Source organism: Chrysemys picta, chromosome 4 (assembly GCF_011386835.1).
Source record: "Chrysemys picta bellii isolate R12L10 chromosome 4, ASM1138683v2, whole genome shotgun sequence".
Lineage (NCBI taxonomy): Eukaryota > Metazoa > Chordata > Testudines > Emydidae > Chrysemys > Chrysemys picta.
The window spans coordinates 54,488,563-54,557,323 of NC_088794.1; the positions used below are offsets into that span (position 1 = coordinate 54,488,563).

A 68,761-nucleotide genomic window follows, 5' to 3' on the forward strand; every position below is an offset into this window, starting at 1 on the left:
CACAGCTCAGTGATGGGGGCGGCTATGACGCTAAAGTGGGGCACGAACCTCCGATAGTACCCTGCCATCCCAATAAAGGCTTGGACCTGCTTTTTGGTTTGAGGAGCGGGCCAGTCTCTGATCACCTCCACTTTGGCTGGTTCCGGCTTTAGGCAGCCGCTTCCCACCCGGTGGCCTAGGTAGCATACCTCAGCCATCCCCACCTTGCACTTCTCCGGTTTTACGGTCAGCCCAGCCTTCTGGAGTCGGTCCAGCACTTGTCTAACCTGGGATATGTGGTCCTCCCAGGTCTGGCTAAAGACACAGATGTCATCGATATACGCCACGGCAAAACTCTCCATCCCCCTCAGTAGCTGATCCACCAGGCGCTGGAAGGTGGCCGGCGCTCCCTTGAGGCCGAAGGGCAGGGTCAGGAACTCATAGAGCCCCAGAGGGGTGACAAAGGCCGATTTCAGCCTGGCATCTGCATCCAGCGGCACTTGCCAATAGCCCTTTGTAAGATCCATGGTGGTAAGGTACCGAGCACCTCCCAGCTTGTCTAGGAGCTCGTCCGGCCTGGGCATGGGGTAGGCATCGGCTACAGTGATGGCATTGAGCTTCCGATAGTCCACACAGAACCGGATCGACCCGTCCTTTTTGGGGACCAGCACCACCGGCGAGGCCCAAGGGCTGGAAGACGGCTGGATCACCCCCAAAGCCAGCATGTCATTGACCTCTCTTTCCAGGTCCTGAGCAGTTTTCCCTGTGGCTCGGAAGGGGGGGCATTTTATAGGCGGGTGCGATCCTGTCTGCACCCGGTGGACAGTCAGATTAGTGCGTCCAGGCTGGTTGGAAAACAGCTGCTGGTACAGATGCAGCACCCCTCCGATCTCAGCTCGCTGGGCAGGGGTTAGCCGATCAGAGAGGGGAATTGCTTCCAGGGGGAAGCCAACTCTTGTCCCAGGGAATAGATCTACTAAAGGGTCATCTCCCTGCCCCTCCCACTGTCCACACACGGCCAACACCATATTCCCCTTGTCATAATATGGCTTCATCATATTCACATGGTACACCCGGTGGTGGTGTGCCCGGTTCGACAGCTCCACCACATAGTTTACCTCGTTTAGTTGCTTGACAACCTTGAAGGGCCCTTCCCAGGAGGCCTGGAGTTTGTTTTTCCTCACGGGGATGAGGACCATCACCTGATCCCCAGTGGCGAAGGCGCGGGCCCGTGCTGTGCGGTCATACCAGACCTTCTGCTTCCTCTGGGCTCTGGCCAGATTCTCCCTGGCCAGGCCCATGAGCTCGGCAAGTCGTTCCCGGAAGGTCAGGACATACTCCACCACCGACTCTCCGTCAGGAGTGGCCTTCCCCTCCCATTCGTCTCTCATCAGGTCCAGGGGCCCCCTTACCCGCCTTCCATATAGCAGTTCGAAAGGCGAAAACCCGGTAGACTCCTGGAGTACCTCCCTGTACGCAAACAGCAGGTGAGGTAAGTACTTGTCCCAGTCCTGCGGGTGCTGATTCATAAATGTTTTCAGCATCATTTTTAGCGTCCCATTGAACCTCTCCACCAGCCCGTTGGATTGGGGGTGATATGCTGAGGCCCAGTTGTGCCGGACCCCACATCTCTCCCACAAGCACCGGAGTAGGGCCGACATGAAGTTGGACCCTTGGTCCGTCAAGACTTCCTTGGGGAACCCCACTCGGCTGAAAATGGTCAGCAGCGCATCCGCCACAGTGTCTGCTTCAATGGACGATAAGGGCACTGCCTCGGGGTAGCGGGTGGCGAAATCGACCACCACCAGGATGTATTTCTTCCCAGACCGGGTCGTCTTGCTGAGAGGTCCCACTATGTCCATGGCCACCTTCTGGAAAGGCTCCTCTATGATGGGCAAAGGTCTCAATGCTGCCTTCCCCTTGTCCCGGGCCTTCCCCACCCTCTGGCAGGGGTCACAGGATCGGCAGTACTGCCGGACGTTGGTGAAGACCCCGGGCCAGTAAAAGTTCTGTAGCAGCCTCTGCCCGGTGCGCCGGATCCCCTGGTGCCCTGCGAGAGGGATGTCATGGGCCAGGTACAGTAGCTTGTGGCGAAACTTCTGGGGAACCACCAGCTGCCTCCTGATCCCCCACGACTCCACTTCCCCCGGGGGAGCCCACTCTCGGTACAGGAACCCCTTCTCCCACAGGAACCTCTCCTTGCATCCTCTCCTCATGGTCTGTACCACACTGAGGTCAGCCAGGCCCCTTAGCTTCCGCAGGGAGGGGTCCTTCTGCAACTCGGCCTGGAACTCGGCGGCTGGGGAAGGGATGGGGACCTGCTCCCTCTCGTCGGCTGGGTCGGAAGCCCCAGCCACCCCGCGGCCTGTCCTTGGGTGTTCCCTCCCCACCCGGGAAGGGTTCGGTGCCTCCGGTGGGACATCCTTCCCAAGGTCAGGGCGTAGTGCCCCTCGCCGGCTCTGGCTACGGGTCACGACTAAGGCGGTCTGGGGGCTGCTTGGCCAGTCCTCTAGGTCCCCCCCCATCAACACCTCAGTGGGCAAATGGTGGTGCACTCCCACGTCCTTGGGGCCCTCCTTGGCCCCCCATTTCAGGTGTACCCTCGCTACGGGAACCTTGAATGGGGTCCTGCCCACCCCGGTCAGGGTCAGGAAGGTGTTGGGCACCACCCGATCTGGGGCCACCACCTCGGGCCAGGCCAGTGTCACCTCTGCGCCCGTGTCCCAGTATCCATAAACTTTCTTCCCATCCACCTCCAGGGGAACAAGGCACTCGCTCCGCAGGGACAGCCCCGCGCCAACCCTGTAAACGGAGAACTTTGAATCCGGAGCATCTGGCCCCCCAGAGAAGCTGGCCGGGGGCCCTTCTCTCTCTTGCGCAGTTGATAAGCTGCCAGCCCCTCTTGCGTGGGAAGCCTGCCCCTCGTCCGTCTGGGCCTCTACCAAGTTAACCCGGTGCGGGTTCGGTCTGCTCAGTCTGTCCTTGAGCTTGGGGCACTGGGCCCGAACGTGGCCTCTTCGGCCGCAGTAATAGCAGCTCAGGTCCCGTGGGTCCCCTCGAGCCGGTCGGTTGTCCCTGATGCTGGGCATTCCCCGTGGGAGGGGATTCCCCATATTCCCCCTTTGGGAGGTCCCAGGGTGACTCTCTCTCTGCATCGCGGCGGGCCTGTTCCTTTGGGGCTCCTCCCTGCCACCCCCTGACCGGCTCTTTACAAACTCATCAGCCAGCTGCCCGGCGTGTCGCGGGTTCTCTGGCTTTCTGTCCACCAACCACAGCCTCAGGTCGGATGGGCACCGCTCATACAGTTGCTCCAGTACCAGCAGTTTAATCAGGTCCTCCTTCGTCTGAGCCCCACCAGCCCACTTGCTGGCGTATCTTTCCATGCGGACGGCTAGTTGCAGATATGAGATCTCAGGGGTATTATCTTGACTCCGGAACATTTCCCGGTACATCTCAGGAGTCAGCCCAAACTCACGTAGCAGGGCCTTTTTGAATAGTTCGTAGTCCCCTTTCTCTGCCTCTCCCAGTTGGCGGTACAATGCCACGGATTTGGGGTCCAGTAAGGGGGTAAGGACCCGGAGTCTGTCCGCGGGATCCACCCGGTGCAGCTCGCAGGCCGTCTCAAAGGCCTCCAGGAAGTCATCCATGTCCTCCCCCTCCTTGTATGGGGCCATGATGCACTTATCAAAGCTCCGTGCAGTCCTGGGTCCCCCCTCACTCACCGCAGCCGGGGGTTCGCTGCCCTTCAATCTCGCCAGTTCCAGGTCATGCTGACGCTGTCTCTCATTCTCCTGTCTCTGTCTCTCTTCATGCTGTCTCTGTCTCTCATTCTCCTCCCGTTCATGCTGTCTCTGTCTCTCTTCACGCTGATGCTGTCTCTCTTTCTCCTCCCGTTCATGCTGTCTCTGTCGTTCACGATCCTCCAGCTCTCTCAGTTTTAGCTCTTTCTCCCATTCCAGCCAATTCCGCTCCCCGGATGCCGAACGTCGCCGGGAGGATCCTCTGCTGGCCGGCGGGCTTCGCCGGGGGGATCCCCTGCTGGCCGGGGGGGTCACGGCGCCTTCGGTATTTGCTGGGCTCCTCCCCACCCTTCCCCTAGGCATAGGAAGGAAGGGTCTCGGGAAGCCCTCAGCAGCCGGCTGACCACTCCCAGCTGGGACAGACACTGGTGCCTGTGCTGCATTTGCCAGGCTGCTTCCCTGAGACACAGGGATCAGTTCATTCGCGCGATCTTCCGCCTCCAGCTGGGCAATGAGCTGTTCTTTGGCGAGCCTCCCAATGCGCAGCCGCCTCTGCTTGCACAGCTCCACCAGGTCGCTCTTAAGCTCTTAAGCCGCTTGGCATACATCTTCCTGCTGGCCACTCACCGGCCTGTGTGCTCACAGCTCCCCACAGTTCCCAGGGGGCCCCCTAGTGTGCCAGCCCTTCTCGAGGTCACCGCCTCTCTGCCAGGGTCGAGCTGCAGACTCCTCCGCCCCTGGGACCACTCGCTGCGATCCCCCCGGGGGACCCTGTTACTGCAAAAGTCCTTCTCGCTGGTCACACACTCCCAGGGGTAATAACCGTCTCTCTCCCACTCTTCAGCAGGCCTGGTCCCCGTCAATCCCCCTTCGTTTTACTGCTCCCCAGTCACTTACTGCAGGAAGCGCCGTCCACGGGGTGCAGTAGATCCCGCCGCTGCCACCAGTTGTTGCGGATTGTGGGGGAGTTAGGGCCCTGCACCCCTCTTCCCGAGATTCACTGCGACTCTCAACCAGCCAGTAAAGCAGAAGGTTTATTTAAGGACAGGAACACAGTCTCAAGCAGAGCGTGTAGGTACGACCAGACCCCCTCAATTAGGTCCCTCTGGGAGGTTCAGGGAGCTTAGACCCCAGCTTGGGGTTCCCTGCGTTGCACCACCCAGCCCCAACCGAAAACTAAACTCCCAACTCCTCCCGCTGCTCCTCTCCTTTGTTCAGTCTCCCGGGCAGAAGGTGTTAATTCTCCCCACCCCCGTTCCTGGCTCAGGTTACAGCTCAGGTAGCTTCCTTCAAGGGAAGTCCCACATCCCCACTGCAACCCCCCCTGCAACATTCCCAGGTCAAATCTGCCCTGCTCCCTGCTCCGTCACATCTTCCGCTCTCCCGAGTTACCTGGTAGCTATACCTAGTGGACCCCAACTCAGGTATAACCCTAAGTACTCAGTGGAGAGCTCTGTCCTGTGACAAAGTTACAATATGATAGAAAAACCTAATTCACACACATTTAGAAATAGACTGAACAAGGCCTATAACATGGAGCCGGCAAATGAGCAATGAACAGCTGAGAAACACAAAGCATTCTCTCTGTGCAGCACGTTTTCCAATGATTTTTGAATAATGAGGTGAGCTGTAAAGATCTTGACACGTAAGAAGATCTTTACAACAGCAAGCCCCTTTCAGAACTTTTCTTAGCTCAGTGCAGTAGTTACAGTCATAATCCCTTAATATGATTTTTTTTAAAAAATAATCAATTCAGTCACATTCAAAGCATTTCAACAATAAATTAAACCGTCTTCTGTTGTTGTATAATTTTGATAACTACATACGTATGTACATGATCCAGTAATTACAATGAATAATTTGGTTTTTAATTAATAATTGCCCAAATAACTAAAAATAAATCATTTTTTATTTTAAATAGTCTTCTCTTTCGCAGCCTCCCCATTCCCGCATCAGTTCAGGCCCCCCATCAGTCCCCAACCCCTCAATCCAGCCCCCGGAGCCTCACCTCTGCTCCCCCTAGGTTTCCTCGCCCCCCTTTCCCAGGCCTGGGGGTTGTAGTGGGGTCCCCTCTCATCTCCCCTTTCCCAGGCTGGGGGATTAGGGATGGCTCCCTCTGTCCCTTTCCAGGCCAGGTGCTGGAGGGGAAAAGAGCAGAGGTCCTGCCCTGTCCATGTTTTTCACAGGATGGGAGGAGGGAACGGAGCCAGTGCTGGCTCTGCCGGCTTCCAGCAGGACCAAACTTCGCAAGGGGGCTGTAGCTTCTTGCGTCAATGCCAGACAGGCTCCAGACCCCCCTGAAATCCGGTCACCCACTATAAAATCAAAAGCTGCACTTTGCTGCATGATTGCTGTGGGAGGTCCCAGGGCTGCTGGGTCATTCCCCCTCACTAGGCATCGCTGGTCTGTTACCCACCTCACTCCTGGTTCCCTCCTGCCCTTTGTCTCTCATAGGAGAAGATAGAGTACGTCTTCCTGATCATCTTTACCATTGAAGCCACACTCAAGATCATTGCCTATGGGTTTCTACTTCACACGGACGCCTACCTCCGAAACGGCTGGAACGTGCTGGACTTCGCCATTGTCTCTTTGGGGTAAAGGAGAGCTGGTTTGGCGGGGTGGGCAGAAGGTTTCTTAGAAAATGTCCTGTTTGTTCTTGGGGCGGGTTGTGAGACCATGGTAGGGAGAGCGTGACCAGGCCCGAGACCTGGAGTTGGAGCCAAAGCCCACTGAAGCCGGTGGGAGCGTTTCTAGTGACTCCCCTTGGAGGAGGCTCACTTGCCTTTTCCCACACGGCGCCCCTCTGCCTGAGACGACTCCCCTGAGCTCGCCCGCACGCCCTCTCCACTTTTAAGTCCTCCTTCGAGACCTACAGGTTCTGCACACGGGCTGGCTTTAAATCAGAGCTGGGAGAATAACCGATCTTTCGATTCATTGGCCATGCCGAAAAACAGAAAAAAAGCCGCACTGAACGAGGCTGAGATGAGGTTATGGTTTAGCTGTGCTGGCAGGGGCTGTGGTGTGAACTTACCCAGTCCGGCCTGTACAGGGTGAGATTGACTTTCCTCGCTTGGATTTTTTTTTTTTTTTACTGTCTCCTTCCCCCCTTTCCATCTTCCTCCATGTTCCTTCTCTCGCCCCCCTCCTCCCCTTTCCCCTCTCTTCCCTGTCCCACTCCCTTCTTCACCCGCTCTGGCAGGCTGGTCACAGTGGTTGTGGAGCAGATCAACGTGATGCAGGGCCTACCGCCGTGGGGGAAGGGCGGCTTTGACGTCAAAGCCCTGCGAGCCTTCCGCGTGCTGAGACCCTGCGCCTGGTGTCGGGAGTGCCAAGTGGGTGAAAGCTGCCCGGACGGCAGGCGGCTCGCTGGCAGGAGGCTAGGGTCACGGCAGCTGCAGTAGGCTTCCCCTTCTCACGGGTCTGTGGCCAGCCCCCAGCTGGGCCTCCGCGGAATGCCAACCGATCAGCAAAGTCTAGATCGGGGTGGCCAACCTGAGCCTGAGAAGGAGCCAGAATTGACCAATGTACATTGCCAAAGAGCCACAGTAATACGACAGCAGCCCCCAATCAGCTCCCTCCCCGCCCCCGCTCCCAGAGCCTCCCACTCTCCGACAGCCCTGCCGATCAGCACCTCCCCCTTCCTCCCCGCACCTCCAGATCAGCTGTTTCGTGGCATGCAGGAGGCTCTGGTGGCAGGGCCGGCTCCAGGGTTTTGGCCGCCCCAAGCAGCCAAACAACAACAAAAAGCCGCGATCGCGATCTGCGGCGGCAATTTGGCGGGAGGTCCTTCGCTCCGAGCCGGAGTGAGGGACCATCCGCCGAATTGCCGCCGAATAGCTGGACATGCCGCCCCTCTCCAGAGTGGCCGCCCCAAGCACCCGCTTGACAAGCTGGTGCCTGCAGCTGGCCCTGTCTAGGGGGGAGGGGGAAGAGCGAGGGCACGGCAGGCTCAGGGGAGGGGGCAGGAAGGGGTGAAGTGGGGGCAGGGCCTGTGGCAGAGCCAGGGGTTGAGCAGTGAGCACCCCCCGGCACAGTGGAAAGTTGGTGCCGGTAGCTCCAGCCCCGGAGTCGGTGCCTATACAAGGAGCCGCATATTAACTTCTGAAGAGCCGCATGTGGCTCCGGAGCCATAGGTTGGCCACCCCTGATCTAGACAGTCCCAGTGCTAGTGCCCCTCGCGGAGATATAACCCACCAAGACCCAGCATGCGCCAATCCCACCATAGCCTGTTGTGAAAGGAGCTGGTGGGGGTCACCCCAGTGTCTAGGAGCCAGATGCCCCCATCCTGAGACCATCTCCCAAGGAGATGAACTGCGGGGACTCAGCCTTCCCCGATCCCTCTGGGGCAGTGTGAGGGGGCCTGGAGCTGCTGCTGCCTGTAATGGGATTGAGAGATTTCAGTCACCAGGGCTTTCCTTCTCACACACACACCCTCCTGGGACATATAGGGACACATGCTGGGGAGGAAGGATGGCCTAGTGGTTGACACCAGTGAGAGCTGGGCCCAGGTCCCTCCCTCTCTTCCCTGCCATGTGCTGCGGTGGCGAAGCGGTTCTATGTGTCTGTGAGACCCGTGTTGCCAGTTAGGAGGGGGGGGGTGTGACCTGTTACCCTTCTCTCTCTCTCTCTCGGCTGCAGGCCTGCAGGTGGTCCTGAACTCCATCATCAAGGCCATGGTGACCCTGCTCCACATCGCCCTGCTGGTCCTCTTCATGATCATCATCTACGCCATCGTCAGGCAGGAGCTGTTCAAGGGAAAGTTGCACAAGACTTGCTACTACATCGGGACAGGTCTGGAACGTGGGCGACCCTCCCACCAGCCGGGGGGGCCATGCCATAACCCTCCCAGCCACACCATATAGCCATATAACCATATGACGTGGCTGGGAGGTGTATGCCATATCTGGGGGCGTTTTATGACTACATGACATGGCTGGGAGGTGTATGCCATATGTGGGGGCGTTATATGGCTATATGGCATGGCTGGGAGGGTTATGGCATGGCTGGGGGCGTTATATGGCTATATGGTGTGGCTGGGAGGGTTATGGCATGGCTGGGGGCATTATATGGCTATATGGTGTGGCTAGGAGGTATACTGCACTGCGCCAGAGCCCTCCTCTGTGTGGGGCTGGGGGCTAAGGCACAAGCAGCAGCAGGAGTATAGTTGTCCTTCTCCTCTGCTCAGCCTGACTTCTGTGCTTCGGTTTCACCCTCAGATATCATTGCCAAAGGGGAAATGGAGAAGCCATCCCCGTGCACCACCACCAGCCACGGGTATCACTGCACCCTCAACGGCACTGAGTGCAGGAGTGGGTGGCCAGGGCCCAACAACGGCATCACCCATTTTGATAATTTTGGCTTCGCCATGCTGACTGTGTACCAGTGCATCACCATGGAGGGCTGGACGGAAGTCCTCTACTGGGTAGGTGCAGGCCTGAGCCTGCTGGCTGTGAGGGAGGAGACGCCGGCACGCTCTTTGAACAAGAACATGGTACTAAGCGGGTTGGGCTGGCCAGGCTTCCCAAATGGTGGGAATCCTTCCGGGGCAGCGAGCCCCGCAGACCCTGCAGCTACTGGATGATGTATCCACTGAGCAATGAGCTCCCAGGGAGAAGGTGGCACCCGCCAGTGCAGCAGAGTGTTTGAACCCTGCCTAGCCAAGAGAGTCCCTGTCCAAGTACCACTGAGACTCTCAAACGAACCCCACCCTTGCCTTAAAAGACAGGAGCCTGGTGGGAGCGAGTCCTCGGACGGCTCCTCAGCTCTGGAGCTCAGGTATAAGCGACCATAAACTTGCCCTCCAAGCCACGAAGAATGGTAGGGGAGGAAGGATGGTGTGACGGCTCAGGGACAGGCTGGGAATTGCAGAGCTGAGTTCCAGTCCCGCCTCTGCCTCTGGAAAGCACTTGGTGTGTTACCCTTCTGGGCATCCTTTGTTCCCAGGAGTGTGGGATGAGGGCAGCTTGAGACACAGGTTGCTGGGCCAGTGTCTGATATTGTATCTGGTGGCTTTTAATAATAACACCACCTAGCTCTTATACAGTGCTTTTCACCATTAGATCTTAAAGAATTTCACCGTCATTAACGCCCCCTGCCCCACTCACCCCCCGGGAGGCAGGCAGGACAGTGCTATTATCTCCATTGCACAGATGGGGAGCTGAGATCCAGAGGCTAAGTGACATGCTCAAGGTCACACAAGGAGTCTGTGGCAGAGTAGGGAGTTGGGTCTTCAAAGCCTTAAACTAGTGCCCTAACCACTGGGTTCCTGGGAGGAAGGTTGGTCAATGAGTAGGGACAAGTCTGAAACCTGGGAGACCCAGGTTCAATTCCCTGCTCTGCCACAGACTCCCATTGTGACCGTGGGCAAGTCTCTTAGTCGCTCTGTGTCTCAGTTCCCCATGCGTAAAGACTGTGAGGTGCTCAGCTACTCCAGTAATGGGCTTACCTGAGCCAGGTGGATTTGGTTCTCCCCCTGGATCTTCATCTGCCTCTGTCCTGCTCAGGTGAACGACGCCATCGGGAACGAGTGGCCCTGGATCTATTTTGTCAGCCTTGTTCTGCTGGGCTCTTTCTTCGTTCTCAACCTGGTGCTGGGCGTGCTCAGCGGGTAAGGCGTGTGGGCTGCATGGTGCCACTCTCCTTTCTCTCTGTCCCAGCAGGGGTCTGCCCTGAGGGAGGGGCCAGGCCCTTATTGAGTTTGGGGATATGAACAGAAAGTCTGAAGGGGGTTTTTAACCTTTTTCTTCCCTTTTCTTCTTCCCTTCTTCCTTGGTACCTTGGCTACCAAGGCTATCAAGCCTTGTCTTCCCTTTTCTCTTGGAGAACTCTTTGGATGACTCAGGAATGTGGAGCAGGGGCGCTCTCAGCCCTTAATTGAAGGGACAGAATGGTGGAATTCTTAACACAGAGAGCTTTTCTCCCCAGTCTTAACAAAACCAGACAATGAACACATTGTAATTATTCAGTTGTATTGTGGTAGCACCTAGCAGCCCCCATCCTGGCCCAGGACCCCATGGTGCTAGGTGCTGTGCAAACACAGAACAAAAAGACAGTCCCTGCCCCAACGGCAGTTTTAAATAGTCCCTGTAAAATCCCCTTCCCTTCTCAGTTAACCAGGTGTCACTTCCTTGGTCCCTGCAGTGTCACAATCTTACTAGTCCTCGAGTCTTCCAGCGTAGCCAAGACATGAATTAAAGCAAACGGGTAAAATACCACTGAAAACAAACCCACCCGTCCTTTCCAGGCCTGCTTTATCCCTCAGAAGGGAGCAAAAAAAGGCCAAGCCCAATGTTTTTCCCCCTTGACAGGTCACCTTTACTATGGAGAGTGTGGGAAAACGGGCACAGCTGGCAATCTCTCTGCACCCTCCAGCTGTGTGAGCTTCCCCTTTAGCTCTGACACTCTGTTATGATTTTCTCAAGGCTTTCCAGTATCGGATACTCCTGTGTGCCTCAACAGCAGCAGTGGGGACAGCCATTAGTGCTCCTAATGTTAACCTGCCCTCTTTACAATCTAGCTGTAGTAGTTGGTTCTGTGGTGTCCTGTGGCAAGGAGTTCCACAGGATGATAAAAAAAATGGGGAATAGGGAAGCATTTCCTGTTATTAGGTCTGTATTCCTCCCCCTCCCCCCGCAATTTTGTATTATATAACAAAGGTAAAAGGCAGGACTGATCCATTCTCAGTCTTCAGTTGCGTTAAAGGAGTAATTCTACCAGCTGGCAGCAGTAGTAGGCTCTTGTCCTCTCTGGGGACTAGCCACTAGAGTAGGACGTGGCACACACTTGATGAGTGTGTCCCATGAGCAAGGTCTGGATTGAAGCTGCCCGCAGAGCCCCCTCTCCATTGGCCTCATGCCAACCATCTGGGTTTGTTCCAGGGAGTTCACCAAGGAGCGTGAGAAGGCCAAGTCACGGGGCACGTTCCAGAAGCTGCGAGAGAAGCAGCAGCTGGAGGAGGATCTGAAGGGCTACATGGACTGGATCACCCATGCCGAAGTCATGGACAGCCACCGGGCCAGGAGAGAAGGTACCATCTTCACCTGGGCAAAGCCTCTCGCTTCTGGAGAATGGTTAAATCCTCCACCGGGGGTGGGGGGGGTGTCTGTGGGATGAGCGGGGTGGGAGGCCGGGAGAAGGTGTGCACTTGCTCCTTGTTTACTCATTGAGGGAGGCTGCCCCTCCCTTGACATTATCCAGGTTCAAGGATTAGAAGCTGCTTCAGACTCGCCAGAGATGAAGAGTTTTTGGAGAGGAAAGACAGTCTTATGGCATAGGACAGGCCAAGGCCTTGGGAAGCCCGTAGGCTGTTCCTGGCTCTGCCACTGACATATTGGGTGACCTCGGGCAAGTCACTTCACCAATCCGTGCCTCTGTTTCCCCATGTGTAGTGGGATGTACTAACACTTGCCCATTTGGGGCTGAAATTAGTCACATTTGCTAAGGGCTTTTGAGAACCTGAAGTGGAAGTTGCTATAGAAGAGAGTTATTGGCCCCCTTCCCCATTACCTCCCTGGGATGCTGTTATGTGCTTGGATATAATCCCTTGGCTCTTTGTTTACTCTGTGGGGCATTTTACACAGCTGTGGAGCTATATGTAATGATCACAATTCTGAATGCCATCACTGGTCCCCTGCTCTCTATTGCCACCAGTTACACTCCTAGAATCATAGAATCATAGAATATCAGAGTTGGAAGGGACCTCAAGAGGTCATCTAGTCCAACCCCCTGCTCAAAGCAGGACCAATTCCCAGCTAAATCATCCCAGCCAGGGCTTTGTCAAGCCGGGCCTTAAAAACCTCCAAGGAAGGAGACTCCACCACCTCCCTAGGTAACGCATTCCAGTGTTTCACCACCATCCTAGTGAAATAGTTTTTCCTGATATCCAACCTGGACCTCCCCCACCGCAACTTGAGACCATTGCTCCTTGTTCTGTCATCTGCCACCACTGAGAACAGCCGAGCTCCATCCTCTTTGGAACCCCCCTTCAGGTAGTTGAAGGCTGCTATCAAATCCCCCCTCATTCTTCTCTTCTGGAGACTAAACAATCCCAGTTCTCTCAGCCTCTCCTCATAAGTCATATGCTCCAGACCCCTAATCATTTTTGTTGCCCTCCGCTGGACTCTTTCCAATTTTTCCACATCCTTCTTGTAGTGTGGGGCCCAAAACTGGACACAGTATTCCAGATGAGGCCTCACCAATGTCGAATAAAGGGGAACGATCACGTTCCTCGATCTGCTGGCAATGCCCCTACTTATACAGCCCAAAATGCCGTTAGCCTTCTTGGCAACAAGAGCACACTGTTGACTCATATCCAGCTTCTCGTCCACTGTGACCCCTAGGTCCTTTTCAGCAGAACTGCTACCTAGCCATTCGGTCCCTAGTCTGTAGCAGTGCATGGGATTCTTCCGTCCTAAGTGCAGGACTCTGCACTTGTCCTTGTTGAACCTCATCAGGTTTTTTTCTGCCCAATCCTCTAATTTGTCTAGGTCCCTCTGTATCCGATCCCTACCCTCTAGTGTATCTACCACGCCTCCTAGTTTAGTGTCATCTGCAAACTTGCTGAGAGTGCAGTCCACACCATCCTCCAGATCATTAATAAAGATATTAAACAAAACCGGCCCCAGGACCGACCCTTGGGGCACTCCACTTGAAACCGGCTGCCAACTAGACATGGAGCCATTGATCACTACCCGTTGAGCCCGACGATCTAGCCAGCTTTCTATCCACCTTACAGTCCATTCATCCAGCCCATACTTCTTTAACTTGGTGGCAAGAATACTGTGGGAGACAGTATCAAAAGCTTTGCTAAAGTCAAGAAATAACACATCCACTGCTTTCCCCTCATCCACAGAGCCAGTTATCTCCTCATAGAAGGCAATTAGGTTAGTCAGGCACGACTTCCCCTTCGTGAATCCATGCTGACTGTTCCTGATCACTTTCCTTTCCTCTAAACGTTTCATAATTGATTCCTTGAGGACCTGCTCCATAATTTTTCCAGGGACTGAGGTGAGGCTGACTGGCCTGTAGTTCCCCGGATCCTCCTTCTTCCCTTTTTTAAAGATGGGCACTACATTAGCCTTTTTCCAGTCATCTGGGACCTCCCCCGATCGCCATGAGTTTTCAAAAATAATGGCTAATGGCTCTGCAATCTCACCCGCCAACTCCTTTAGCACCCTCGGATGCAGCGCATCCGGCCCCATGGACTTGTGCACGTCCAGTTTTTCTAAATAGTCCCGAACCACTTCTTTCTCCACAGAGGGCTGGTCACCTTCTCCCCATGCTGTACTGCCCAGTGCAGCAATCTGGGAGCTGACCTTGTGCGTGAAGACAGAGGCAAAAAAATCATTGAGTACATTAGCTTTTTCCACATCCTCGGTCACTAGGTTGCCTCCCTCATTCAGTAAGGGGCCCACACTTTCCTTGATTTTCTTCTTGTTGCTAACATACCTGAAGAAACCCTTCTTGTTACTCTTAACATCTCTTGCTAACTGCAACTCCAAGTGTGATTTGGCCTTCCTGATATCACTCCTGCACGCCTGAGCAATATTTTTATACTCCTCCCTGGTCATTTGTCCAATCTTCCACTTCTTATAAGCCTCTTTTTTGCGTTTAAGATCAGCAAGGATTTCACTGTTTAGCCAAGCTGGTCGCCTGCCATATTTACTATTCTTTCTACACATCGGGATGGTTTGTTCCTGCAACCTCAATAAGGATTCTTTAAAATACAGCCAGCTCTCCTGGACCCCTTTGCCCTTCATGTTATTCTCCCAGGGGATCCTGCCCATCTGTTCCCTGAGGGAGTCAAAGTCTGCTTTTCTGAAGTCCAGGGTCCATATTCTGCTGCTCTCCTTTCTTCCTTGTGTCAGGATCCTGAACTCGACCATCTCATGGTCACTGCCTCCCAGGTTCCCATCCACTTTTGCTTCCCCTACTAGTTCTTCCCTGTTTGTGAGCAGCAGGTCAAGAAAAGCTTTGCCCCTAGTTGGTTCCTCCAGCACTTGCACCAGGAAATTGTCCCCTACGCTTTCCAAAAATTTCCTGGATTGCCTGTGCACCGCTGTATTGCTCTCCCAGCAGATATCAGGGTGATTAAAGTCTCCCATGAGAACCAGGGCCTGCGATCTAGCAACTTCTGCTAGTTGCCAGAAGAAAGCCTCGTCCACCTCATCCCCCTGGTCTGGTGGTCTATAGCAGACTCCAACCACGACATCACCCTTGTTGCTCCCACTTCTCAACTTTATCCAGAGACACTCAGGTTTTTCTGCAGTATCATACCGGAGCTCTGAGCAGTCATACTCCTCTCTTACATACAATGCAACTCCCCCACCTTTTCTGCCCTGCCTGTCCTTCCTGAACAGTTTATATCCATCCATGACAGTACTCCAGTCATGTGAGTTATCCCACCAAGTCTCTGTTATTCCAATCACATCATAGTTCCCTGACTGTGCCAGGACTTCCAGTTCTCCCTGCTTGTTTCCCAGGCTTCTTGCATTTGTGTATAGGCACTTAAGATAACTCAACGATCGTCCCTCTTTCTCAGCATGAGACAGGAGTCCTCCCCTCTTGCGCTCTCCTGCTTGTGCTTCCTCCCAGGATCCCATTTCCCCACTTACCTCAGGGCTTTGGTCTCCTTCCCCCGGTGAACCTAGTTTAAAGCCCTCCTCACTAGGTTAGCCAGCCTGCTGGCGAAGATGCTCTTCCCTCTCTTCGTTAGGTGGAGCCCGTCTCTGCCTAGCACTCCTTCTTCTTGGAACACCATCCCATGGTCGAAGAATCCAAAGCCTTCTCTCTGACACCACCTGCGTAGCCATTCGTTGACTTCCACGATTCGACGGTCTCTACCCCGGCCTTTTCCTTGCACAGGGAGGATGGACGAGAACACCACTTGCGCCTCAAACTCCTTTATCCTTCTTCCCAGAGCCACGTAGTCTGCAGTGATCCGCTCAAGGTCATTCTTGGCAGTATCATTGGTGCCCACGTGGAGAAGCAGGAAGGGGTAGCGATCCGAGGGTTTGATGAGTCTCGGCAGTCTCTCCGTCACATCGTGTATCCTAGCTCCTGGCAAGCAGCAGAACTCTCGGTTTTCCCGGTCAGGGCAGCAGATAGATGACTCAGTCCCCCTGAGGAGGGAGTCCCCGACCACCACCACCCTCCTCCTCCTCTTGGGAGTGGTGGTCGTGGAACCCGCATCCCTAGGACAGTGCATCTTTTGCCTTCCAATCGGTGGAGTCTCCTTCTGCTCCCTTCCCTCAGATGGGCCATCTAGTCCACTCTCCGCATTAGCACCTGTAGAGAGAACATGGAAACGATTGCTCACCTGTATCTCCATTGCTGGTGCATGGACGCTCCTCTTTCTTCTTCTGGAGGTCACATGCTGCCAAACCTCCTCACAATCCTTCTGTCCCTGCTGCGCCTGCTCTGAATCTTCAGAACATTGTGGCCGTAGAAGCATCTCCTGACGTCTGTCCAGGAAATCTTCATTTTCCCTTATGCAACGCAGAGTCGATACTTGTTTCTCCAGCCCTCGAACCTTCTCCTCCAATATGGAGACCAGCTTGCACTTTGTACAGACAAAGTCACTTCTGTCCTGCGGAAGAAAGACAAACATGGCACAACCTGTGCAGGTTACAACAGCTGATCGCTGCGGTGTCTAGTATTGCTCCGTTTCTTCGCACATTACGATGCCAAAAAAAACCTCCTTCCCAAACTTGTTCTCTTGAGTGCGGACGTGTCTCTTGAGGAGACATCATGAATAAATTGGAATATGACCAAGAGGCTGCTAGACAGCTCTCTAACAGCACATTCTACAGGCCATTATCCTCTGATCCCACTGAGGATTACCTAAAGAAACTACACCATCTGCTAAAAAAACTCCCTGACAAAGCACAGGAACAAATCTGTACAGACACATGCCTAGAACCCCGACCAGGGGTATTCTATTTGCTACCCAAGATCCATAAACCTGGATATCCTGGACGCCCCATCATCTCAGGCATTGGCACCCTAACATCAGGCTTGTCTGGTTATGTAGACTCTCTCCTCAGACCCTACGCTACCAGCACTCCCAGCTATCTTCGAGACACCACTGACTTCCTGAGGAAACTACAGTCCATCGGTGATCTTCCAGAAAACACCATCCTGGCCACTATGGACGTAGAAGCCCTCTACACCAATATTCCACACAAAGATGGACTACAAGCTATCAGGAACAGTATCCCTGATAATGTCACAGCTAACCTGGTGGCTGAACTTTGTGATTTTGTCCTCACCCACAACTATTTCACATTTGGGGACAATATATACCTTCAAGTCAGCGGCACTGCTATGGGTACCCGCATGGCCCCACAATATGCCAACATTTTTATGGCTGACTTAGAACAACGCTTCCTTAGCTCTCGTCCCCTAACGCCCCTACTCTACTTGCGCTACATTGATGACATCTTCATCATCTGGACCCATGGAAAAGAAGGCCTTGAGGAATTTCACCATGATTTCAATAATTTCCATCCCACCATCAACCTCAGCCTAGATCAATCCACACAAGCGGTCCATTTCCTGGACACTACTGTGCTAATAAGCGATGGTCACATAAATACCACCCTATACCGGAAACCTACTGACCGCTACACTTACCTACATGCATCCAGCTTCCATCCAAGACACACCACACGATCCATTGTCTACAGCCAAGCTCTAAGATATAACCGCATTTGCTCCAATCCCTCGGATAGAGACAAGCACCTACAAGATCTCTATCAAGCATTCTTAAAACTACAATACCACCCTGCTGAAGTGAAAAAACAGATTGACAGAGCCAGACGAGTACCCAGAAGTCACCTCCTACAAGACAGGCCCAACAAAGAAAATAACAGAACACCACTAGCTGTCACCTTCAGCCCCCAACTAAAACCTCTCCAGCGCATCATCAGAGATCTACAACCTATCCTGAAAGATGATCCTTTACTCTCACAGATCTTGGGAGACAGACCTGTCCTCGCTTACAGACAACCCCCCAACCTAAAGCAAATACTCACCAGCAACCACACATCACTGAACAAAACCACTAACCCAGGAACCTATCCTTGTAACAAACCCCGATGCCAACTCTGTCCACATATCTATTCAAGTGACATCATCATAGGACCTAATCACATCAGCCATACCATCAGGGGCTCGTTCACCTGCACATCTACCAATGTGATATATGCCATCATGTGCAAGCAATGCCCCTCTGCCATGTACATTGGCCAAACCGGACAGTCTCTACGCAAAAGAATTAATCTACACCAATCTGACATCAGGAATCAAAATACTCAAAAACCAGTGGGAGAACACTTTAACCTGTCTGGTCATTCAGTGACAGACCTGCGGGTGGCTATATTACAACAGAAAAACTTCAAAAACAGACTCCAACGAGAGACTGCTGAGCTAGAATTGATATGCAAACTAGACACAATCAACTCCGGTTTGAATAAGGACTGGGAATGGCTGAGCCATTACAAACATTGATTCTATCTCCCCTTGTAAGTATGCTCACACTTCTTATCAAACTGTCTGTACTGGGCTATCTTGATTATCACTTCAAAAGTTTTTTTTTTTCTCTTACTTAATTGGCCTCTCAGAGTTGGTAAGACAACTCCCACCTGTTTATGCTCTCTGTATGTGTGTATAAAGAAGAACAGGAGTACTTGTGGCACCTTAGAGACTAACAAATTTATTAGAGCATAAGCTTTCGTGGACTACAGCCCACTTCTTCGGATGCATACATTCTATATGCATCCGAAGAAGTGGGCTGTAGTCCACGAAAGCTTATGCTCTAATAAATTTGTTAGTCTCTAAGGTGCCACAAGTACTCCTGTTCTTCTTTTTGCGGATACAAACTAACACGGCTGCTACTCTGAAACCTGTCAGTATGTGTGTATATATATCTCCTCAATATATGTTCCATTCTATATGCATCCGAAGAAGTGGGCTGTAGTCCACGAAAGCTTATGCTCTAATAAATTTGTTAGTCTCTAAGGTGCCACAAGTACTCCTGTTCTTCTTTTTGCGGATACAAACTAACACGGCTGCTACTCTGAAACCTGTCAGTATGTGTGTATATATATCTCCTCAATATATGTTCCATTCTATATGCATCCGAAGAAGTGGGCTGTAGTCCACGAAAGCTTATGCTCTAATAAATTTGTTAGTCTCTAAGGTGCCACAAGTACTCCTGTTCTTCTTTTTGCGGATACAGACTAACACGGCTGCTACTCTGAAACTTGAGGAGGTTTGTATCTCTTAGGGAGTTATTAGATGGGAACCCTTCCTTTGCAGATGTGCTTCTCAGGGTATAGCTATGCTGCAATCACTTTCATCTAGCCAGCTCGGTCACCAGAGCGGGTGAAGCCGCAATAGCCCTGTGAGTGATTATGCGCCAATTTCACCGCTCCAGTATCGGAGCTAGCGAGATTAAAGTGCACTTGGGTGCATCTGCACAAGCTGTGATCACACCTCCGATTGCAGTGTGGACATACCCTTAGAGTTCCCCTTCCCTCTCCGGTGGGAATCCATTGCCGATGTCCCCATGTGTCTCTTGAGGGGGTCCCCAGTCACTGAAGATCTCTCTCTTTCATAGGGATGCTGCCATCAGAGGAAGGGGGTTCAGAGACCGAGAGCCTATCTGAAATTGAGGGCATGAACAAATGGATTCTCTTCTTGTGAGTATACACACACACACACACACACACACACACACACAGAGTCTCTCTCTCTCCTGCCTGATCCTGACTCTCCTGCTCTTGGAATCAATCCTGTTGTAAGAGCCCCATCGGAAGAGCTGGTAGTTTTGTTGAGGGGGTGGATACACCATGTTCAGTGCAGCCCACGCAAAGGTGGATTTTGCTATGTCCGGCTCTGGAAAAAGGCTAGTTCAGGTGGTATCCCGCCTCTTCTTTTGGGGGACGATGCATCAAGCTCCTCTCCGCTATCCCTCCTCCTACCCAGCACACCCCAGGGCTCCGGGAACTGCGTGAGTGGTGTCAGGAAATCCAAGGTCATTCCAACTGATGAACAGGTGAGGCCAGCACACTCTTTAAGGGGCAGTGACCTCTCCAGAGCATGCACAGGACCGGCCGCCATGCGGAAGGGAAGGCATCTCATGGACCCTGTGCTGGGCGAGCAGCCCGGACACCTGGGCAAGTGCCTTAGCTTCACCATCTGTTCCTATTCCTTGGGCAAGTGCCTTAGTTTCACCATCTGTAAAATGGGGATAAATGAAGCACACTTCCCCAGGGCTTTGAAACAAGTTGTTCATTAACACACCAGCATCTCCTTTGTTACCCTGGTGCATCCCCATTTGGCGTCGTGGTGATTGAGTGGGGACTTTGACTCCGTGCTGGTAATAGTTTGGGATGGAGGAAAGGTGGTAGAGAGGGGCAAAGCGGTATCCCTGCCTGCAGAACCCCTCTCCTATGCGTTTGCGTGGGTCCCTGGGAGCTGGTGGGCAGGGCGCTTTGCAATGACTCTGCCCTCTGGGGCTGGGTGCCGGGGGGCAGGGAGCCCTGAAGTCACCCCTCTTGGCCCATCTCTCTAGCCGGCAGTGGAGGCGATGGAACCGCCTGTTCCGCAGGAAGTGCCGCGAGGTGGTGAAGTCCAAGTTTTTCTATTGGCTGGTGATCCTGCTCATCTCTCTGAATACCCTGTAAATCACCTCCGAGCATCACTGGCAGCCCGAGTGGCTGACCTGTGTGCAAGGTGAGCAGGGCGACCCGGGGCTGGGGAGCCGCTGCCGGTTCAGTGCATCCACGGGCGTGCATGTGCACACGCCTGCCCACAAGTGAACACCCACATAGACACACACACACACACCAACGCACACATGTGCATGCGCCTGCGCACCACACACACACGCAAAAGTGCACGCACACCCCCGTGCCTGTGTGCACATGTAGTTTCCTCCCGGTCTTGTGTTTCCCCTCCTGCGCACAGACCCGCCTCTTGCTGGGGTGGGGAAGGGAGCGTTCTGCTGCCGCTGCTCAGGGCTAGGAGCTGGGCAGGTGAGTGTGAGTCAGGCTCCTCTTCCTCCCTGCTGCGCTGCCCCAGGATCGTAGGCTGGGGGAGAGGGAGGCAGCAGGGGGCGTAGTGAGAAGGCGGAGGAGGATGTGGTCTCATGAGCAGCTGCTAGTGGCCATCGGGGGATCTGCCGCCTCAGTCCAGAGTGCTGACCGGCTGGGTTCGCTGCTTGCAGACAGTGCCAACCGGGTGCTGCTGGCTCTCTTTGCGGCCGAGATGCTGCTGAAGATGTATGCGCTGGGCCTCCGCCAGTACTTCATGTCTCTCTTCAACCGCTTCGACTGCTTCGTGGTGTGCGTCGGCATCCTGGAGATTATCCTGGTAGAGATCAATGTCATGTCACCCCTGGGCATCTCCGTCCTGCGGTGCATTCGCCTGCTGAGGATCTTCAAGATAACCAGGTGGGGGCACCTCTCCCCAGGGCCTGGGGTCAGGCAGTACAGGCAGGGGGGCTTGCACTGGGAGGCTGGGCTGTCCTTACCCCTTCTGAGGCCTCAGGCATGACTACAACTATGAGCTGCCAGAGGCTGAGGAAGGGGAACTGGTGAGTTCTCTGGCCTCTGTGTGGCCAGGGTCAGGATACCTAGTGTCTGTTTACAACTCTGGGAGGGGAGTGGGGTCTAGTGGTTAGAGCAGGGAGGCTGGGAGTCAGTACTCCTGGGTTCTCTCCCTGGCTCTGGGAGGGGAGGAGGGTCTAGTGGATCAGAGCAGGGGAGGTGGGGGTCTGGGACACAGAACTCTGGGGCTCTAATCTGACACTGACTCACCGCTATCAGAGCCCAGCTGATCAGGCTGTCCTGTGAGTGGTGGGGCAAACCACACTCTGAGTAGTTACCTGCGGCCCTGCTGGAAGGAGGGCGTGGAGAGTGCAGGGTCTGAGCCCTCCTGCCATGAGACAAACCAGCAGCTCAGCCTGTCCTTTGGGACCCAGCGAGGCTCCTCACAGCTACCCGGAGCAGGAGCAGGAGCCCGCTCTGCCAGAGGGGTCCCAGAGACACAACAGAGCTGGGAGCTGAGAATGCCACAGGATTCATGAACCTCACTTCCCTAGGTTGGGATATTTGGTGGCAATAATGAAAATGGGGGGAAGCTGGGCATGGGGTCACCTGGCTCCCCAGATCTATCTAGGTAGGTACTTATCTGCCCTCATCACCATAACATCAGAGCAACGGATTCCTCCTCACGCCCCCTGTGCATCAGGGCAGCATCCTTATTCCTGTTTCATGCATGGGGAACGGAGGCACGGAGGGGCTAAGTGCCAGGCCCATGGTTGCACAAGACATCTGTGGCGAAGCCAGGAACTGAGTACTAGGATGTGTTTCCTAATGGAGAGCACACTTGAATGGGAATCAGGAGATGTGGCTTCTACTCCCAGCTCTGCCACTGGCCTGCTGGGGGACCTGGGACAAGTCATGTCCCTGCCTAGTGCCTCAGTTTCCCCACCTGTGAGATGGGGACAAGGAACATGGCCTCCTTTGCAAAGCACTTTGAGATCTACTGATGAAAAACTCCACAGAAGAGCTAGGCATTATTCTTATCATCTCCTGTCTAACACCTGGTCCCAGGACCACACGGGAGACATTTGGCCAAGCGGAGATGAGATGATGGAGTGTCCCCCTTGAACTGAGCAGGGCATTCCCCTCATCACCCTGTCCCCCATTTCTGCTTGTGCGCCCCAGTGGTGCCCCTCGACATAAGCAGCCTGTGTGCCTCTCCTCACGCTAGGTACTGGACCTCTCTGAGCAACCTGGTGGCATCCCTGCTAAACTCGGTCTGCTCCATCGCCTCCGTGCTCCTCCTCCTCTTCCTCTTCATCATCATCTTCTCCCTGCTGGGGAGGCAGCTCTTTGGCGGGAAGTTCGACTTTGAAGACATGGAGGTGCGGCGCAGCACCTTCGATAACTTCCCCCAGGCGCTCATCAGTGTCTTCCAGGTACGGGGCATGGGGTGCAGTGGGCATCAATCCCGCTGGTCTAATGCATAGAGGAGGGGCTGAAGTCAGGATACCTGGGTTCTTTTTTGGGCTCTGGGGGACAGTGTGACTTAGTGGTTAGAGCAGGGAACAAGGAGTCAGGACTTCTGGGTTCTGTTCTTTCTGGTCCAGTGGAATGGTTCTACTTGACCGGTTCTTTCACTCACCCCGTCTCCCAGATCCTGACCGGAGAAGATTGGAATTCAATCATGTACAATGGGATCATGGCTTATAAAGGGCCCTCCTTCCCCAGCGTGCTGGTATGCATTTACTTCATCATCCTCTTTGTCTGCGGGAACTGTATCTCTTTCTAGCCAGTTGGGGAGTAACAGCTGGGCGTTTTCTTGTCTTATCCAGCACAGTCACATCTAGGTTCAAGTACACATCGGGGAAGAGCTATGGGGCTGGGTATGGTACGTTCAGACATCATAGTACCAGGAGTGAGGGAAATGGTGAAACAGGAGTGGGGGTTAAAAGGGATGAAAAAATCAGTTGGGACACCAACAGAGCTTCACTGGTGACAGCCAAGAGGCAGCTGTCATGGGTACACAGAGGGCTCGTTGCTGAACCTGGGGTTCTCCCCAGCTGCCTGCGTACATTGCTTAGTGTCACCACACAGGCTCTCGCTAAGCCTGGGCCATGGAAGGGACTCATTCCTTACATATGAGCATGCTCCCTAAGCTCTTTAGCCCCACCCCCTCTCAGATATCTGCTCAATGTCTTCCTGGCCATCGCTGTGGACAATCTGGCCGAGGCCGAGAGCCTGACGTCGGCCCAGAAAGCCAAAGCCGAGGAGAAGAAGCGAAGGAAAATGTCCAGGTCGGTGCTGCTCTCTGCTGCTTAAAAGCGGGAACCCCCAAGGGCCCAGGGCTTGCAAATCAATGTGAGCTGCTGGTCTTGGGCATCATCTCAGCAGCATTAGAATCATAGAATCATAGAATCATAGAATATCAGAGTTGGAAGGGACCTCAAGAGGTCATCTAGTCCAACCCCCTGCTCAAAGCAGGACCAATTCCCAGCTAAATCATCCCAGCCAGGGCTTTGTCAAGCCGGGCCTTAAAAACCTCCAAGGAAGGAGACTCCACCACCTCCCTAGGTAACGCATTCCAGTGTTTCACCACCCTCCTAGTGAAATAGTTTTTCCTGATATCCAACCTGGACCTCCCCCACCGCAACTTGAGACCATTGCTCCTTGTTCTGTCATCTGCCACCACTGAGAACAGCCGAGCTCCATCCTCTTTGGAACCCCCCTTCAGGTAGTTGAAGGCTGCTATCAAATCCCCCCTCATTCTTCTCTTCTGGAGACTAAACAATCCCAGTTCTCTCAGCCTCTCCTCATAAGTCATGTGCTCCAGACCCCTAATCATTTTTGTTGCCCTCCGCTGGACTCTTTCCAATTTTTCCACATCCTTCTTGTAGTGTGGGGCCCAAAACTGGACACAGTATTCCAGATGAGGCCTCACCAATGTCGAATAAAGGGGAACGATCACGTTCCTCGATCTGCTGGCAATGCCCCTACTTATACAGCCCAAAATGCCGTTAGCCTTCTTGGCAACAAGAGCACACTGTTGACTCATATCCAGCTTCTCGTCCACTGTGACCCCTAGGTCCTTTTCAGCAGAACTGCTACTTAGCCATTCGGTCCCTAGTCTGTAGCAGTGCATGGGATTCTTCCGTCCTAAGTGCAGGACTCTGCACTTGTCCTTGTTGAACCTCATCAGGTTTTTTTCTGCCCAATCCTCTAATTTGTCTAGGTCCCTCTGTATCCGATCCCTACCCTCTAGTGTATCTACCACGCCTCCTAGTTTAGTGTCATCTGCAAACTTGCTGAGAGTGCAGTCCACACCATCCTCCAGATCATTAATAAAGATATTAAACAAAACCGGCCCCAGGACCGACCCTTGGGGCACTCCACTTGAAACCGGCTGCCAACTAGACATGGAGCCATTGATCACTACCCGTTGAGCCCGACGATCTAGCCAGCTTTCTATCCACCTTACAGTCCATTCATCCAGCCCATACTTCTTTAACTTGGTGGCAAGAATACTGTGGGAGACAGTATCAAAAGCTTTGCTAACGTCAAGAAATAACACATCCACTGCTTTCCCCTCATCCACAGAGCCAGTTATCTCCTCATAGAAGGCAATTAGGTTAGTCAGGCACGACTTCCCCTTCGTGAATCCATGCTGACTGTTCCTGATCACTTTCCTTTCCTCTAAATGTTTCATAATTGATTCCTTGAGGACCTGCTCCATAATTTTTCCAGGGACTGAGGTGAGGCTGACTGGCCTGTAGTTCCCCGGATCCTCCTTCTTCCCTTTTTTAAAGATGGGCACTACATTAGCCTTTTTCCAGTCATCTGGGACCTCCCCCGATCGCCATGAGTTTTCAAAAATAATGGCTAATGGCTCTGCAATCTCACCCGCCAACTCCTTTAGCACCTTCGGATGCAGCGCATCCGGCCCCATGGACTTGTGCACGTCCAGTTTTTCTAAATAGTCCCGAACCACTTCTTTCTCCACAGAGGGCTGGTCACCTTCTCCCCATGCTGTACTGCCCAGTGCAGCAATCTGGGAGCTGACCTTGTGCGTGAAGACAGAGGCAAAAAAATCATTGAGTACATTAGCTTTTTCCACATCCTCGGTCACTAGGTTGCCTCCCTCATTCAGTAAGGGGCCCACACTTTCCTAGATTTTCTTCTTGTTGCTAACATACCTGAAGAAACCCTTCTTGTTACTCTTAACATCTCTTGCTAACTGCAACTCCAAGTGTGATTTGGCCTTCCTGATATCACTCCTGCACGCCTGAGCAATATTTTTATACTCCTCCCTGGTCATTTGTCCAATCTTCCACTTCTTATAAGCCTCTTTTTTGCGTTTAAGATCAGCAAGGATTTCACTGTTTAGCCAAGCTGGTCGCCTGCCATATTTACTATTCTTTCTACACATCGGGATGGTTTGTTCCTGCAACCTCAATAAGGATTCTTTAAAATACAGCCAGCTCTCCTGGACCCCTTTGCCCTTCATGTTATTCTCCCAGGGGATCCTGCCCATCTGTTCCCTGAGGGAGTCAAAGTCTGCTTTTCTGAAGTCCAGGGTCCATATTCTGCTGCTCTCCTTTCTTCCTTGTGTCAGGATCCTGAACTCGACCATCTCATGGTCACTGCCTCCCAGGTTCCCATCCACTTTTGCTTCCCCTACTAGTTCTTCCCTGTTTGTGAGCAGCAGGTCAAGAAAAGCTTTGCCCCTAGTTGGTTCCTCCAGCACTTGCACCAGGAAATTGTCCCCTACGCTTTCCAAAAATTTCCTGGATTGCCTGTGCACCGCTGTATTGCTCTCCCAGCAGATATCAGGGTGATTAAAGTCTCCCATGAGAACCAGGGCCTGCGATCTAGCAACTTCTGCTAGTTGCCAGAAGAAAGCCTCGTCCACCTCATCCCCCTGGTCTGGTGGTCTATAGCAGACTCCAACCACGACATCACCCTTGTTGCTCCCACTTCTCAACTTTATCCAGTTGCTCCCACTTCTTAACTTTATTCATTGCATCTCTGCCATGGCCTCACTCCTCACTTCTCTTTTGTGGTTCCCCCGTCCAGAAGTTACCCAGAGAAATCTGAGGAAGAAAAGCTCCTGCTGGCCAAGAAGCTGGAGCAGAAAGCCAAGGCTGAAGGAATCCCCACCACAGCCAAGGTCAGTGCCGCGACCCCTCTGAGCTCATTGGAACAAATGTCTAGGGGAACTTTCCCTGGCAGTTGAGGAGTACGGTACCCAGCAGTAATGTCTTCCCATTATTTGTCCTGTCGTGCATGAAAGGTGGATGGCCATGGCGGGAGGGAGGGAGATTTCCCCAGGGCCCACGGAATGACTGGGGACAAAATCCTGAGCTTCAGCAGATGCATCTCCGGAGACTTGTAGGAAGACGTCCATTCTGTATGCCCTGTATGCCCGGATCATTCCTCTGACGAGCGAGCCTTCTTTCCCTGTCCCCTCCCAAAACGCGTGGCGGGGGGACGGGGAGTGGGACTCAGTGGGTACAGGCCCAGGATCAAAGGTCCCGTATCAAAGGACTGTCTCGGTGGAGTTTCCACTCAAGATCTTTCTACACACACTTGTTCACAGACACACACACATATAGGGCCCATCAGAGGCCCTTGTCCAACTGGCCAGTGATCCTGGCTCCCTTGCCCCTTGTTATTTATTATTAATTATTTCTATTATGGTAGCGCCTAGGAGCAGTGGCAGATTAGCCACTGGGCCCGGGGCCCCAGCCAACTGGGGGGCCCCCGGAAAAAATCTGCCGGCAGCAGCGAAAGCCTGGAGCTGCGGCCGCCGGGCGGGTGAGGCTGGAAAGCCCCCACGCACTGACCCTGTTCCATGGCAGAAGTGTTGGGCAGGGGAAGCCCCCTTCACAGCAGCCAGACCCATGTCCCACAGAGAGGCATGGAGGTGGCGGGGGAAGCCTCAGCATCCAGACCCTGGGACTGAAGGAGCTCTCACACCCTGCTGTGGCCTCAGGGCCGTGGCACGGGACAGAGCTTCTTGGTCTTGGGGTGCAGTGGGGGGGGCAGAAAGGAGCAAAAGGGGTTGTGGGGCTGCAGTGGGGGGGCAGAATGAGAAGGACCCTGGGTGGAACAGGGGCGGGCCCCAGGGGAAGGGGCAGAAAGGGGTGGGGCTGTGGGTGGGGCCACAGACGGAAGGGGTGGGGAGGGGCCCCCCACTTGCTCTGGCCCAAGGCCCCAGGGAACCTTAATCCGCTTCTGCCTAGGAGCCTCCGTCGTGGGTCAGAGCCCCATTGTGCCAGGCACTGTACAAACACAGAACAAACAGATGGCTCCTGCCCCAGTGGGAGATCGGAGGAGCTCTCCCTGCCTCTCGCCTGCAGCATTGTCCCGCTGGCCTGTGGAAGGCTGGCACGCAGAGCCCTGGCAGTGCCACGGGTGGTGTTTCCGGGATGCTCAGTTAGTCGCCTCTCTCTCTCCTTCTCAGTTAAAAGTGGACGAGTTTGAATCAAACGTGAATGAGATCAAAGACCCCTACCCTTCTGCTGACTTCCCAGGTAAGGCTCTGGCTTGATCCTTGCCTCCAGCCGGAGAGACTGAGAGAGCAATGGAAAGGGTTGGGGTGGCTTGCAGAGAGAAATCCCATTGGAGGGCTCTGGTCCCAAGAGTGCAGCTCAGCCAGTGGCTTATTATGATGCAGAAAGCCATGTGATTTGTTTCCAGCAGACGCCGAGCTGGAATAAACTCTGTGCAGTTCTCTGCAGCACTTGGTCTGTGTATGAGGGTAGGGGCATGATCAGGGAGTTCTACCTCTCTCTGGGGAGGATACCAGACTCTGCACATGCCTCTTCCATTGCTTGTGGGGTGTTACTTGCCTCACTGACGGGTGAGTCCTGCTGGCCACTAGGGGGTGCACTAGGCGGCATAAGATGGGGGACCCCCCCCCACACACACTGAGAACAATGGGAGCTGGGTTTGGCCTTGGAGGATTTGAAGTCAGGATGTCGGGGGATACCCCAGGGTTTTGTCCTATGGGTCTCTAATGGCAAGCAGCATCTTGCTCCACAGCGGGAGTGTGAGTACCCCCAGGGGCTGTGGGGTGCGAGGGGAGCCACAGCCCTTCGTCTAACTGTGGTGGCCACAATCTCTCTGCCCAGCATAAAAGGAAACATGGCCAGATGTCAGGTTCCTGATCCCTGCATGGAGGGTCAGAGCTGTTTTGCTGACTCATCCTGCAGCTGGACCACGGGGTCTCATCATCCCCAACTCCGGATGGTTAAGGAAACAATCCCTCATTGGCTGCCCAGGATGGAAAGGGGTCAAGTGATCCTTCTCTACCTCTAAGTTTTAGCTTCTGCTAAGGTTTTGTTTTTGTTTTTGTTTTTGTTTTGGCTGCTGCTATGTGAATGACCCCAACATGCGAGCTCAAAGTGACTGACTATGTTTCCCTCCCTCTGGCTGCTCCACAGGTGACGATGAGGAAGATGAGCCCGAAATCCCCCTGAGCCCTCGGCCACGCCCCCTGGCAGAGCTGCAGCTCAAGGAGAAAGCAGTACCCATGCCCGAAGCCAGTGCCTTCTTCATCTTCAGCTAGGATTACCATACGTCCTCTTTTTCCCGGACATGTCCGGCTTTTCGGCACTCAAACCCCCGTCCGGGGGGAATTACCAAAAAGCCGAACATGTCCGGGAAAATGGCGGCTCTGCTCCTCCCCGACTCTTCGGATCTGTTTAAGAGCCGGGCTGCCCGAGCGCTACCGGCTTCGGGCAGCCCCCCATGCCTCCGGACCCTGCGCCGCCAGAGCCCGGGAGGGGAAGTGCCCAGCTGGGGGCGCAGGGTCCGGAGGCACGGGGGCTGCCCGAAGCCGGTAGCACTCGGGCAGCTCGGCTCTGTTTAAGAGCCGGGCTGCCCGAGCGCTACCGGCTTCGGGTCCGGAGGCACGGGGGCTGCCCGAAGCCGGTAGTGCTCGGGCAGCTCGGCTCTGTTTAAGAGCCTGGCTGCCCGAGCGCTACCGGCTTCGGGCAGCCCCCATGCCTCCGGACCCTGCGCCGCCGGAGCCCGGGAGGGGAAGTGCCCGGCTAGGGGCGCAGGGTCCGGAGGCATAGGGGCTGCCCAAAGCCCGAGCGCTACCGGCTTCACGGTTTGCCGGGCAGCCTCCAGACCCTGCGCCCCCGGCTGGGCGCTTCCCCTCCTGGGCTCCAGCTGTGCTGGGGAAGCGCCGGCCGGGGGCGCAGGGGCTGGGGGCTGCCCGGCAAACCCTGAAGCCGGTAGCGCTGGGGCAGCCCTTTCCCCCTGGCTGGGAGTGGGAGGGAGGAGGGGGCGGAGTTAGGGCGGGGAAGGGACGGAGTTGGGGCGGGGCTATGGGTGGGGAAATGGGCGGGGCCAGGGCCTGTGGAGGGTCCTCTTTTTTTATTTATTAGATATGGTAACCCTATCTTCAGCCCAACCAACAAGTAGGTGCTGCTTCTCCTCCCATCTGTCAGAAACCCTGCAGTGATCAGCGAGGATAGAATCTGGAACCTCCCGACTGAGCTACAAAGTAACACCTTTAACTGTAATGGGATGTTACAGCCTCTGGAGCCAGCTGGGCCCACACGCTGTCCCAGGGTAGAAGCGTGCCGGGCACACAGAATGAGGGGTGCCACCCCCGAGACTCACGCAGGGATCTCCCCAGCTGCACCACTCCCCAAGCTCTAACCTGGGCTGTCACTCAGCCCCTTGGAGCTGACAATGCTTTGACTGCCTGCCTCCCCTCTCTCCCTTCCCCAGGATCCGAGTGCTGTGCCACCGAATCGTCAACGCCACCTGGTTCACCAACTTCATCCTGCTCTCATCCTGCTCAGCAGCGTCTCCCTGGCGGCCAAGGATCCCATCCAGCCTGTGTCCTTCAGGAACAAGGTTCCCAGGATGGGCTGTTGGGGAAAGCAGTTTGAGCCACCAGAAACGTGCAGCTTCAGGGGAGCTGCTTGCCAGGCTATTGCCTTGTGCCCAAGGAGAGTTTAGTGCAGGGGATGAGGAATCAGGAGTCCTTGGTTCTTTTCCTGGCTCTGGAAGGAAAACCCGTTCCAGAGCTGCAGCAGGGGATTCTGGGTTCTCATTCCTGGCTGGCACTAACTTTACTTTGTGGCCCTGGGCAAGTCACTTCCTCTCTGTGCCTCACCATCCCAGTCTGTAGCAGAGGGATAATAAAGCTGCCCTGTGAGGTTACATTCGTTCCCCGCTGGGATCTGCTCGGCCCCTGTGGTGCAGGGAGCGGTAGAGATACCCACAGAGAAGTCCATTGCCCTGTGAAGCACTCGGAGACCCCACAAGTGTGGATGGAGTTATTCATCAGAACTCCACGACTGGAGGTGGGCCATTGCGCAGGGTGCAGAGGTGGTACCAAGCATTCATGCTGTCAGGCGCTCGTCTGGCTGGTTCTTGCTCACGTGCTCAGGGTCCAACCGATCACCATATTTGGGGTCAGGAAGGAGTTTCCCCCCAGGTCACACCGGCTGGCATCTTGGGGCTGGCTGGTTTTGCCTTCCTCTGGGGCACAGATCACTTGCAAGGACCCGCTGGGTATGTCTCAATAAAACAAATCCCTGCCATTACAGGGGCCTGAGCCATTGGTGGGCCCCTCAATCACTGGACTGCTGGCTTAGGTTTCCATGGAAAGCTCAGCAGCGTGGGGCACACAGCTGAGGTAAAATGGGACTGCTCTAAAAAACTGGAATCAGGACTCCTGGCTTCTGCCCCTAGCACTGCCACTAACTGCCTGTGTGATCACTGGCAAGTCACTTAACATCACTCTGTGCCTCAGATTCCCCACCTTTAAATTGTCTTGGATTGTAATACTGTGAATGTACAGAGCCTTTCATCTGAGGACCCCAAAGCACTGTCACTAACCTCGTTTTACACACAGGGAAACTGAGGCCCAGAGAGGGGAAATTACTTGCCCAAGGTCACCCAGCTAGATGCTTACAGAGCTGGGAAAAGAACCCAGGGATCCTGACACCTTAGGCCATGGTCCTTTCCCAGAACCAGGAATTGAACCCAGGAGTCCTGACCCTAAATCGCCAGCATTAACCACTAGAACACTGACTGGCGAGGCCACATCTGGAGTACCGTGTCCAGTTTTGGGCCTCCCACTACAAAAGGGATGTGGACAAATTGGAGAGAGTCCAGCGGAGGGCAATGAAAATGATCAGGGGGTTGGGGCACATGACTTACGAGGAGAGGCTGAGGGAACTGGGATTATTTAGTCTGCAGAAGAGAAGAGTGAGAGGGGATTTGATAGCAGCCTTCAACTACCTAAACAGGGGTTCCAAAGAGGATGAAGCTCAGCTGTTCTCAGTGATGGCAGATGACAGAACAAGGAGTAATGGTCTCAAGTTGCAGTGAGGGAGGTCTAGGTTGGATATTAGGAAAAACGATTTCACTAGGAGGGTGGTGAAGCACTGGAATGGGTTACCTAGGGAGGTGGTGGAATCTCCATCCTTAGTGGTTTTTAAGTTCTGGCTTGACAAAGCCCTGCCTGGGATGATTTAGTTGGGGTTGTTCCTGCTCTGAGCAGGGGGTTGGATTTGATGACCTCCTGAGGTCCCTTCCAACCCTAATCTTCTATGATTCTATGAACACTCTCCCCTCCCAAAAATGGGAACAGTAGCTAGGAATCCTGGCTCCTGGGCTCTAACCCTTGGATTGCTGTGCTCTGCTAAGGATAATCCTCTTCTGACTGCTGTGGGGGCTGGGAGGCTTAATTCATTAGTGTCGTAAAAATGCTGGCGCGAAAGAAGCAGTCACAGTGCAAAGCATGTATGTATTATTGTTGTATTTATTATTAGCACCAGGTGTGCAGTTTCCATTCAGCGGGGCAGTGTGCCGTCTGTCTGCCAAAGCTCCTGGTTGTAGGACGTTCAAATAACATCTGGTCTCCCGAGTTACCAAAACCTCTCCCTTATTTTTATCTTCAGGTTCTGGGATATTTTGACATCGGCTTCACCTCCGTGTTCACAGTTGAAATAGTCCTGAAGGTGAGTCACACCCCATCTTTCTGGAGACAGTGCATAATGGGGTGATGCCAACGGTGAGGGGAGCCGCTGATCGGGGCAGAGCAGAGGCAGGCGTCAGCAGTGGCTGCAGTGAATGGGGAATCTTTGATTGAGGCTGCTGCTGCACACAGACAGACACTGGGGGTTCGCTGGCCAGCCTGTGTCACTTACTGTCACCACTAGGGCGGCCTCCTCCGTACAGCTAGTCAGAACATTTGCCTCAAACGTTTTTCGTTAGTTTCTCCAAAACTGAAATTTGTCATGAAATTGTGTTGATTCTGACAAAAATTCCTGCCAAAAAAAAAGAGGTTTGGAAATGTTCAAAATGTTGTTTAGAATTTGATGTCCTTTCTTTTTTCATGTTTACATTATTTCATACCATGGCAGGAGTAACAGTGCATAATAGGTTTCCATCAATACGAACTAGCAACTGCCATTAATGTACACCCATAATATGCCCTATTACTGTGACATGTCATAATATAATAGAAATTAGGGCTGTCAATTAATCGCAGTTAACTCATGCGATTAAATAAAAAATCACGATTAGTCGCAGTTTTAATCGCACTGTTAATCGATAGAATGCCACTTGAAATTTGTTAAATATTTGTGGATGTTTTTCTACATTTTCAAATATATTGATTTCAATGACAACACAGAATACAAAGTGTACAGTGCTCACTTTATATTATTTTTGATTACAGATATTTGCACTGTAAAAATGATAAAAGAAATAGTATTTTTCAGTTCACCTCATACAAGTACTGGAGTGCAATCTCTTTATTGTGAAAATGCGACTTACAAATGTAGATTTTTTTGGTTCTATAATTGCATTCAAAAACAAAACAATGCAAAACTTTAGAGCAGGGGTGGCCAGCCTGTGGCTCCGGAGCCACATGCAGCTCTTCAGAAGTTAATATGCGGCTCCTTGTATAGGCACCGACTCTGGGGCTGGAGCTACAGGTGCCAACTTTCCAATGTGCTGGGGGGTGCTCACTGCTCAATCCCTGGCTCTGCCACAGGCCCTGCCCCCACTCCACCCCTTCCCTGAGCCTGCCCTGTCCTCGTTCCTCCTCCCCTCCCCCCTGCCATCCAGCCTCCTGCACACCACAAAACAGCTGATTGGGAGGTGCGGGGAGGGAGGGGGAGGCGCTGATCGGCAGGGCTGCTGGTGGGCAGGGGATGGCGGGGAGCTGATGAGGGGCTGCTAACGTATTACTGTGGCTCTTTGGCAATGTACATTGGTAAATTCTGGCTCCTTCTCAGGCTCAGGTTGATCACTCTTGCTTTAGAGCAGTGGCTCTCAAACCTTTTTTACTGGTGACCCCTTTCGCATAGGAAGCTTCTGAGTGCAACCCCCATTATAAATTAAGAACACTTTTTTATATATTTAACACCATTCTAAATGCTGGAGGCAAAGCGGGGTTTGGGAGAGGTTGACAGCTTTCAACCCCCCATGTAATAACCTTGTGACCCCCTGAGAGGTCCCAAACCCCAGTTTGAGAACCCCTGCTTTAGAGCCTACAAGTCCACTCAATCCTACTTCTTGTTCAGCCAATCACTCAGACAAAAAAGGTTTCAAAGTAGCAGCCGTGTTAGTCTGTATCTGCAAAAAGAACAGGAGTACTTGTGGCACCTTAGAGACTAACAAATTTATTTCAGCATAAGCTTCTTCGGATGCATAGAATGGAACACACAGACAGAAGATATTTATACATACAGAGAACATGAAAAGGTGGAAGAACGCATACCAACTGTAAGAGGCCAATCGATTGAGATGAGCTATCAGTAGGGTGACCAGATGTCCCAATTTTATCGGGACTGTCCCGATATTTCCTTGTTTATCCTGCGTCCCGACTGCACGTCGGTCGGGACACTGGACAAACAAGGAAATGTGCCGGAGCCTGGAGCCCAGAAGTGCTCGCACCCCCCCCCCCGCCCCGACTCCACCCCCTCTTCCCCCGATTGGCTCCCTCCCCGAATCCCCGCCTCTTCCCCAGGCTCACCATTCCTCCTCCCTCCGCAAGCGCTGGAGGGAGGCCCGGGAGACTCAGAGGAAGCGCGGGGCCGGGGTGAGTAAGAGTCCGGCCTGGCCCCGAGCAGGCAGGACGCAGTTGGGTGGTAGGGAGAGGAGGGGGGCGGCCCGCGGGGCCAGGCGGCGGCTGTTCTCCCCCCCCGGGCAGCGGGACTCGGGAGCAGCCGCTGCTGCAGCTCCCACTGCCACGGGGGGAGGAAGCGGCCATGGCACTCGGCAGCTGCAGCTCTGGCGCCCGCGAACCCCCCGGGCCCGGGCCTGCTGCGGGGACCCAGCAGTGCGCACGCTGCGCCCAGCCCCTGGCCAGTCGCGTCTGGGCTGCTGCCCAGGTGATGCAATCCTGCGGCGGCCCCGGGGCGGAGGCATCGGCAGCCCAGCCCCGTTCGTTCCCATGCGGGACCCGAGCGGGACGGGGGGGCTGGGGCCTGCTGCCCCCACTCTGGGGCCGCCGCGGGATAGCACCAGCTGGGCAGCAGCCCAGACGCGACTGGCCAGGGGCTGGGCGCAGCGTGTGCGCTGCTGGGTCCCCGCAGCAGGCCGCGCCTCGGGGGGGTTCGGGCCCGGGCGCCAGAGCCGCAGCCGCCGAGCTTGGCCATCGACCGCTTCCTCCCCCCGCGGCAGTGGGAGCTGCAGCAGCGGCTGCTCCCAAGTCCCGCTGCCCGAGGGGGAGAACAGCCGCCGCCTGGCACCGTGGGCCGCCCCCCTCCTCTCCCTACCACCCAACTGAGTCCTGCCTGCTCGGGGCCAGGCTGGACTCTTACTCACCCCGGCCCCGCGCTTCCTCTGAGTCTCCCGGGCCTCCCTCCAGCGCTTGTGGAGGAAGGGTGTTTTCTTTTTTTTTTTGCCATGCCCCCCCCACTACCCCTCCCTACCCCCGCGTCACCCTCCCCCCCTACCCCCGTGTCCCGATATTTGACTTGGGTGATCTGGTCACCCTAGCTATCAGCAGCAGGAGAAAAAACCCCTTTGAAGTGATAATCGAGATGACCCATAGAAGGTGTGAGGAGAACTTAACATGGGGGAAAAAAATTCAATTAGTGTAATGACCCAACCATTCCCAGTCTCTAAAGTTTGTTTACATTGACGGGAGATACTGCTGCCTGCTTCTTACTTACAATGTCACCAGAAAGTGAGAACAGGCGTTCACATGGCACTTTTGTAGCTGGCATTACAAAGTATTTACATGCCAGCTATGCTAAATATTCGTATGCCCCTTCAAGCTTCGGCCACCGTTCCAGAGGACAGGCTTCCATGCTGATGACGCTTGTTGAAAAAATAATGCATTAATAAAATTTGTGACTGAACTCCTTGGGGGAGAACTGTATGTCTCTGGCTCTGTTTTACCCGCATTCTGCCATATATCATATTATAGCAGTCTCAGATGATGACCCAGCACATGTTGTTCATTTTAAGAACACTTTTGCTGCAGATTTGACAAAACGCAAAGAAGGTACCATGTGAGATTTCTAAAAATAGCTACAGCACTCAACCCAAGGTTTAAGAATCTGAAGTGCCTTCCAAAATCTGAGAGGGACAAGGTGTGGAATATGCTTTCGGAAATCTTAAAAGTGCAATATTCTGATGCAAAAACTACAGAACCCAAACCACCAAAGAAGAAAATCAACCTTCTGCTAGTGGCATCTGACTCAGATTATGAAAATGAACATGCGTCGGTCCGCTCTGCTTTGGATTGTTATCAGTCAGAACCCGCATCAGCATGGACGCATGTCCTCTGGAATGGTGGATGAAGCATGAAGGGACATATGAAGCTTTAGCGCATTTGGCATGTAAATAACTAGTGATGCCGGCTACAACAGTGCCATGAGAACACCTGTTCTCACTTTCAGGTGATATTGTAAATAAGAAGCGGGCAGCATTAGCTCCTGCAAATGTAAACAAACTTGTTTGTCTGAGTGATTGGCTGAACAAGAAATAGGGCTGAGTGGACTTGTAGGCTCTAAAGTTTTACATTGTTTTATTTTTGAATGCAGTTATTTTTTGTACATAATTCTACATTTTTAAGTTCAACTTTCATGATAAAGAGATTGCACTACAGTACTTGTATTGGGTGAATTGAAAAATACTATTTCATTTGTTTTTTACAGTGCAAGTATTTGTAATCAAAAATAAATATAAAGTGAGCAGTGTGCACTTTGTATTCTGTGTTGTAATTGAAATCAATATATTTGAAAATGTAGAAAACATCCAAAAATATTTAAAGAAATGGTATTCTATTATTGTTTAACAGCAAGATTAATCAATATTAATTTTTTTAATCGCTTGACAGCCCTAGCAGAAATATTATTTTAATATAGTTTATTTTAAAACTCTTTAAGGGCAGCTGCCACTTAGCATGGATTGAAACAGCTTCGCTTTTCTTTTAGATCAAAATGTCTCCTGTTTGTGTTGTAATGAAATAGTTTGACACTGGAGTTACAACGCAAACCGCAGACATTTTGACCTAGAAGAGAAGATGTTTCAATCAGTGCTAAGTAGCAGCTGCCCTTAACTGTTTTAAAAATGCACAGATTAATCCATTCCAAGGCTAGAAGGCACCATTACAATCACCTGGTTTGACCTACTATGTGACACAGACCATAGAACGTAGAGAATGCCTTTAGAAAAACATCCCCTCTTGATTTAAAAATTGTCAGTGCTGGAGTCTCCACCACTTCCCTGGGTAAATTGCTCCTATGATTAATTACCTTCACTGTAAACAATTTACACCTTCTTTCCAGTCTGAATTTGTCTAGTTTCAACTTCCAGCCATGGGACGATATTATGCCTTTCTCTGCTAGACTGAAGCACCCGTTATTAAATATTTAAAATAAAATCAATAGAATAATTAAATGATTATGTCATTTTACGACACCAGTAGTAGTAGTGTATGCCACAGACATGTCATTAAATAATAGAAAAATAAAAATATTAAACAAACAAAAAACAGAAATAAAATAAAATAAAACAAAACAAAATTTCAAAGTGTTCCAGAACCAACATTTTTCAAAACTTCCATTTCATGGGATATTTTGAAAATATTTTTTTTGTTCCAATCAGGACCAAAACCAAATGATGATGTGTCGAAATTTCCCCCGAAACAGAAATGCTGAGTTTTGACCAGCTCTGCTCCTGAGTCCCACCCTAGACGGACCAGTCAGAGAAGGCCCTGTGGGCCGTGCTCTACTGTGGCTGGTTGGGCGCCCAGGGAAGCATTTGTTTAGTGGCTGTCAGCCCAGGTCCTAGGCCACAGGTGTCTGCGTGAGAAAAGCACCATCACAATTGGCAGCTGGGCCAAGAATGGGCTGTGGAGAATGAACTCCCTGGAGAGACTCTTGTGGGGTGGGGCTGAGGCTCGCTGGCTCAGTGGTACATGATAAGCTTCCTTTACTGTGCCTATTCTGTGGCTCTAGAGAGGACTTAAGTGTCCAGTGCTCCAATCTGGCTTCTTTCATGAGCAGCAGTCACTAAAAAGAGAGAGGGTCAGAGGTGATCTGCCCCGTTCCCATTAACTCCCCTCTTCTTCCCTTCAGATGACCGCATACGGTGCATTCCTTCACAAAGGGTCCTTCTGCCGGAACTACTTCAACATCCTGGATCTGCTGGTGATTGCTGTCTCCCTCATCTCCATGGGAATTAAGTAAGCACCCGTTGTAGCAACAGGTCTGCCTGTTCAGCAGGGGATAGGGCCATCTGCTGTGCTGTCATCTACGTTGGCAATAGAGACATAGGATGGGTTAGGCCATTGGTCTGTCTAGCCTAGCATCTCATCTCCAGCAATGACCAGTAACTGATGCTGCAGATGGTAGGGATGCACCTGGGCAGATGCAGGGCTGTAGATGGAGGGTGGGGAGTAATTCCCTCCTGATCCCTGTGACAATCAGCCTGTGCCCAGAAGCATGTGAGTTGGTTGATTCCCCTTGCATTAGCATTCATACACTATTCAGTGCCACAAAGTCATCCAGCCACACTGTTGGGAGTAAGGAAATAAACAACCCCTGAGAATGGGGAGGAGAGGCTATGACATGAATTGGATACGCAAGGATTTTGTGGGCAGGCACTCACTTCAATCTGGAATTGCCTTCCTCCTCCCCCAAGTTCCTTCAGGACTCCTGGGTTCTGTTCCTCATGGTGGGTGGGAATGTGGCCTAGGGGCTAGGGCTCAGGATAGGGATGTCAGCGATCCTGGGGGCTAGGCCCAACTCTGCTACTGATGTACTGTGCAGCCGCCTGCCCCTTCCCCCACGGTGGGAAGCGCCTGGAAGTGCTGCCCTTGGGGAGCTCTGTCAAACTGGATTGCAATCCCCTCCTAGAACACATGACAGCCTGGCCCCGCCAGAGCATGCTCCCGGCCTGTCCTCCTGTCCCTGCCGCTCCGCACCCCCCGGCCTGCCCCCTGCAGCACACCGCCAGCCTGCCCCCCAGCGCACCCCCTCCTGCTCTGCACCCCCCAGCCTGCCCCCTGCAGCACACCGCCAGCCAGCCCCCCCAGCACGCCCCTTCCCGCTCTGTACCTCCCGGCCTGCCCCCCAAGCATTCCCCCCCTCCTGCCCCCTCCTGCCCCTGCTGCTCTGCACCCCCCGGTCTGCCCTCCAAGCATGTCCCCCAGCCTGCCCCGTCCAGCATGCCCCCTCCTCGCCTGCCTGTCCCCCCAGTCTGCCCCCTCCTGTCCCTGGCAGGTACAGCTCCCCTGCCCATGTTGGAGGGGCACAGGTATTGGCTCTCCCCCGATGCATCGCTGCAGGCCAGTTTGGCTCCTGACGGCGTGTGAGGAGCTGATATGTCTGGCCAGACCCCAAGCTGGCTGAGTCACTCCGTCTCCCCCCGCCCTCCCCAGGTCCAGCGCCATCTCCGTGGTGAAAATCCTGAGGGTGCCGAGAGTCCTGCGGCCGCTGCGGGCCATTAACAGAGCGAAGGGGCTGAAGGTGAGAGCAAGGCGGGGACAAGGGCCCCCCATAGGGGGTGGACACGGCCCCCCTCAGATCTGCCACAGGAATCCAGGACCTGCCAGATCATGGGCCATCTGAGCAGGATCCCAAGACTGCACGTTCCAGGGCTCAGGCCACCTGATTTCACTCTTACCCAGGTGTTTTGTTAGGTGTCTGTGGGCAGCTGGGAGGTAACCCATTGGTTTTGTATTAGGTCCGCTGGCTGCATCTGGAACAGCCGCTTCCCCTGCACACCAGTGTGGTGCCGGGTCCCCCGTCCGTGTCTGGGATGGCCGCTTCCCCTGGTGTGGTGCTGGGTCCCCCATCCGTGTCTGGGACGGCCGTGTCCCCTGCACACCGGTGTGGTGCTGTGTCCCCCGTCTGTGTCTGGGATGGCCCCTTCCCCTACACAGGGGCACAGCCGATACCCACAGCAGGTCATGGTGCTGCAGGCCTGGCCCATCTCTGCATTGGCCTCTCTCCTCTCTCTAGCACGTAGTCCAGTGCGTGTTCGTGGCCATCAAGACCATCGGCAACATTGTGATTGTCACCACCCTGCTGCAGTTCATGTTCGCCTGCATCGGGGTGCAGCTCTTCAAGGTGAGAGCCCTTCCCGGCCAGAACCCAGTGCTGGTCTCCCCCAACCCTCCCTGTCCTGGGGAGAGCTGGGGTGGAGCTGAGCTCAGGGAAGCTCCAGGAAGTGGCTCCTTTTCGTTTCTTTTAAGAGAGGGGATTCTCCCATGTCAGAAATTCAGAGGGAGGCCGAGGACCATCCCCGGCCATCCCCTTGGGGGTACCAGCACGCTGCAGGCAGAACAGGGCAGTGTATGCATAATCTGTGCCCACGCAAGGCAGCCCCATGGCCCAGTGGGAGTCAGCCAATTTGGGGGTCTCTTGCCAGCTTTGGTGCTGACCAGCCAGGTAGCCTTGGGCCAGTCCCTTCCCCACCTGTGACTCGGTTTCCCCCACCCGCTCCAGCTCCCCACCGTGTTGCAGGATCACAGGTGTTTCCTCCTGACCACCCGTGGCACTGCAGGCAGGTCTGCGCTTGCGCTGTTGTGCGAATGGACGAGGTTGACGTGACTCTTTGGCTAGAAGTGCTACGGGTTGCTGCAGCAGTGGTCTGGCCTTCGGGCCTTGCAGGGCTCCTAGGGGTTGTCAGTGCTGCTGACTGCGCAGGGAGAGTTGAGGGCTGGCACATCTGGCTGGGCTCTAAGCACCTCTAAGGAAAGGCCCAGCTGGGGTAGGGCCCAGACGCTCACGGCTGGCACTAACCAGCCCCTTTCAGGCTGGAATGGGCCGTGGAGACGCTGCCCCCTGGGTCGGGGCCAAGCCGTGGGGTCATGTCAGGATGTACTACAGTTGCCAGCAGCTGCCCTTGTCCTTGCTCCCCAGGTCTATCAGTCAGGCCCCCTGTGGTTCACAGTACAATCCCTGATTCTTCTGCTCTCTGCTTAAACCTAGGGGAAGTTTAGCAGCTGTACGGATCTGGCCAAGATGACAGAAGAGGAATGCAGGTAGGCGCCCCCTGTCATCACTGCATGTACCTCACAGCCAGAGCGCAGGGACCGGGGGTGTCATTGCCTGAGGGGGGACTGGTGGGGAAGGCGAGGAACCAGTCCTGGTTTGTTGTCTCTTGTGCTCACAGCCTGTTCCCGGGACCCTGCTGAGCAGAGGAGCCCAGGCGTGGGTCTCTATGCAGAGCAAAGCCTGCAGCACAGGGCAGTTTGCTCTAGGGGGCAGAGAGCCAAGGGGAGTGTTGAATGGCCAGGACCAAGGAGGAGTTGGGCTCGTAAGCCAGAGGAAGGCCAGGCCAATGGTTAAGGCACTAGCAGGGTTGCCAGGTGTCCGGGTTTTGACCGGAACACCTGGTCGAAAAGGGACCCTGGTGGCTCCGGTCAGCACCACTGACCAGGCCATTAAAAGTCCGGTCAGCAGCACAGCAGGGATAAGTCAGCCGCGGCTGCTGGAAGCAGGAGCATGTCCCCCCTTTGGCTCCTATGTGTAGGGGCAGCCAGGGGGCTCCGTACGCTGTTCCCGTCCCAAGTGCCAGCTCTGCAGCTCCCATTGGCCAGAAACTACAGCCAATGGGAGCTGCGGGGGGGCGGGTGCCTGCGGACAGGGCAGCACGCAGAGCCACCTGGCCGCACCTCCACGTAGGAGCCAGAGGAAGGACAAGCCACTGCTTCTGGGAGCTGCTTGAGGTAACCGCCGCCCAGAACCTGCACCCCTGACCCCCTCCCACGCCCCAACCCTCTGCCCCAGCCCTGATTCCCCCTCACGCTTTTGGCTCGGAGCACCCTCCTGCACCCCAAACCCCTCATCCTCAGCCCCACCCCAGAGACTGCACCTCCACCCTCAAACCCCCTGCCCCAGCCCAGAACCCCCTCGCGAACCCTGAACCCCTCATTTCTGGCCCCACTCCAGAACACACACACCCAGCCCAGAGCCCGTACCCCCTCCCATCCCCCAGCCCCCTGCCTCAGCCCGGAACCCCCTCCCATACTTCGAATCCCTCGTCTCCATCCCCCAGCCCGGAGCCCCTCCTACACCTCAAACCCCTCATTTTTGGCCCCACCCCAGAACCTGCATCCCCAGCCGGAGCCCTCACCCCCTCACGCATCCCAACCACCTGCCCCAGCCTGGTGGAAATGAGGGAGTGAGTGAGAGTGGGGAGAGCGAGTGACAGAGGGAGTGAGCAGGGAGCGGGGCCTGAGAGACAGGCAGGGCTGTTCAGTTTTGTGTGAGTAGAAAGTTGGCAACCCTAAGCCTGGGACTGTCTTGTGTTTTATGGAACGACCTGGGAAAGCTCTTTCAGGCCTTCTTCACTCATCATCAAAAGCAGGAGCAGAAGATGGCAGCCCCCAGGCATGGGTGGTGGGTATAAGAGGCCAGAGGGGGCTAAGCCTCCCCAAACAGACGGCCTGCCGCCTTTGGAGTGCACCGCTGCCAAAAGGGTGGGCACCCTGGCTGTGGTCCTGCCTGCACTCCACTTGAGTTCCCGCTCCCACTCGTCCTCTTCCTGTCCCCAGTCTGCTTGCAGGGGAGCCTTCCAGGAGGGGGTGAAGAGACACATGCATGCACGAGGGGTGAGCGGCCGGAAGCCGGCGGACAGGCAGGGGAACCCCAGGGGAGGGGCTGAAGAGGCACAGGTGGGGATGAGTGGGGCAGGAGCTGGAGCAGGGGCGGGGCCATAGTCTGGGCACACGCAGCCTCCCCAGATGGAGGAGTCACGTGCCGCCCATATCCCCAGGTGTTATGTCACCTTTGCAGGTCCCTTTTCAGACACGCTAGTGGGTGAAGTACGTGTCTGGGTGTATAGGGGACTGCCTTGGGGCATGAGTCTCCCTGGCTGTGGAAGGGCAGAGCTCATCCCAGACGGCAGGATTTGCCAGGCATGTGATGGGATTTGCCAAGCTGCTCCAGCCTGTAGATCCAGGCTGCCACCTGATCCCAGGTACTCTGGGGAGAGGCACCAAGGGTGGATCTTGGTGAGGCTGCTGGGCAGGTTGTAGATGGGTTGTAGCCCTGGCATCCACATGTGATCATTCCTCAGCACACCCTGATTGCATGACTGCCGATTCCTGTTATTGTCAGAACTCGCATACTCGGCCATGGTGCTTGTCGCGACCAGCACTGGCCTCTGGCTTCCTGCTGCTGTGAGTTCCCCAGGTTGATTTGGTGAGACAGTAACATGCTCTGAGCAGCATGGAGTCTTCAGCAGGCGGGCATGTGTGTGTCATGGGCAAGGGGACCGGAGAGTTTCTGGGCCCAGTCCCCCACTCGCTCACCCCTCGTCTGTAAATGCGCCGCTGCCTCCCGTTCCAGAGGCAACTTCTGTACATGGACAGCGGCCCCAAGCAGCAAGAGCTGTACCCGCACGAGTGGGTGCACGACGACTTCCACTTCGACAACGTCCTCTCAGCCATGATGCCGCTCTTCACTGTCTCCACCTTCGAGGGCTGGCCCCAGTGAGTCCGTCGGGGGGAGCAGGCAGCATGGGGGCCGGGCATTGGGTCAGGCTGCACGGGGGGAGATCCCAGCACCCCACTGGCGCTGCTGCCTGGCTGGGGAATGCCATGTGAGGGGACTTCTCCCGAAGATGGAGAGAGGGGTCAGACCCCCCCACCCCCGATCAGGAGCACAGAGGTGCCAGTGCAGTCAAAGGGGAAGCAGCTGTCTGGGATGTCCTGACCTCTTTGCCTTAGCTCAGCTGGACTGAGCCGCCCCCCCATGCAGCCTGGTAAACTGCATGCTCTCTACTCGCTACCCCCCAGGCTGCTGTACAAGGCCATTGACACCCACACCGAGGACATGGGCCCCATCTACAACTACCGGGTGGAGATCACCATCTTCTTCATCATCTACATCATCCTCATCGCCTTCTTCATGATGAACCTCTTCGTCGGCTTTGTCATCGTCACCTTCCAGGAGCAGGGCGAGAGCGAATACAAGAACTGCGAGCTGGACAAGAACCAGGTACTCCCCGTGGAATCCCCCCCATGGAACCTCCCCCACCCTGCCGAGACCTCCCTCTGACCCCCCAGTCGTCTCCCACCCCAGCCCCCATGACCTGGGTTCCAGGGATGCCCAGGCTCTGGGTGCGAGGAGCCAGTTGTACCAGAGCTAGGTGCTAGGGTCTGGACGTGGCTAAGCATGCGGAATGAGTGCCAGCTGGACGAGAGCCGGGGTGCCCTAGCTGGGTGTGAACTAGGCAAGACCAAGGTGCAGGGGACCCCAGGCAGGAGAGGCTGGGAGCCCAGGCACGAGGGTGTGTCCAAGCTGCAGAGTTGAAAGATGAGACCCCTGTTCTTCTGTGCCTCTCTCTGTCTGCTCTCTGACACCTTCACCGACACATCCAGGCTTGGCCACCATACTGGGAGCCCAGGATGGTTCCAATAAGCCAGGCTGCACAGACCACTAACTTAGGGTTACCATATTTCCACAATCAAAAAAGAGGACACGGGGGGGGGGGGGTAAGTCCCGCTCTAGACCCGCCCTGCCCCCATCCACTCCAACCCACTTCCCACCCCCTGACTACTCCCCTCAGTACCCCCAACCCCCCCCCGCTCCTTGTCCCCTGACTGCCTCCTCCTGAGAACCCCCCACCCTAACTGCCCCCATAGGACCCTACCTGTCCCCTGACTGCCCCGACCCTTATCCACATCCCCACCCCATAGTCACACCCCTGCCCCCAGACAGACCCCCGGGACTCCCATGCCCTATCCAACTGCTCCCCGCCCCCTGACAGGACCCCCAGAACTCCACACCCATCCAACCCCCTCTGCTCCCTGCCTGCCTCGACCCCTCTCCACACCCCTGCCCCCCTGACAGCCCCCCCAGAACCCCTGACCCATCCAACCCCCGCCCCCTGTCCCCTGACTGCCCCCCTTCTCCAACTCCCCGGCCCCCTTACCGTGCCGCTCGGCTTAGAGCAGATGTCTGGCTCCGCCCCGCCCAAGCGGCGTGCTGAGACTGTGGAGGAGGGGTGAAGCGGGGGAGGGGCTCTGGACACCGCTGCCAGCCCCACCGCCACGTTCCCTCACAGGTGCACAGCCCCGCCCCCCAGCGTTGCCGGGCGGCGTGGTAAGGCTGCAGGGGATCGGGGGAGCTGGGAAGGGGCTTTGACTGCCGAGGCCCCAATGTGAGCGGTGCTCGGCCGCCCTGTCAGCCGCTTTTCGCTCTTTAAATAGCCGACCGGGGGAAATCCTGGACATTTTTAGATTATTAAAATCCCCCCCGGACGGCTATTTAAAGAGCGAAAAGCCGGACATGTCCGGGGAAACCTAGAAGTATGGTAACCCTACACTAACAAGTTGTGACGGAGCGAGACTCACCACCATGGCGCCTCCTGCTAGCCATTCTGGAATTAGCTCAAATCCTTCCACAGGGCAGCCTCCTCCGGTGGTGTCTCGCTCGCCGTTACTCCCGCTTTGCTGTCTCCACAACTCTGTGACCCGCGTTGCTCCCCGGCGTCCTCTTCTCTCCGCTGTCTCCCACCCCTTTCGGAGGGACTGGCAGTCTATAGTCCAGCCACTCGCCTCAGTGGCCTGCTGCAGTCACCAGTCTAGTCCCTTGCTCCAGGGGCAAACTGCAGTCTGTGTGGGCCACTTCCCTCAGGGCAAGTCAGGGGCAGCCCTAACATGTTGTCTGCCCTTCCTCCGGGGCCTCAGTCTGGCAGTGGTCAGCCAGAAGCTCCTTCTGCTCTGCTACCCTGCCCAGCACTGCTCTAGCCACGATGCTCCTAGGCACCCAGCCCTTCTCCCTAGCAGACCAGGGAGAGACTGCCTTTTGCTCTGTTGAGCAGCCCTTTATATATGGCTTCTGCTGGCCCTGATTGGCCACTGCAACAAGCCACCTCCTGATTGGCTCGCCTCTCTAATGGGAGGGTTCTGCGCAGGCTCCCTCTGGCCTGCTTTAACCCTTCCTCCCTGTGTGGGGCAGCCGCCCCACCACACTAGCGTATTGGCTATGTGGGAGCAGCACAGTATCGACCCTTTAAGCTGCAGCGGGAGCCTGCCCCAAGTCAGGAGGGTGACCAGACGTTCCGATAAAATCGGGACTTTCCCGATATTTAACTCCCTGTCCTGTGTCCTGACTGATGTATGATGGACATGAATCCTGCATGACAGTCATGGTGGGAACTAGCACCACTGGGAATGCTGGAGGTCCCTCATGCGGTGTGGCTCGGGCCCAGCTGCGAGGCCAGTGTGCAACGGTGGGAGCGTTTTCTGCACCTTCTTAAAGGGAGCAGCAGGTCCCACTCCCAAGGGGGCTCCCCACCCCATTTGTCCCAATATTGTAGGGCTGCCAGGCCTCCGGGTTGGTGCAGAGCTGGTAGGCTCCCTACCCAGATGGCTAGTGGTAAAATCTCCCTCTGGGTCCTAGGTGCAGGGACGGCTGGGGGGCTCTGCGCATGAGCACCGGCTCCGCAGCTCCCATTGGCTGGGGACTGCTGTTGTACTTAAAGTACTGCACAGGATCTTTTCAGGGGGAATAAGGCAAAACGCCACATTTATTAGTAATACATGTATTCATTAACACTGTATTATATGCATATAATATATTACACTTACACTCACACACACACACAAACCCATTCCGTCTTGTTGTTACCAATTAGTTGCTCCCCTTAACTTCACTGGCCAGGTGAGTTAGATGGGGGAGGGGGTGGAGCCGGGCTTCTGCCGATCCGGATCGATGCTCCCATGTTGACAAGATGAGACCCGGGGTCCTCTGCAAGACACCTCACTTTTATAGCAGCTTTCCTCTCATGCAAATCTAGACCAGATTCAAACTCTGTGTCTGTGTCCATTGGTCCTTTGTGCTGCTTTCTTTTGAGTGTTGTCCCAATGCTGCAAAGAGGGTGTTTCCAAAAGAAGGTGCTTGCTTCTAACCCCCGAGGCCGTCGGCATGTCTGCTTGTCTTTAATGAGCCCACTTGACACGTTTTATTGTCCTTGAGTCTGGCTCCCAGACCCTCTCCAACAGTTGAGGCTGTCTGGAGGTGCTGCCTTCCATGCCTTGCTCATTCACACCTCATTCATTCAACAGGGCAATTGATTAAGGGGGGAGGGGAGAGCTCTTGTTCTACTGCTAGCAAAAAGACATTTTTCTTCTATCTTATTCTATCTTTAGGGGCTATAATATTATACCAAGGGCAATGTAAAGTTTCTAAATGAGGTTTTGATACAAAGTCCCATGAAAACAGAGGTCACACGTGGGTAGACCCACCACAAGGTTATATGAAGAGGCACAATGTAAAGTCATATGAAAATTATCAGAGATTGATCTACACTGCGGCCAATGGGAGATGCTGTGGCGGCACCTGTGGGCGTGGCAATGCACAGAGCCACCCAACTGCCCCTCTGCCTAGAAGCCAGAGGGAGATGTTGCCACTTCTGGGGAGCTGCCTGATGTAAGCGCCGCCCAGAGCCCGCACCTCTGCCCCAGCCCTGAGCCCCCTTCCACACCCAAATTCTCTCCCGGAGTCAGCACCCTGAACCCCCTTCCTGCGCCCCAACCCACTGCACCAGCCCTGTGACCCCCTCTTGCGGCGGGGGCCAGAGCAAGGCCGTGCGTCCCCGACTTGTGGCTTGCAGAGGGGGCTGGAACCGGCGCCGTGTGTCCCTGACCCGTGGCTTGCAGAGGGGGCCGGAGCCGGGGCCATGCACCCCCCTCGCAACTTCCTAGGGTTGTGCACTCCCCACCCCATGCCTCTGGTGTGCCCCCCCATGTGTCCTGATATTTTACTCTTGAGATCTGGTCACCCTACAGGTCAGTGACTGGCGGTGGCCTGCCAACAAGGGGTGGCGGTGGGCTGGGGAGCCCCCTCGGGAGTGGGACCTGCTGCTCCCTTTAAGAAGGTGCAGAAAATGCTCCCACTGTTGCACACTGGCCTCGCAGCTGGGCCTCAGCCACACCCATGAGGGACATCCGGCATTCCCAGTGGTGTTAGTCCCCGTGTGACGTTATTGATATAATCTGGGACCATATAGATCATAGTTGCAACTAAGGTCCTGTAGTGGCATGCAAATCTTGTATAAAGGGGGTCAAATGGGGTGTCTAAGACAAGGTTATGGTTTACTGGTTATGATTATGCTGTCTATATGTGTGTATCAATTTTGTAGTTGAAGTTATAAATATTGGCTCTATACTGTCTGTATTTCAAACTTATGCTATGCTGCTGGGTGACATCCCAGACAAACTGGTGTTAGCTCTGCCTAGCCTGCTTGATGGCCCATTAAGGACCATCAGCTATACAATGGACCCATTGAGAGAAGGCAAATATGCCTTGAGACTCAGCAAAGTAAGCAGGAACTCGCCCATGTGACTCCAGACTCCATTTTGCTGAAATTTTCCACAGTAAGAACAAAGAGGTGTTCTTACACCTGGAAAAGACTATATAAGGCTAATGCCTCATCTCCATCTTTTCTTCAATCCTGCTTCATACCTCTGGAGGAACTTTGCTACAAGCTGAAGCTTTGAACAAAGGACTGAGGACCCATCCCAGCGGGGGATGTATTCCAGAGACTTGATTTGAACCTGCAGTTTATTCCATCGCTGCTGCAAGCCTGAACCAAGAACTTTGCCATTACTGTATGTAATTGATTCCATTTACCCAATTCTAACTCTCATCTCTATCTTTTTCCTTTTATGAATAAACCTTTAGATTTTAGATTCTGAAGGATTGGCAACAGCGTGATTTGTGGGTAAGATCTGATTTGTATATTGACCTGGGTCTGGGGCTTGGTCCTTTGGGATCAGGAGAACCTTTTTCTTTTACTGGGGTATTGGTTTTCATAACCATTTGTCCCCATAACGAGTGGCACTGGTGGTAATACTGGGAAACTGGAGTGTCTAAGGAGATTGCTTGTGAGACTTGCGGTTAGCCAGTGGGGTGAGACCGAAGTCCTCTTAGTCTGGCTGGTTTGGTTTGCCTTAGAGGTGGAAAAAACCCCAGCCTTGGGCTGTAACTGCCCTATTTGAGCAATTTGTCCTGAGTTGGCACTCTCAGTTGGGTTCCGCCAGAACCGCATCATCACACCCCGCCACGACTGTCATGCAGGATTCATGCTGCCCCCAGTGCCCTCTCAACTGCCCAAGGAAAGCTAGAATATGGCCCTATATGGCACATTCCTGCCTGGGAGTGCAAGGGGCTCTGGCTTCCCACCCAGACTAATAACTGGTTAGAACTGGATCCAGGGAAGGCAAAGTCCAGGAATGAGCCGAGGGTCAGAAGCCAAATGCCAGAGCCGAAGGCGTGGTAAGCCACGGGCAGAGCTGGGGATCGAAGCCAGAAATTTGAAGCTGGAAGGGAGCAGGGACTGGAACAAGGGCAAGTGATGCTGCAGGCAAGGTACCCGGTAAGAAGCCGCTGATCAGCGGTGGGGGCCGGGCTTAGAACTGTCAGGGGCTGTGACCTCAGTTCCAAGGTAGTGCAGATAGGCTCACTGATTGCTTTGCAGCGAAGTTAGTCAGGGACTAGGCCAGCGGCTGGTCCTAGCTGGTCTGATACCTGACAGCACCTAGCTTCTTTTAGGGTTGCCTCCCTGGAGCCCTTGGGCTGGGTTTCTTGGGGAGCCTGCAGGAGGTCCAGGGCATGGACTTTTCCAGGGATTCCCACAAATGCTCTTTTGGGCCGCATCCCTCCCCATCACTCAGCTATTGGAGTCATCCCCGGACTCGGCAGGAGTCCCAAATCCGCTGGCCCATGCGTTCCTCTTGGCCCAGCCCAGTTATTGGCAGAGGGGGAGGAGTAGCATGGGGTGGGAAGGGATTCTCGGTGAAAGGTTTCAGGAAGGAGATGTGGAACAAGGGGTGGACTTTGAGGGATTCTGGCAGCTGCAATCAAAAGGTTACCGGGTCAAGTTTTTCTGTGATCACAAATGGCCCTAAGGACTTGTGGTCCAGCTTCACAGATGGATGGGTGGATCCCAGATCCTGAGCACCTGGGGTTGTTATGAGTCTCATGCCCAATGTGCAAGAACAGAGGGAGTTAATCCAGGATACCTGGGCCAGAAGGGGCTGAGAGCAGAACGCCCAAGTGATTGCTGGTAACCATGCACCAGGGCAGCGTGGAGTCAGAGAGGGGCAGAAATGTTTCATCACAATTCTCCTATGGAAAATGCTGATGCTGTTGAAAACGTGTCCCTTCTGATGAAATATCATTTGGAACCCCCTCCCGCAATGAAGCGTTTTGCTAGCGTCAGCCATTCAGCCATTTTCTGAATGGAATGTCTGGGGGGGGTTGGTTTGATTTTTCATTCGAAACAAACCACAGATTTAAGCTGACGAAGGTCGAAGGTGGCGGGAAACATTCCCGTTTTCTCAGAGCAAAACATTTAGATCGGCTCCAAACACAACTTTTGTTTCATGGGAACTTTCTAATTTTTATGTTTTCAGAACAGGGAAAAAAATGTTCAAAATCACAGGATTTCCTGCGCATTGAGAAATCGGGCCTGGCCTGGCTCTGCAGGGGAGAGGGGCAGGGAATGGAGCTGGAGGTTTTACAGCTGGGAGTGTTTCATAATTGTCCACGGTGCCACCTCTGCTCCACGGGCGTCAATGCTTGACCTTTTTCCTCCTGTCACCCCAGCGCCAGTGTGTCCAGTACGCGCTGAAAGCCCGCCCTCTGAGACGCTACATCCCCAAGAACCCCTATCAGTACCAGATCTGGTATGTGGTGACCTCCTACTACTTCGAGTACCTCATGTTCTTCCTGATCATGCTGAACACCATCTGCCTGGGCATGCAGGTGAGGAGGGAGCAAAGCTAACGACCTCGCTGTTGGCTGGCAACCTTTGATCACTGTCCATGGGGCCTGGGGGTGGGGTGTCCGAGACCACCCTGCTCTTGGTAGCAGACTAGCAAGCCATCAAAGTGAGACTCAGGCTGGGCCACTGGTCGGGTGCCCCTGGATATCTGGGTTTGGATCTTGGCTTGGGATACTTCAGGCAGTTCAGCATCACTGCTCCAGGGAGGCCCCTCCTATGGAAAAGCCGCGGGTGCTATAGGTGAGGAGGGAGGGACGGTGGCACAGCTGTGTGTGAGTGTGGAGACGGCCCGGGCTGTGGATCAGGAGTCAGGAACATCTACAGAGCTGTGGGGCAGGACCCAGGGCTGGAACAGGGAGGGGGCTAGGGGGCAGGACTATTGGCAGAGCTGTGTGTGGAATGGGTGAAAGCATCACAACTTCTGCTCACATTCCAACCCCGCCAGAGCTCTAGGTTTGTATGTTGCTCTCAGGCTCTCACATCTGGCCCAGAATCTGAGACCCCAGCCCCATACCTGCTCCCCATAGCCCAGTGGGCTAACCTGTGCCTCTTCCTGGCTCCCCAGCACTACAACCAGTCAGCTGAGATGAACCACCTCTCAGACAACTTGAATGTGGCCTTCACCATCCTCTTCACCCTGGAGATGTTCCTCAAGCTCATGGCCTTCAAAGCCAAGGTGAGTGTGGGGTGAAAGTCTGGGGGCATGAGTCTGGAGAGGGGTGCTGGGGGGGTACATAACGTGACCAGGATGTGGGCAGCCATGCCCAGTGGTTGGAGCAGGAGTCAGAGCCCAGGGTCAGAACCGAGTTACCTGAGCTGAGACAAGGCAGAGCTGTCCCAGCCATGGACAAATGCTTTGAGTAGCCACTGGACTGCTGCTACTGCCGCTGCTGGGCTTAAGAGCCTGTCCACTGGCTCTCCCCACCCCTCAAGCGCGGTATCCATAGGCATCCTGCTGCAGGCCAGCTGTGCTCGTTGGGTTGCCTGGAGACTGGCTCCACTGCAGACTCTGATTCCTGACTGGCGGGTGCGAGTCCAGAGGGGAGCCCAGGGGGTGTGAATCTGGAGGAGGGCAGGGGCTCACCCTAAGTGGTGGGCATGGCGTTTTCTCCCTATGCGGCATCCCGGGAACACAATCGCCTCAGAGCCTGGGGCCCCGAAGAGACCTGCTCACGCCCAGTCACTCATGTGGACAGTGCCACTGAAGACACCTGGGCAAGGGCTGTAGGCTGACCTGGCAGCTCCTGAGGGGAAGAGCCTGGCCAATCCAGGCCACAAGGGGGAACCCTTCCTCCAGCTACCTGTTCGCCCAACACCCCCACCCCCACTCCGCTGCTCTCACTGTCCTGGGTGTCTCTCCAATGGGGGTGGGAGGCTAGTGGTCCTCCCGGGAGCTCTCCGGACCCCCCATCAAACCAAGCTTGCGTGTGAGAGGCCCTGGGAGAGCCCCTGAACCTCCCCCCACCACAGCCACTGAGCCACGTGAGAGGCGAGGCAGAGCCCCCGCCCCACCCTGCAGGCATGTCCCCGATGCCCATTGAGAGACGGCCATCACCTCCGTGGTCCCCGTCGATGTACCCGGAGGGGAATCCCTCCCCTGCCCGACCTCACGAGCGATTCAGCCACGTGAGTCGCTGCTCCATGGGCTGCCTTGGCATCCAATGGTCGCTTTTTCCCTGAACCCCACCAATGCCAGCCCTCGGGGGTAGAGAACCCCAAATGTGGATGGTCCTCTGGGAACCAAGCCCCCTCCAGGTCATCCCTCTGAGCGTAAGGGATAATCACAGGTTGTCTTGCTGCCACTTGGTTCAAACAGATCCATGCCCATCGGGCACTTACCTAGTACAAAAACAGCCTCCTCCTGCCTTCCCTATACGCCTGTAGACCCAGGCAGCCAGCGTGGGGCATGCTTGCGACCCATAAACAGTGATGTGGGCCGGGGCAGGTGCACTGCAGGGAATGTTTCCCAGTGCAGCTCCTTGGCCACACACCTCCCCTGTACTCGTGAGCTGTGTCTTCCCCACCATCTCAGCCCTGACTCGAGCTCCCTTGATGGACAATCACATTGTTGCTGGGCCTGTTGGGGGCTAGGAGCATTCGTTCCCTGGCGTGCCGAGGACTCGCCTAGAATAAGCATCGGCACCAATCAGCTGGGAAGGTCTGACCCCAAGAGCTCAGTGGGTGCTGGGTGCCAGCGGATAAGAGTAGACATGGAAGGAAATCTAAATCCAAGCTCTGCAGTGTTCTCTCCATCTCGGGGTATGGGGGGCAGCCTGGCCGTGCTGGCATTGTTCTGCGTGGGCGAACGGAGACCCTCCCTCTGGCGCGGTGAGCAGGGCAGCGGTTTGCAAGGGAGAAAGCGCGCTGCGCTCAGGAACGGCAGGCCTCCTCCACAGGGAGTTTATAACCCCCCTGTCTGACCCTCAGCTTCTTCCTTTCCTTTCCCCCTGTTCAGACCCCCAGTCATTCCCACCTCATTACTCTCTCCAATCTCAGGGCTATTTCAGCAACCCCTGGAACGTCTTTGATTTCCTCATCGTCATCGGTAGCATCATCGACGTCATCCTGAGCAAGATCGATGTAAGTGCCGCGGTGGGCGGAGGGAACGTGTCCAAGAGCACGGGCAGGACAGTAATGTCATGGCAGTGACAGTCTTGGCAGGCTGCCAGCGTCCCACTGTCACATGGGAGACCCGGGTTCCTGCAGGACTGTGCGGGACACTGGTCCGGCTGGCAGAGCAACCTGGGCCAGGCAGAAGGAGAATGGGGCAGGGGCGTGGGCACACGGGTTAACCTTCTCCTCGCTGTTTAAGAGCACTACGGGATCTCTCCTCAGCCATTACACAGCCATGGTGGACCCCCCCCCAGCCTCAGTGACCCTCAACCCACCCCTCCTCCTGAATCTGCCTGGAGAGGTACCCTGTGGAAACTGCCCTTGTCCTGGGACAGAACCAGAACCTCAAGCTGACTCCGCAGTGACATATGCCAGTACTCCCCAGAGGCTGCACCCATGCCATGCCCTGCCCGCGTTCTTTAAACACATGCCCAGATGGCTAGTAATCAGCTCATTGGCCTGAGATCACCATAGAGATGGCTGAAAGGGTTCCCCTTGCCTCATGGTCCCTATAAGAAGTTTCTGCCCTGCGCTCCGTGAGGGTCAGGCACCGTTTCAATCTGCTGCGTGTGCTTGGAGTGTGTCAGTGTGTATGACGATTGCCACATATACCCGGTGCCTACTCTGTATATGTGTGCCTGTATATCCAATATACACCGGAGTATATTCGGTATATACCGTCTACATGATACCACATGTGTACGCTGCAGTGTGTATGTACCGAGCAGCCTGCATACAGGAGCATTGTCAGAGAGGCGTGCACGGCGCATTGCTGGGAGCTGTGTACCTCGTTGCTAGCACGTGGCACGGAAACCGGCTCCATACACACATCAGGTGTGCGGTGCGTACAATCGACCCAGCTGTAGTCGGAGAAGTAGCTTCCGAAGTGAGCACTCCAGTGGGGTTAGCACGTCCTCGCTAATAAAAAAGCCCATCTAGTTGTCACTGCAGAGTGTCCCCGCTGTCTGTGCTGTCCCAGAGTAGCTGGGTAGCATCTGAGAGCGAACCATCGGCAAGGAGATCTGTCCCGGAGGAGATGAAATGTCATCCTCTAATGTTCTCGGGCACAGCTTCCCAGCCCCAATGCACACCAGTCCTGCATGGTGGATTGCCCTCCCTACAGCCCAGAGGAGCCCTCTGGCTGACTCCGTTCTCCTGAGGCGACTGCACTGGTTGAACGAGCTGCTGAACTCCAGAGAGCAGGACTCCTCAGAGCCGCCCCCCACCGGGTATTGGATCATTGGCACCATTCCCATGTCACCACCAGCTAACAGCAACCAAAAGCCCTCCTAAGCAGGACTGCCACCCCGGCTTTAGTGACCGGCACTGTGTCAGCTCTTCCACTTTTTCACCATTCCCAGCCAGCACGAAGGACAAACCCCTTAGGGAGCTTGCAGAGGTCCACAAATTGCCTGCTCATTTGGGCAGTTGCCAGCTGCTGTCAGGAGTTCCAGGCAGAGCAGCAGCTACCAGCCCCTTTCCCCAAGCACCGAGCTGGCATAGAGCGGCTCTGTGACCATGGAGTGCTCGCTGTCTGCCCGGGGGGCCTTGAAACACATTCTGGGCTGCTGTGTCCTTCCCAGCAGTTCTCAGACACGAGGGCACCTGGGCTCCAGATCCTTTTGTTGCTTGGGAAGGGATCCACTGGAGCTCTGGCTTCCCTCTGGAAAGAGCTTGCCATTCAGTGGGTATCGAGAAACACTAATGGGTTGGGCACGCTGCCCAAATCACCCCACATCCCCTCCTCCAACAAGAGACCTCGGGGCTGGTTTTTTGGTCTCGTTCCAGAGGGTTCACTCGGCCATCCCGCGATCCCCCCACCCCTCATTTCCCCCTTGACATCGCTCCCAGGCACACCGCACCTTGACAGCCTCCCTCATGGCCACTGTCAAAGCTCCAGGGGTAAGGGGAGATCCTGTCTGGCCACCAGGAGATAAGGGACCCAGAGTTCTAGGGACCGTGCTGGAGGTTTTGGTTAGGGGGAACTATGCTTAGTGAAGCTGGGCATGTAGCTGGAGAGCATCAACCCCACCCGGTAAGTACTCCTCTCTGCCCACCGTTGGCAGCTGGGGTTTCTGGGTCATTGCAAGTGGTCATTGCCCATCAGGCTATGTGTTTGCACCTGTCTCACCTGGAGTCTGTAGCCTTGTCTGCTCTGGAGACTGAGCGATTGCTTAGGGCCCCGAGCAGCTGATGGGGGCTCCCTACTGGCTTTTTGAGTATGTGCTGTGTGGGGGCCCCTCAAAATGTTCCTGCTTAGCCCAATGGGCTAGCACTGCCTCTGGCTCTGGAATGCTGCTTCCTGCCCAAGCGCACAGACCCCGGGAGCACTGTGGTTTAGGGAGACAGCACCCTCATGAAACTCTGCCAACTGGGTCCCAGTGGCGCCACTGGGACGGGGTCACCAGTAACAAAGCCATCCCTGGCAGTTGTTTTCTCCCAGAAAAATGTTAAAGCTGGTTTGCTATGTCTATCCTCTCTTGCCTGCTCTCTGCTTCCTTTCTCTCTCGTGTTTCTGTGTATGGCTGTTCACTGACTCGTGCAAGATGGGGAGGAGAATGCCTTGCTATTTGAAGCCCTTTCCTGAGTCACTCAGGTCCCGATCCAGCAAAACATTTAAGCACATGCAAGCGGTCCCAATGGGACTTAAAGTTAAGCACCGTTGCTGGATCATGCCCTGTGACCGTGATCCAAAGCCCACTGAGTCAATACACTCGTTGACATCACTGCACGGTGGGTGAGGCCTTACAAGTGAAATTCACTCCTGCACACAGGGCCAGCACGAGGGCTAGACACCACTTAGGCCTGGTGTGACGCTGTAAGTGGTGCTTGTAGCTGTATTCCGGGCATAGGGGAGAATTGCTTCTTCTTCGAGTGCTTGCTCATATCGATTCCAATTAGGTGTGCGCGCGCCGCGTGCACGATCGTCGGAGAATTTTCTACCCTAGCAACACCCGGCGGGTCGGCTGTGGAGCCCCCTAGAGTGGCGCCTTCATGGCGCTGGGTATATACCCCAGCCGACCCGGCGCCCCCTCAGTTCCTTCTTACCGCCCCTGGCGGTCGTTGGAACTGTGGAGCGCGGCATCGCTGTTCTCCACTCTCCCTAGCTTATCCGATTTCTTCTGTAGATAGTTGTAGTTGTAGTTGTTATATAGTATTAGATAGTTGTTCAGTTTACCTTTTAGTAGTTGTAGATAGTTAAAGGGGATTAAGGGGGTTGTTCTTCCCCCTTTTTCCCCCGGCGCATAGCCGGGCTCATGCCCAAGGCTCCCGGCTTTAAGCAGTGCGCGTCCTGCGCTAAGCCTATGCCCACAAGTGATCCGCAACGAGCACAGGTCCACCCCCGATAGATCTCCGGGCACACCAGGACCTATTACGTAGGGTGGCACGTAATATGGACCTACAGGCAGAGGAGATAGTGGAGGTGCAGGACCCCATTGTGAACATCCTCTCTGCGGATGCCCCATCCAGAGTAGCGTTGCCCCTAATCCGCACGATCCAGGCTAACCCACTACGATATGGCAAACTCCTGCCTCTATTCCACCCACAGCCAGAGGGGTGGAAAGAAAGTACTTTGTCCCCTCAAAGGACTATGAGTACTTGTACACTCATCCCCAGCCGTGTTCACTGGTGGTGTCATCAGTGAATGCAAGGGAGCGCCACGGTCAACAGGCTGCAGCGCCCAAATCGAAGGACGCTAAGCGCTTCGATTTGTTTGGGCGTAAGGTTTATTCAGCCGGGGGGCTACAACTTAGAGCGGCTAACCAGCAGGCGCTCCTGAGCCGCTATAACTTTAATTCCTGGAACTCTATGGGGAAGTTCAAGGAATTGGTCCCCCAAGACTCCAGGGAAGAGTTTGGGGCCTTAGTGGAGGAGGGTAAGAAGGTAGCGCGGACCTCCTTACAGGCCTCCTTGGACATAGCAGACTCCTCTGCGAGGACCCTGGCTTCAGGTATCGCCATGCGGAGAATCTCCAGGCTCCAGGTCTCGGGCTTGCCTCCGGAGCCTGCAGCAAACCCTCCAGGATTTACCCTTTGAGGGACACGGATTGTTCTCGGACAAGACGGACTCTCGTCTACAGAGCCTCAAGGACTCGAGAACAATCATGCGCTCCCTGGGGATGCATGTTCCGGGACCCCAGCGCAGGCCATTTCGGCCCCAACCTCAGCGGTTCTACCCCCCCCACCTCGTCCGAGACAGGACTCTACCAGAAGGCGGGGGCGAGGTGGTAGGAGAAGGTTGACCAGCCCTCAACCCGGTCAGAACCAGGGGCCACCTAGGCCACCTTCGGGCCCTAGGCAGAACTTTTGAAGGTGCGGTCGAGGACGGCGCCCCAGTCATCTCCCAGGATCCAGCCCCCTCCTTTCGGGATCGCCTCTCCCATTTCCACCGTGCTTGGTCCTTTATAACCTCGGACCATTGGGTCCTTCGCACGGTGGAAAGGGGATACGCTCTCCCGTTTTCTTCATCCCCCCCCTCCCACCCCCCCTCCCCGTCCCTCTTCAGGGACCCTTCTCACGAGCAACTTCTTATACAGGAGGTTTCTACGCTCCTGTCTATGGGGGCCATAGAGGAGGTTCCATTAGAGTTAAGGGGCAGGGGATTTTATTCCCACTACTTCCTGATCCCCAAGTCCAAAGGGGGTCTGCGACCCATCTTAGACTTACGCGGACTCAACAAATTCGTAGTAAAGTTGAAGTTCCGCATGGTCTCATTGGGGACCATTATCCCTTCCCTGGATCCTGGAGACTGGTTCGCCGCCCTCGACATGAAGGACGCATACTTCCATATAGCAATCTACCTGCCTCACAGGCGCTTCCTGCGATTTGTAGTAAACAAGGTGCATTACCAATTTGCAGTCCTTCCCTTCGGCCTATCCTCGGCCCCAAGAGTGTTCACAAAATGTATGGCCGTACACTTACCCCATAGGCTAGTATGTATGTGCGTATGGATGACAGGTATATACGCATTTGTGGTGTATCTGTTAGAATTGTGGGCAAACCCCCCTTTTTATACCCTTTATTGCTGTTGGTTCAGGTAAAGGTCTCTAGACATCTGCGTGGGTGTTTTGTCTAATTTTACTTTTCTGTGCTCCTAAGTCACGTGGGCCCTTTAACACTTCACCCGCCCCCACAGTGAAGCTCTACATAGCCGCTTTCCTAGCCGCCTCAGACACTGTCCCCGTGCTCCACCCCAACAGCCGAGATCAGTTGAGACAGTCCCTGGCAGCCCCCAGCTTTGAATGTCGGGGGCCAGAGTCTGGGTATCCTTAATGGTGGGCAGGGGCCCTGACTGCAGTTTCCCTCCCCTCTTTGGTACAATGGGGCCCAGGACTATTAGGCATTTGCCCAGGTGCTGCTAGTATTCTTTGGGCTCGGGGCAGTGCCGGGTTCTTTGGAGCTGGCGGTGTGTCACTGAGTCAGATGTTTCGAGCGGCTGCACACACCCCAGGGGAGATGGCAGGCGGTGTTTATGAATTGAGACAGAAAGAAAAGGGGAAAGAGAAGGCGAGAGAGAGAAAGGAAGGGAGGAGCAGGCAAGCAAGAAGCACGTTTTCCAGCTGAGATGTGACGTGCGATCAAAGCTCAGTGAAGCGGAATAGCACAGGGAGGCAATTTCCGACAGCCGGCGATGCAGTGGAGAAGGCTCTCGCGCCTGCAGTCATGAAGGAAGCCAGCGGTGGACGGATGGAGGGGAACAGAGAGAAACAAACTCCATCAGTTCGGCTGGAACAAGTGGGGGTGTTTTAAAGCAGAAGGTGGTGCCCAGAGACCTGGAAGAGCTTTTGCTGCTGGTGCTGATACTGCTCTGGGTAGACAGCAGCACGCTGGAGCGTGAGGAGAGGCCAGAGATGGAGGCTGGGATGCGATTTGGGGCCGAGATGGAGCTGGGGCAGGGATAGCAACAGGCTGATTTTTCAGACCAGGAGCCCTTTGGAGAGCAGAATTCGGGACACTTCACTAAACCCCTCGGGATAAACCCACTCTCTCCTTTGCAGAGCTCCCCCCATACGAGCCAGCCCCTGGGCTATCAAGAGGGGCAGCTGGGGTTTCAGTGTGGCAACCTGGAGCGGCTGGAGATGACCTGCTGTTTTTGCTGGACCGCTGCCTCTGGCACTGGCACCACTGTGGTGTTAAAGCCTGGTGACCAAATGTCACTATCCCCATTGGGCAGCTGGGGAAACTGAGGCACGGAGCGGGTCAGTGATTTGCCCAAGGTCACCCAGCAAGTTTAATTAATTATTTTTAATTAATTTTAATTTAATTAATTAAGTTAATTAATGGAGATATCCCATCTTCTAGAACTGGAAGGGACCTTGAAAGGTCATCAAGTCCAGCCCCCTGCCTTCATTAGCAGGGCCAAGTACTGATTTTGCCCCAGATCCCCAAGTGGCCCCCTCAAGGATTGAACTCACAACCCTGGGTTTAGCAGGCCAATGCTCAAACCACTGAGGTATCCCTCCCCCGCAAAGTTGCTGGTGGAGTCGGGATTAGAACCCAGGACTCGTGGCTCCCCACATCAAGCATTTGGCCACAGCTGCCTTGTGGGGAGTGGGATCTTGTACTATGATCATCTGATCTCATGCCCATGGCCTGTGCCTGGCACACCCCCTCTGTACATACAGGCAGGTCAGGTCTCTGCTCCCCCCTCTGCCCCACGCCGCCCAGTGAGTCAGTGTGCCAGCCACAGCTCCTCCCCAGCGAACACTACCGAACAAGACGGTGCAATGAGACAAGACAAAGCTTACGTGGGCGGGGCGGAGGCTTTTCCCCACAAGCTGTGATCCTGGCTGATCAGCACTATGGAGTGCTGTACAGCAAACAGGGAAAGATTAAGAATAAGCTCTCAAAACTGGATACTCTCATAAAAAACCAACCTTCCACACAAACTTCTTCATGGATAGACTTTACAAAAACTAGACAAGCCATTTACAAGACAAACTTTGCCTCTCTACAAAGGAAAAAGGACACTAAACTATCTAAACTGCTACATGCCACAAGCAGCCACAACAGTAGTTCCCTTAACCCACCCAGCAATATTGTTAATCTTTCCAGCTATACTCTTAGCCCAGCAGAAGAGTCTGTCCTATCTCGGGGCCTCTCCTTTTGTCCGTCCAGACCCACGAACATGATACAGTTCTGCGGTGACCTAGAATTCTACTTTCGACGTCTCCGACTCAAAGAATATTTCCAACATACCTCTGAACAGCATACTAACCCACAGAATCCCCCCTACCAGCACTACAATAAAAAGGATTCTGTGTGGACTCCTCCGGACGGTCGAAACAACAGACTGGATTTCTACATAGATGGCTTCCGTCAACGTGCAAAGGCTGAAATTGTGGAAAAGCAACATCACTTGCCCCATAACCTCAGCCATGCTGAACACAACGCCATCTACAGCCTCAGAAACAACCCTGACATCATAATCAAAAAGGCTGACAAAGGAGGTGCTGTCGTCATCATGAATAAATTGGAATATGACCAAGAGGCTGCTAGACAGCTCTCTAACACTACATTCTACAGGCCATTATCCTCTGATCCCACTGAGGATTACCTAAAGAAACTTCACCATCTGCTAAAAAAACTCCCTGACAAAGCACAGGAACAAATCTGTACAGACACATGCCTAGAACCCCGACCAGGGGTATTCCATTTGCTACCCAAGATCCATAAACCTGGAAATCCTGGACGCCCCATCATCTCAGGCATTGGCACCCTAACATCAGGCTTGTCTGGTTATGTGGACTCTCTCCTCAGACCCTACGCTACCAGCACTCCCAGCTATCTTCGAGACACCACTGACTTCCTGAGGAAACTACAATCTATCGGTGATCTTCCAGAAAACACCATCCTAGCCACTATGGACGTAGAAGCCCTCTACACCAATATTCCACACAAAGATGGACTACAAGCTATCAGGAACAGTATCCCTGATAATGTCACAGCTAACCTGGTGGCTGAACTTTGTGACTTTGTCCTCACCCACAACTATTTCACATTTGGGGACAATATATACCTTCAAGTCAGCGGCACTGCTATGGGTACCCGCATGGCCCCACAGTATGCCAACATTTTTATGGCTGACTTAGAACAACGCTTCCTTAGCTCTCGTCCCCTAACGCCCCTACTCTACTTGTGCTACATTGATGACATCTTCATCATCTGGACCCATGGAAAAGAAGCCCTTGAGGAATTCCACCATGATTTCAATAATTTCTATCCCACCATCAACCTCAGCCTAGATCAATCCACACAAGCGGTCCATTTCCTGGACACTACTGTGCTAATAAGCGATGATCACATAAATACCACCCTATACCAGAAACCTACTGACCGCTACACTTACCTACATGCCTCCAGCTTCCATCCAGGACACACCACACGATCCATTGTCTACAGCCAAGCTCTAAGATATAACCACATTTGCTCCAATCCCTCAGATAGAGACAAGCATCTACAAGAGCTCTATCAAGCATTCTTAAAACTACAATACCCACCTGCTGAAGTGAAAAAACAGATTGACAGAGCCAGATGAGTACCTAGAAGTCACCTCCTACAAGACAGGCCCAACAAAGAAAATAACAGAACACAGTGGTGTCACCTTCAGCCCCCAACTAAAACTTCTCCAGCACATCATCAAAGATCTACAACCTATCCTCAAAGATGATCCTTTACTCTCACAGATCTTGGGAGACAGACCTGTCCTCGCTTACAGACAACCCCCCAACCTAAAGCAAATACTCACCAGCAACCACACATCACGGAACAAAAACACTGACCCAGGAACCTATCCTTGTAACAAAGCCCGATGCCAACTCTGTCCACATATCTATTCAAGTGACATCATCATAGGACCTAATCACATCAGCCATACCATCAGGAGCTCGTTCACCTGCACATCTACCAATGTGATATATGCCATCATGTGCCAGCAATGCCCCTTTGCCATGTACATTGGCCAAACCGGACAGTCTCTCCGCAAAAGAATTAATGGACACAAATCTGACATCAGGAATCATAATACTCAAAAACCAGTGGGAAAACACTTTAACCTGTCTGGTCATTCTATGACAGACCTGCGGGTGGCTATTTTACAACAGAAAAACTTCAAAAACAGACTCCAACGAGAGACTGCTGAGCTGGAATTGATATGCAAACTAGATACAATCAACTCAGGATTGAATAAGGACTGGGAATGGTTGAGCCATTACAAACATTGAATCTATCTCCCCTTGTAAGTATTCTCACACTTCTTATCAAACTGTCTGTACTGAGCTAGCTTGATTATCACTTCAAAAGTTTTTTTCTCTTACTTAATTGGCCTCTCAGAGTTGGTAAGACAACTCCCACCTGTTCATGCTCTCTGTATGTGTGTGTATATATCTCCTCAATATATGTTTCACTCTATATGCATCCGAAGAAGTGGGCTGTAGTCCACGAAAGCTTATGCTCTAATAAATTTGTTAGTCTCTAAGGTACCACAAGTACTCCTGTTCTTTTTGCGGATACAGACTAACATGGCTGCTACTCTGAAACCTGTCACTATGGAGTGTTTGCTCAGCTTGTTCCAAAAGTTATTGGGAGCCTTTGATCCGACGCAGACACCTGGGGCTCCTGGTGGGGAAGGCAGTGTGTGAGCTACAGGAAAGATGGGGTTAGGGCTCTAGCAAAGGAGACAGAAGGTCCAGGTTCAATTCCCTGCCCCAGGCTCCCTGGGGAATTCACGCTGGGCCTCAGATCCCCGTTAGAACCTAGCCCTGCCTTACCGCCCAGTGGGTGCGAAGACTGGGATCTGTGAATTGCTTCGAGATCTGCTGACGCGAAGAGCTAGGAGGTGTTATTACTGCAGGTCCCATGCCTGTGGGGATGTATCATCCCTACACCAACCTAATGAAAAGTTCCATGAGGAGGTAAGGGTCACGATGGGACACTTGCCAGGTAAACAAATCATGGCCTTATGTAAGGCCCCCTGGTGGTCTAGGATTATATAAAATGATCATGGCCTTATGTAAGCCCCCTGGTGGTCTAGGATTATATAAGATGAGGTAAACAAATCATGGCCTTATGTAAGGAACGGTTGAACCAATCGGTGTGGGGCTATACATGTGATAAACACATGATTCTCCTTCTTGTCCAATCCGTAGATGTGTGATTATAGCCTAATTGTGTTATGTAATGTTGAGAAAAACTATAAAAGAAAGCTTGGAATAAACAGAATTCGGATTCAGCTTGCAACCACATTGGTCGTGTGCTTTATCCGCTCCGCATGGAACCCCACAAATGGTGACCTCGACGTGATTCGGCTTGGACATCAAGGCAGCCAGGACTTTGCCCAGAGTGAGCTAGCAGAGATCATACTAGACACAGTGGAGCAGGGATCAATGTTCTCAGACAGTAGACCCAACAGGTGTTGTCTCAAAAGCTGAGCAAAGAGAAAGCAGATCCAACCAGAAAAAGGATCTGAGTGGTCAGACTCTATGTCATCTCTCATGAAGAAACTGGAACAATTGAATTTAGATATTGAAGAGGCTCTCAGTGCTGGCTCTTCTCCTTCCAGCACTCCTTCTACCAAAAAGCGCAAACAGCCATGCCCTGTTAAGGTGGAGACAGGCCTTCTTCACAGAGATCATCAGAGAAAGGGAATCTGTGGGAATAAGAGGGCAGGCTACCAAGATTTAGATGGTTTGCCAAGCTCAGTGTCAACTGGAGCACGACCAAAAACTGAACACGGTTTGAGAAAAGGCGGAGGTGGCAGCCGCGGCAGGAGGTACTGGAGGATACCGGCTCCTGGTCGTCCGAGAGAGACGTTCGTGAGCTCACAGCCGACTGAAGCGTTCGGTGAGAAAAGGCGGAGGTGGCAGCCACGGCAGGAGGTACCGGAGGATACCGGCTCCTGGTCGTCCGAGAGAGACGTTCGTGAGCTCACAGGTGAGCGGCTGCATTTGATAAAATGGGCTCTGCTTTGTCTGCAGAGGAGGAGACGGTGCATGATTTTTTATTACGCATCGCTGAAAAGTGGGGAGAGAAGCTTCCCTCTGACGCGTTGTCCCGTTCGTTGAAATGGGGGCAGAGACGTGGGTTTTTTGTTACTCCTAATACTGTCTTTAATAAGGCAGTCTGGGAAAATCTAGGCTCTAACCTCTGGGAGTCGGTCTCTCACGGCAACAAGGAGGCCGTGTCATTAAGCCAAATATGGTGCAAATCTAAGAAACTAATAAAGACGCTTGCGGCAGAAGCCGAGGTCCAGTCGGCCATTAATAACCTCTTTCGGTCAAAAGAGGAGCCGCCTTATGTGTTGCCGGTGGAAGCCCGTAAGTTCTTTGGGGGTGAGGACACTATCATACCACTCATCCCCAGTGCACCCAAAGCTAATCCTAGTATCGTCCCGTTACCAAACGACCCCGCGGATAAAATAAAGGTCTCAAGCCCAGAAGGGAATAAGTTACAAAAATTTCGGGCGGAAATGTACAAACAGGGCCTTCAGCTACAGGACATGCTGAATCAGTTGTCCCATTTGGCCGGTGAGAACCATCCCCCGCAGTCCCACACATTGCGGGCCCTGTGGATTTACTAACCTGGGGACGGGGATATGCATGTGTTTCCACCGATGCGGGTCCCCGGTGGGTTCCAGCAAAGTGGGTCCGGCCGTGGCTCAAGACACGAATTGCTAAAGAGCCCGATGCCGCCACGCAGAAGCCGAACAACGGCCCCGCAACACCGGACCTGCACTTGTTGTTTGTCACAGCCTAAACACCTAATAATGCTGTGCTTCTGTTTGTTCGGACTCCTTATTATAGGAGCAGGGGTCTTTGTATGTCCAAACTCTGTACCTTTTGTTAACCCACGACAAAATGTTTGGATCACCTGGGCGAACCAGACTGGCCAAGAAGCCCTTTTTGCTTGTCCATGGCCACCCCATCGGATCCCTTGAGAACATGTCTTATTGGCTATCCTTATTTACACCCCAATGGTTTTCGTGGGTATTTATGTAATATTATGTTTTTTAATAGTTCTCCATATATTTCCCAGTTGTTGAATGTCACCTGTCGTCAGTTTTATAGGTTCGAAGAAAGTAGTCAGGTGGCTAGTAATTGTCCTAATGTTAGTTGGACCCTCCTACAGGCCTTATTTAAGAAAAAGGGGGGAGGTGTGGGGATGTATCATCCCTACACCAACCTAATGAAAAGTTCCATGAGGAGGTAAGGGTCACGATGGGACACTTGCCAGGTAAACAAATCATGGCCTTATGTAAGGCCCCCTGGTGGTCTAGGATTATATAAAATGATCATGGCCTTATGTAAGCCCCCTGGTGGTCTAGGATTATATAAGATGAGGTAAACAAATCATGGCCTTATGTAAGGAACGGTTGAACCAATCGGTGTGGGGCTATACATGTGATAAACACATGATTCTCCTTCTTGTCCAATCCGTAGATGTGTGATTATAGCCTAATTGTGTTATGTAATGTTGAGAAAAACTATAAAAGAAAGCTTGGAATAAACAGAATTCGGATTCAGCTTGCAACCACATTGGTCGTGTGCTTTATCCGCTCCGCATGGAACCCCACACATGCCCAGGGATGCACCCGCCGAGCAGCGTTTGGCTACTCGAGCGGGTGTCGTGCTGTCAGTTGTGTGTCTGTGGCCCTTGTCAAAGTTAGACTCAGGACTCATAGTTTGTCAGACCTCTCTGTTTTATTAGCACAGCGCTCTGCTAATACATTCAGATAATGTGAGCCCCCATGCAAGATTCAAACAGTCTTATTTATACAGATAAAAGGGTGCGAACTAAACAAAGGGACAGAGAGAGCAAAATTGTAAAATTTGCATAGGGCACAATATGCATATCCTGCTTCCTTATTAACTCTTATCGATCTAAGGCTAATGCTTCACCAATTGCCCTTAAGTGGGGCAATTCATTAAGCAGTTAATGTCTGCTTTCCTGCCCCCCTGGCTTGCAGCATTTCTCATTTCTACTTAAAGGTACATACAGCATTCTTTAATTCATTCTATTTCTTTAATATAATTCATTTCACTTTCACAATCCCTCCTTTTGGTCAAGCTTACGCAAAGACCAACAATTACTGGGTTCCACATATTAATCGTTCTTTATCTCTTCGTTCATCAGTGATATTTCGAAATCATCATATTAGCACTCTGTTTTGGGGCAGTCACTTGGGTGGCATACCTTACACAATTCTGGATACAACAGGAGATTAGCTGAAAGCATACAAAAATCATTAGGATTTCAAACAGGATAGTCAGGGCTCCCTGAAACAACCAGTTTCCTGTGCCAGAGAAATTGAATAGGTTACTTAGCCACTTCCATAAAGAACTTGGCTCTTCATGGGGAAGATATGCAATTTGTTCTAAGTGACTAGCGCGATCTATTACCTCATTGGTGTCGTCAGGTATAAACACACAACATTCTTTCCAATGAGAGCACAGGTCCCTCCTTTGGCCGCCAGCACTATGTCCAGTGCCTGACGGTTTTGGAGGGCCATCTGTCGGATCGCCCCTGTTTCTTTGGCCAGGGTCTTTAAACTCTCTCCGGTTTCATTTGCCATTATTTCAACTACTGCTTGTAACCTTAGGAGCCTTTTTGCATGGTGTATTACTCCCCCAAGTGGGATAAGGGAACCGCCAATGGCCTCTTCCCAGGTCAAGGGGCTTATGTTATTTACATACCATTGGGCATCTGATAAGTCCCTTCTTCTTCGCCTGAAATTACGGAGGCGTTCTCGTGGGAAGGACCCTAGCACTCGGAATTGTGGGAAGAGTCGGGGGGGATAACAGATACCTGACCAGTTAGCTGGTAACACAGTATAAGCTTTGGTTCCACAAACCCAATGATGGCCTATTAAGGCTGGGAAGGGTCGGTTGCACCCATTTGTCACATAGGTGCCTACAAAGGAGGAGTAATATCCTCCAAAGGGCACAGGGTAATTCTCCTTACGAGGAGTGGTGTTATTTGCATGGCATTGAAAGATTGTATTGTTTTCACTAAGGTTACTGTAGGGGGAACATGAGCTTGATTTTTCTGTTTGATCCCAGGTTGAGAAAAAAATTCATATCCCCATACCCGGCCCACCACTCTTTAGTTTTGTTTGAATAATCCCATACACCATTGACCACAATATGCTGAAGGCAATGACTTTTTCCCAGATCCAGCCCTGTCCCATTACACACCCAACACCAATGACCTTTTCCCTCCACCACACTTATCCATTTAGATACATTTATTCCCACTGCTTCCCAAGTGTCATTATTGTTCCATGTTCTGTTAAACGGACGAGGTCCTCCAGTGAGGTCTGGGGAATTGAGTGGGATTGCCAGGACAGGAACACCAGCTTGAGAGTGGGCTGGGATGTGGCTGCAGACCCAGCAATTACAAATATTAAGAGTCTGAGCTATCCACACTTGCTGCTGGATAAAAGAATTGTCATTGTGGACTCCCCAGACCTTAAGACACCAGCAGCTGAGGAACAGGCGCCACCAGAGGCACATGTTGCAGGCAAGGCCCTTCCGGTTCTGACAACCTCAACTGAGGGAACCGCAGTCACGGTTTTACATCCACCAGGCAGCAGGCGCTAGGCTCACTACTGCTTCTTTTTGGGCCTTGCTTTAGGTCCTCGTCTGCTTCTGGCAACCCTTACGAGAGCATAGATGGTAAGGTATTGCAGGCTGTTCCTCTACGTCTTTTTCTGGAGTCAAAGTTGACTCTGCGTGGTCCTGAGGTGATTGGTTTGCTGGGGGGTGGCTTCTTACACTGCGAAGCATGTATGCACGCTGTGATGCCAGACAGTTTAACAGCCATCTGGATAGTAAGTAGTACCTGATGATTTTTTTGATGTCCTTTAAGTCTCTTTACTTCTTCTTCCTTGACTCTGGCTATAACAATGGCCTTCACACCTTATCTTTTCCTGATGCATACATTCCTTATTCACACAGATTGAGAATACAAACAGTAGTATTTTATATGGAGCAAAAAGGCATTGCAAATTAAACATTGCTAAGTTTTACAATCAATAACCAAGACAATTTACTTTGAGACCCAGGCCTTCAATGTTCCTCTAATCTACTTAACATAGACACAATAGAGAATCCTGTTTCTTACTTACTAAACCTTAAAACAAAGAAATGTATATTTAACTAGAGGCCTACTTTGTAATACATATAGGAAACCATAGTAGACATTATAACTTATTCTAAAACAAAAGGGTGACCATAATCAGTCATAAGGATTGTTCTGGTCTGTCATTCCTTTCTGCTATTCAAAAAGGGTGGCTGACAGGGATGAAATCAAATCATACATTAATTCTTATGGGACATTATAAAATCCTGAGCTTTGCATACATTTGTTTTATCCAACAGCACATTTCAAACGTTACAATTAAACACACACAATTTAAAATAAAAAACAATTAGGGTTAGTAACATTAGTATGCCAGTAGTTGTGGGAGACCATTCAGAAAATATATTATACCAATGGTAAGCTGTTATGTCTTTCTGCAGTGGCAATTCTTAACATGTTGCCATTTGCATGTATAATATGAATGGTTTGGTTTCCCACATTGCCTTTTTGTTTGTTTTAGGAACTATGTTACCTTTTTACCTTTTTGTAAACACAGTAC

The 68,761-nt window shown here is 53.5% G+C and overlaps 1 pseudogene; it reads left to right on the forward strand.

Annotated features, from left to right (window-relative positions):
- The first annotated feature begins 5,252 nt into the window (after nucleotides 1-5,252).
- LOC101935813 (voltage-dependent L-type calcium channel subunit alpha-1S-like) lies at nucleotides 5,253-56,102 on the forward strand (annotated as a pseudogene).
- Nucleotides 56,103-68,761: the final 12,659 nt, after the last annotated feature.